The 70,564-nt window shown below is 35.6% G+C and overlaps 2 protein-coding genes across 3 annotated transcripts; both read right to left on the reverse strand.

Annotated features, from left to right (window-relative positions):
* Positions 1 to 10,828: 10,828 nt before the first annotated feature.
* Positions 10,829 to 14,465, reverse strand: LOC104600371 (protein phosphatase 2C 51-like). 2 transcript variants are annotated; one of them, XM_010263277.3, is made up of 3 exons: positions 12,330 to 14,465; positions 11,461 to 11,566; positions 10,829 to 11,365 (listed from the first exon to the last, which is right to left on the reverse strand). In XM_010263277.3, the coding sequence occupies exons 1-3, from the start codon at positions 13,203 to 13,205 to the stop codon at positions 11,046 to 11,048; spliced, it is 1,302 nt and encodes a 433-aa protein (XP_010261579.1). In that variant the 5' UTR covers positions 13,206 to 14,465; the 3' UTR covers positions 10,829 to 11,045. The 2 variants fall into 2 exon arrangements, with proteins under 2 accessions (XP_010261579.1, XP_088751543.1); XM_088895417.1 differs by having other exon boundaries at positions 11,449 to 11,566.
* A 932-nt stretch (positions 14,466 to 15,397) lies between these two features.
* LOC104600370 (long chain acyl-CoA synthetase 4-like) lies at positions 15,398 to 42,509 on the reverse strand. Its single transcript, XM_010263276.3, has 19 exons — positions 41,905 to 42,509; positions 40,853 to 40,916; positions 40,627 to 40,716; positions 39,573 to 39,629; positions 39,216 to 39,264; positions 38,930 to 39,006; positions 38,181 to 38,220; positions 38,006 to 38,100; positions 31,419 to 31,586; positions 30,422 to 30,532; positions 30,259 to 30,346; positions 28,946 to 29,012; positions 21,161 to 21,236; positions 20,932 to 21,049; positions 18,227 to 18,472; positions 17,987 to 18,126; positions 17,012 to 17,194; positions 16,800 to 16,919; positions 15,398 to 15,718 (listed from the first exon to the last, which is right to left on the reverse strand). The coding sequence occupies exons 1-19, from the start codon at positions 42,060 to 42,062 to the stop codon at positions 15,683 to 15,685; spliced, it is 1,983 nt and encodes a 660-aa protein (XP_010261578.1). The 5' UTR covers positions 42,063 to 42,509; the 3' UTR covers positions 15,398 to 15,682.
* Between the last annotated feature and the right edge of the window lie 28,055 nt (positions 42,510 to 70,564).

Genomic DNA, 70,564 nt, shown 5'->3' on the forward strand with positions numbered 1-70,564 from the left:
ATTCCAATTCTACCTAAAGCATTCATTTCCCAGCCTGTAATGGATGACTGATACCAGTATGGATTTTCTATCCAGAAGATACTACAGCCAGCCACACATCGTATATATACTGGTATTGATACGTGAGAACTGAAAACAAAAAAAGCTTCTGGAGCAATTCAAAGAGGCAATATCAATGTTTTTGAACCACCGTTGATCTGGACGGTCGGATCATTTGGCCTGAGAGTCGTGTATGTAATCTGTTTCGTTTTACTCAAAATCCAAAATCTGGTAAAAAATCATTGAAAAAGTCAATAAATCATTGATTTGGGTGATCGAATCGTCAATCCATTGACCCGTTCAACAGTTTTTGACCATTTTTTAATTTTATTATTAGAACGAATCATCTATTCGAACCGAATGATCGGACCGTTGACCCAAAAACCAGTGATTAAAACAGTTTTATTTCCAAATCATTTTTTAAAACATGCCGCAATATGTAGAAATAGAAATAGTTTTAGGTTTCAAGCTTTGAATAAGATCATCTCTGGGACAGGTATTAATTGTTGAATATAGTCACTTGTCTCATATCCTTGCATTTAGCATATTGGAGACCCTGAAAAGGCCTTAAACCTTAGGTTTTAGAGCTTAGTTAAAAAATGATAACCCTTTGGTTTTTCTGAAAAGGCCTTTTAACCTTTCCTCAACCTTGACCTGCCTTTTGGGAATAAAGAGGCTTAAAGACCCTTTCAGTTACTTTACCCATTAGAACTCTAACAGCAACCACTGATGTCATGGATTAACATATTATAATGTCCATTTTACCCTTATGTAAAATCATCAAATGTTTGATGATTAAAATACCCTTAAACATTTAGCAAAAAATTCACTTGGATTTTTAACTAAAAATATAAATAAAATACCCTTAAACCCCCTTTTACCCCCAAACGGGCTTATTTATGAATTAAAAAAAATGAAATACTATAACATAGTTACTCATATTAATAGTTCAAGGGTAAAGTTAAAATTAAAAAAAAATTTAACTAACTTGATTGGAGGAATATAATTAGTATTAGCAGACATTAATGTCTCTATCCACTTAAAAGTAACATAAGGGACCTTTATCCCCAAAAGTGAGGGGAGGTTTATGGTCACATCAAAGTTGAGAAAAGGTTTAAGGCATTTTTAGAAAACCCAATGGAAGTTTAAGGGATTTACCCTAAAAAATCATATCTCACATATAATTAGGATTTTGGGGAAGCCAAGAAGATAGCAATGTAACAATAATTAATTGCCTTAATAATATCAAAATGGGTCCAGGGTGTCTTTTCCTTTCTTTGTCCTCATTAACACGAGACATCACTCTCGATTGGCAATTCTATGCTAAAGTTGAAACAGAAGATCATGTTTATTATTTTTCCTTTACGTTGTGCTTGGTTGCAATGCAAATTTATTTGTATTGATGCAAAATTATGAAAGTGCAAATGATTTTAATGTAAATTATGATTTATTTTTATTTTAAAGTTTACCTTATTTTATTTTGATTGCAATACAAATAAAGTAAAGCTAGACTTAAAACAGAATAAAGTAAAATCCAAAACAAAATTAAATCAGAATTTGCATTATTTTCATTTGCACTCCCAAGCATTTATACTAATACAAATAAAATTGCGCTGCAATCAAACACAGCCTTATGCAATAATTTTCTCTAGTCTAGTCTCTACAAAATTCTTTTCATGCATGTGCAAATTAAGCCCCAGGGACTAGAGCAACGCTTCCCACTCGTTTGGCAGGGTTTAAGCTTAATTTGGTTAGGATTTTATAGCTGAGTTGCTTTGAAGAAGCTTCTAAATGAGGCTCACGGAAAAGTCATATGAATGGTTGAATATAATCACTTTAGGCTCCTTGAATTTTCAGCAAACATTGTCTATGGGCTTTCTTTACAGATGGACTCCACCTTACAAACTGCAAAGGCAAATATGCCGCAAGTGATGTTGTTCGCCCATATGCTTTTCAGGAAGCTTAGCTTTGAGCTTTCCCGGCTGGTCCCTCCATTGCGCTGTAAAGAGTTGTGCTCCGGACTGGAGACAAAATTTCAAGTTAACTTTGAAGCAGCGCCGGCCGCCGGGAGGGGTCAGACGGTCAGTGATAGAAACGGAACCAGATGGGCTGGAGACAAAATCTTGTGCACCGGGCTGAGCTATCCATGATGAGCAACATGTCAGCATTCCATACACATGATTTTGTGTGTAATCCAGCCCGGTGTGCATAATTTTGTCTCAAACCAATCTGAATACGATACAGATAATCAAATGAACGCAAAACTTCAGGTTAATTGATTTTTCATTTTCATTATTGGCAGGAAACACTTATTTATGTTCTAAACTTATCCAAGTTTGAGAAGGGCATCATCACTTACCGCTTACCGGGTAAGTGATATCTGGAAAAATCAATTTTGCCGTGGATCCACATGCTTATGAAATAGGAACATGGGTAAATTGGTAACTTTGACCAGCTTCCTCCTTCAAAATCCCAAAAAACCAACGGGCTTAAGGAAGCAATTTGAGTCGGGCTTTTATGAAATTCTGAATGGCCCAGTTTCAAGTCCACAGCCCAAAACAGTGTAAAATACTAACTCGGACCAACCCAAATTCAAATTGCACTCAGAATGCATCGGCTCACGGTTACAGAATTTCTTTGCAACACTCCAGTCCTTTGTTAAAATTCGAAAAGTAGTGATTTGCTTTTTAAATGGGGTTCGATTATGATATGGAAAAGATATGATATCTGAAAAACAACTGACCAATAAATTGGAATCATAAACGTGGTAGTGAATCAGGTGTTATTTATCAAAATTCATGAATGGGTTTTGATTGGTCAAAACTTTTTTCATACCATATCTTTCCCACATCATAGATTGGTACTCCATTAGCCGGACAATGTCCAAAAGAAGGATGGGACAGACCAGTACAAACAAATCAACTATCCAATTGGAGTGGGCTTTGGTCAGTGCAAAGCCCATTTAAACAGTCTTTACAGCCTTGTATTGGAAATATCTCCGTATTTATATGCTTTATTTCATGATATTCCCAATACAAAATTGCAAGAAACTGTTCAAACGGTATGAACATGGGCTTGCACTGGTCGAAGCCGAACTCATCCAATCGTTGGTACCGGTCCAAAGGAAGGGTAAACGGTTTAGCCAATAAAATATAGTTCACATGTAGGAAAAGGTGAGAGCCATGGATGAGACGGATCAGTACAAATAAATGTATAATTCAATTGATGTTGGGCCCATTTTACCATTTCATGGTCATAATTCATAACTCATAGGCAAGACATTATCTCATCTCCGTATTTAGATTTGCTCCTCACAGAGTGTGTCACACCAACCTCATTGTGCATTGCATCCCTGCATTGAGAACATCTCCCATATTTGATTTTATCAACCATGGGAAGATGCTCCTAATGCAAAGCTGCAATATGCTGTGTGATTGGTGAGTCGCGCTTTGTGAGGAGCAAATCCAATTATCACAGTTGAAGCAGGTATGAATCATGATACCTAGATTTTTTCTCTAAAGATTGCAACGAGGAATCAAATATTGGTTTACTTAGATTTTTGTAATTTGGATTTCAGTACTTGATTATCTATCACTTGATTTTGATGATCTGCGTTTTTTCTTTTTTCAACTTTCCCCCAAAACAAAGGCTAAAGTTGATTGATTTTACAACATGGAGTTAGAGATGATCAATGGTTTTTAATTAAAAACTGTCAAATACAATTATATAAAGAGGTGACATGCCAGATACACATGAGCCCTTTTAAAGCATGAAATGAGATATACTCTTTTTATTCTGTGGTGATTTTTGTTTTTTTTTTTTTTTTTTTTAATTTTTCTGATCCAACTTTTGTTATTTTTCTTTATGGTTCTTTTATCGTACCATGATTGATGAATCCAACTTTGTTATTTTTCTTTATATATAATTCTTTTCTCATACCCCGATTGACAAATCAAACTATTGCATCTGATTTTGATTTTGATCAAATGAAAGTGAGGGAATAATTGTTTTAAAGTTGATTTCTTCCTAATAAGATAGTACAATGGCTTTAAACTTCCTTTTGTTTGTTTGCAATGTAGACAAGGTGAAATAAAAGCTGAAGCAAAATCAAGTAAACCCAGAAATAAAAGAGTGTCAAATTTTGCAATTTTCTTAATAATGTTACTATTTTTCATGGTTTTTAAAACCAAATCGGACAATGTCAGGGGTCTGGTTCCCGGGTCGAACGGTTGGGTCTAATCGTTCGAACTGAATGGATGGCCTGTTCTGACAAAAATAAAATAAAAACGGCTAAAATCGCTGAACGATTTGAATAGTTCGACTGTTTGGGTCACCTGACCGATTCCCAGTTTTTCCGATTCGACCGTCTGGTCCAGTTCGATTTTAAAAACCATACGATTTTCCTCTCTTATTTGGCTTCAAATAAAAGAGGGAAGGAAAAGATTTCCACCGGCAATGCTATTTAATTTGAAAAGAATATAAATACAAATATATACAAAATAATATAAAATACAAGATTTTACACTCTACATGTTTGTATTTTGTACTCCGTCCATATATACCATAACATTTGAGAAGCAAACTATATATTGACAAAAGATGTAGAGAGTGATATAGTTTTGTAATTATAAATAGAATAGATAAAAGGTTTTGTAGAGAGTGATATAGTTTTGTATCCCAGAAAAATATTTTGGCAGGAAATATAATTGTAAGGGAGAATATTTTTAATAAAACTTTATTTTTATTAAATTTTCTAATGTTTGACGATGTGTGACTGTAATTCAGGGTGGGTAGAGAGCAATGGACAGGAAACTCGATTTGCTGATTTACACTCCAAAAGGGCCAAGTCATTTCACCCTATTCTCATTCTAGTTTTGCATAATATTTTGCTTTCTTTGGTATTTTAGGCTATGTTTGGTTTGAAGGAAAACGTGAGGAAAGGAAAGAAAAAGTAGGAAACCCATACAAGGTTTGTAAAGTTTTCCTATGTAGGTGCACAGTGCTCATTCAATCCCTCAACGTACAGTAGACACTTGATTGATACCACATGGATGCTTGCGATCAATCCGCAACCAATCTTCCCTCTGCGATGAATCCACTGTGCATTGCAGGTCTACGATGAACCCTTAACGCATCGAAGGACTACAATAAACTCATAGTTCATCACATGCTCACGACGAACCTATTCTTACCTCAAGCCAAAGCAAACCCAGGTTAAACCCGCGATGAGGTTCACTAAGAACCGAGCCTAGACACTATCTACATATGTAACTTCGAAGGGACAAACGTGACAAGGCACCACATAGGTCTAATAAGACGATGCCCGCCAGACAATGATGTCACTAGCGCCACGTCAGTTAAGTAAGGCGCACAAAGGGCAGTAGCACATGTGTCCCATAAGAACACGTGATGAAACCCCAACAATGCTCTTAGTAATTGATAACAAATCCAATATTCCCTTTCCTAGTAGAAAACAAACACCTCTAACTCATTTTTTTTAGGATCTCGGGATTTTCCCCTATAATAGAGATCCTTCTCATAATGAAATTCATCCATTCAATCATCGAGTATCCTCATCACTGATCTTCCATTCTGTCACTCTCCCTTCATGCCCTAGCCTCCGGATTGATTCCCCTGCCCTCAGTCTTTCTCTATTTTTCAAAGAGACCACATCCCTAGCCTAGCCGCCACCTTACCTACACCCTGCATTTCCTTTCCTTTCCCTACTTTTCCTTCAAACCATACACAACCTTAATGATAACCAAATACTAGAAAAATATATTTTATAAACAACTATTTTGCAACATATGTTACCTCCTACCATTTATCTAAATAAGTGATGTTGTCATTTTTTCATTTTTGTTGGGAAAATTAAGATGCAATAGATTTTGAGTTAATCCAAAGCGATTGATATTGAACCAAACCTCGTTTTCCTTTGGTCAGTTTGGATCTCCTATCCACAAGAACCCTAGCCACATGACATCACACCCACACATTGGGAACATCTATATTTAATTATATGCATGTTATCATGTATGGGGAGATGTTTCTGATGCATCACTGTCTCGGCATGTGCTACACAATGGGCCGGGTAGTCTATCCCTCAAACTCGTAACTCCTTCAACACTGGTGCAAGCGGGATTTGATCCCAAGTCTCCACTACAACCAGCTGAAGACCTTACGAACCAACAAATTGGCACCTTGCATTCAGAGTCTCACATTTGGGACAGTGGGGATTCAACATTTAAACCAACTTTACTAATAGATGCATATTATTTATATGTAAATTTTAAATATTGTTCATGATGGACCACACACATTTAATCAAATAGTAAAAGAAGGGAATTCAAATTACCTTTTATAGGATGGTTTCCAATTTGAATTTGGACATAAGCTAATGCTTGATGGTGATCAATTCGTGCTTACCATGTTTATCTTGATGGTAAATGCAACAAGAGACAACATATTTATTCTCCATAGAATAAAAGATTTCTATAGAAAATCTAAAGATTTTTCTAGTTGAAGTGTGGAAGATCTCAATGGGTTGTCCACATTGTAGGCAAGGCACATAGATTTGGCCTGAGGCTTAAGCCTTTGTTAGAATGACGCATAATCCTCAAGCCTCAAGGAATAAGAGGTAGCTTGAGGCATAAAAAAGGAATAAGTCTCAAGTGACAATGATTATTTAGTGATTGCAATATATATATATATATGGAAGAAAAAACATATAGAAAAAAAAACTTCAATAATTATGAGCCAAATAAAAAGATTGAAAATGTAAAACTAATAGGTCGAATCAAGTTCCTAGTGTTATAGGAGAATTCAATACCAAAAAGGCCAATCAAGTTCTTAGTTTCTCTTATATAGACCTATTCACAGGCCGAGCTTCAGGCTCAACTTTACATTGTTTTGGGCTTGGTCCATTAGAATTTTGGCAAAAGTCAAGCCTAAGCCTAGGCCATGAATAGGTCTACTCTTGGATAAATCAAGTGAGATTGTTTTCTTATTATTATAAATTAACACCCCAAGTTTGTTATTTTTCTCATTTTTTCTTAATGGATTTATTTTCATTTTATTGATTTTATTTTTGCATAGATCAAATTAACTAAGTTGTTTCATTTATTTTAAACAATTGGATGACCATAAATCCAATATCAATTATATGGGTGATTCTTTATATGTTTCCTTCTAAATCGGTCATTTGAATAATTTGAGAAATTTACATTTTGAAACATGTAATGCAAAATGTTTATAATTGTTAGTTCATTAGTTATTATTTTAGTTATTGCTTAAATGCTGAAACTTATTGCTTCTATTTTATGGTTATACCTTCTATCATTTTAACTTAGTATATTATATGTTATTTTTTTACCAATTTATAAACCTAAATTAACTCTTTTGTTAAACTTTGAAGCTTACACCTTACCTTTTTAGGCCATTATACCTCAACTATGCTTTTAGATATTTAAAACCTTGGTTGCCCAACAATAGGGTTGCAACTTGGGCAAGCTCAACCCAATTCAACTTAACTTTTGTATGGGTTGGGCCCAAATTTTTTATGTAAGGGCTGGGTTTAGATTAAAAAACTTTCAGAAATCAACATTCAAGTCCAAGTCTGTTAGCTAACGTTACAATGTTCTTTTGTTTCCCAGATAAAATTATACAATGACTTGCTTTGTCCATAAAAGTGTCATTATTGAAGGGACAATATTGTCCCATCATATTCTAACAAATTATCACGCAAACGGGAAAGTGATTTATCCAAAAATCAGGAGAGTATTACTTATCCAGGTAAATGAGGCCATGTTTGATTCAACTCTCTTTCTCATTCTTACCCAAGATAGAAATTCTAAAATCAACAAGAATGAGTAAAAATGGGAAGAATAAGAAAAAATTTCTGTGGACCAAACATTTTTCCCAAATAATGATTTGTTTTTTTCAAACCAATAAGTGCCCTATGTTGTTCATTTTCATTCTTCCAAAAAACTCTACGCCAACAGTCATAAATTGCCAACGTAGGTCTCCAAAACCATCAACATAGATGTTTACTGGCAAATGGCTGATGATCAATGTCCATCAGCGTAAGTTATCATGGAAGTCCGCCAGTAAACATCTATGGCGATGGTTTTGTAGACCTAAGCTGGTGGTTTATGACCCCCGATATAGAATTTTTTAAAGAATGAATAAGTAAGATAGGGCATGATTATTTTTCATGTTGCAGACTACCTCAACTTTTGTGCTATAGGCTGATTTTTCATACCAAAAAGAATGAAGCCCATGACAAGAATTTTATAACCAAACACCAATATTATTCATTATTGCCCATTCTAGAATAGTGAATCAAAAATGGCCTAAGCTACTTGTGAATTATTATTTCTATGGGACCTGCTAGTACTGAAACACAAACGTGTGTTTCTTTTATTTCCATGGGACCTAGCAACTTACCGGCCCCCATTTACCAGAAAACAAACATACCCACAAATGAACATTCATATATTTACTAGTCAGACGATGCCTGCACAGGAAACCTAGGACCAGGCCTTTGAAAATTCCGGCCAAGCTAAAGATGAAGACCCCTACCCAAGTTGATCAAACTGTGCACAAAACATACCAAGGTAAGTTGTCAACTTTCTTAAATTGTAAATCTTTCCAAGACTTAGAACTCCGGATCTGTTAGAAACACATCTGGGGATCTCCTACACTTCCACTCGACATGTGACAGGAGGAGACATCTGTCACATAATGAATGGAAATGCAGGTAAAAAATTGAGGGCAAGTGTAGGAGATTGAGAGGCTAAAAACATCATATGGCGTGCTTATTGACGAGTTCCTATGCCTTTTTCCCAACACTTTCTACAATAATCAGTAGTAGTATAACAGATGCCCAAGATTTTGAGTTTAACATTAATCTGTTAGGCAGCATTTGGTTTCTGAGAAAATCACTAAAATTGAGAAAGTTGCGAAAATTTTAGAAGAGAAATTAACAAACTGAAGGATGGGTGTGTCTTAATAATATATTCTCCACAATATATATTGCTTAACTTTAATCTACAATATTATACTTGAGATAAACACACTAAACGTGTCATTCTACTAGAAGAAGAAAATGAGATCAAGTGTGAAGTCTGGTTTAAGAATCAGCAACTTGAGTTGTGTTTGGTATCATGGCTGTTTTTACATACATTTTGGGTTAACCATACAATTTGATGAGGTATGTGTTGCCACATCATATATATGAGAATTACTTCAATTAGAATGATCAGACTTCACCTGTGCAGAGTTAGAAACGATAATTTGACATTTCAACTATATTAATTAATGATCAGTCTTAACATGCAATTCTAAGGCATGCCTGCTACTTCGAATAGTTTCAAAAAACGGTTATATGCTTTGGAGGTAGAAAAACTCAAAAAAGAATAGAGTGGTAGTAGCAAATGCAACCTTTATCTATGGAGATGATATATGAAACGGTGAGATTCCATGCAGTAACCTTTTTTTCTTATGAAAATGAAAATCGATTTCCATATGCCTAACCAGTGGCAGAGAGACACATTGCCTCTATGCTATTTCATACCATAGAACAAAGGGATTAGGGATGTGTTTACTTAAGGGCAGTTTGGCAATGGCAATTCTTTTTTAAAAGATCTTCTGGAATGAACTTTTGCATTAAAATCTTGACATCCTAAAGACAACCAAAGGTGTCTTTTTACTCTTCTTTTTATGCAAAGATGAGTTGAAAATAACCGAAAAACTTCATTTAAAGCTTTCACCCAAAACGGGTTTTACATGTCTTTTCAGTGCAATGTCTTATGACAATTAGATCTTTTCTCAACCATACAGGAGAAGGCAAAAACACAATCTGTCAGGCCACGAAAAAACATGCCAAACAGGGACTTATATTGCCACTTGGAAACCTTCTGCCCGAGAGTTTTGTTAAAATAAATTGTGATGAATAACACATTTGATAGCATAACTCGGTATAGTTAAAACATGCCAAATTGGTGTTCACTTGTACGTGATCAGACTTGTGGAAGCACAGGCTTTCCATGGTATAGTTAGTGGGCTTCACATGCATCCTGATCCAAGGGCAGTTCTGATGGCGATATTCGTGGAATCTTCATGATTTTGTTCTGATATTATTGTGGCATATCCCTTCTCAATCTTCGATGCCTTTGATTATTAGATTGTATAAAGACCAACAGGTGTAAAAAAGGTGTAAATCTCTTTTGAATTGTCTCTTCTTCTTTTAATTTACATAGAGAACCAAGAAAGGGTAATACGGCCGTGCATCATGTGGCAAATCTTTTGGGTTGGACTCAAGTTGGAGGAGGATTGGTTATTAGATGTATCATGTATCTTGACTAGTTAATTTAATGTATCTATTGTTTTACCAAGAGTAAGAAAGAAAGCAAAAAAAAAAAAAAAAACTGTGACCCCATTTACTAGCAGTTTGCTATTAATTGATTAATATCACGACCATAGCCCATATCTATCTATATATATATATATATGTTCAGCTTCCATTAACGCTACTCATTTCCCGTGAATTTGTCAGGCGGCCCACCTAACACCAAAAATCAACATCAAATCGATCAAACAGCAGTGCTTCGATCGATGATGGAAAACACTGTAGATTCATCATCAATACAGTATTTTATCGGGTAGAATTAGGTTAGCCCCACTTTCACATCCGACCCGGATTGAATTAGGCACCCATTTAGGGATAAATCGAAAAAGACTCATGAAAAACTTAAGTGGGTTTAATCCAAATTGAAATTTGAACCAAATACGAACCCAATAAAGCACGCATGTACGTACATTTTTGTTAGACATTTTAATATTGCAATTGGAACACAATTACACTAGATGAAGATGAAGATGAAACAGGAAACAACAAAATGCATTAAATTAAATAATAATATGTTATGAGGTGGTATGGTAGGAATAAGGATGGATATGATGATTAGTAGGGGAGGGTAGATGGATGTTGTTGTATATATTAAGTATCAAGAGATGGATCCAATATTTAATCCGTGGTGGGGTCTGAGGTCTACAACCACAACACTAATGTTGTCTTTGCTCCCACGAGCCATCGCCAATTCAGCTAGCACCGCTGCAGCCTCAGCAGCTCCACTTGCACCCATCCCCGACAATTTTCTCATTATCCGGCCATCCAGACATCTTCTCACCACCTCGCATGCAACCTCATTTGACACTACATCCCACAACCCATCACTAGCCAATATCAGAAACTCTTCCCTCCCCGTTCTCTTGCTCACTGTCACCTCTGGTTCACATATCACATATGGCTTCAGATACTGATCCCCTGCACATTTTTCCAACTTCAGTCTATCTATCATGTCTTATTTGCTAATTAAACTACTCTTTCCATTAAATTTGTCCACTTACGTGCGTACGTACCTATCGATCTTGAAGTAGCAAGCACTCCTAGGATGCGGTATCCATTCCAGTTTATCACCCTTCCACCTGCAGCTTCTACTCTCTCCATTTCGTCCGGCCTGTCAGGCTGTCAACACAAAATTAACCATTCTTTTTATATTCAAACGCAGCATTAAGAGTTATAAGAGTCTGCTTTGTATCAGTGCCAGAAAGAAACAAACACAAATAGTCTGAAAGTTGATGATGTGTGTTAATTGTTTGGCAACTAATAGTCTAATACTGTTTGGTGGGCGTGTGCATGGCCTAACAATGGACGACTCTGCATGTCTGTACTAATGTCACCTGTGCATTCCGCTTTCCGCAGAATGTAAGACGACAAGCTACCTGGCCTGACCGGGTTTCCTGCAGGCGGCAAAAGATGGAATTTCAAACCATCCAAACAGGTTCTTGATAGACATAGTGAAAGGACACTTGGACTTGGGGATGACACGTTAAGAACAAATCTGGAACCTACCACCTACGTTCACTAAAACCTTGGAACTCGCAACCTGTTACTTGGGGACACTTCAAAAGCTCAACCAAAAGGCAACCCCACCTTTGATGCCCCAAACAGTACCTATATGACACGTATATGCAACTCTTCTGTGTATTACAACTGCACTCTCTGCAACTTCTTTGTGAGCATCATCTTATACTTACCCAAAAAGAGCAAAAGAATAATAAAAATCGAAAACAAGTTCGTCCAGACTCCATAGGTACCCGCACTTGTTTAATATGTTTTCTTTCATTCGTTTCCAAACGCAGCCTAATCTGAGGTTTTAACTTTTTAAAAGAGATAAATATAAATTAATTCATGCAACAAAACAATAATAATAATTTCATATTATTACCTTGTGATCACGGGAGAGTGGTATCGCTACTCCGCCGCGGGAGAGAACAGCTCTGGAGTCGCCGCAATTGGCGACGACGACTTTCTCCGTCCCAACTAGCGCCACCACAGCCGTCGATCCGATCGTCTTCAAGGACGACGATCCATCCTCCACTACCACTTCATCACCATTGATTTCTTCGTCCATCTTTGCGAAGGACGCCAACATCACCTCCTCCCACTTAATATCCTCCTCCCTCTTCGTCGCCACCTCCGACGCCTCCCTACCTTCAATTTCCTTTGCCAGTAGACGGTGTAACCGCTCCCGGCACACTTGAGCAACCCTCGCACCACCGTGGCCGTCGTAGACGGCAAAAAAATCATACAGCCCGGTTTCCTCGTTCAGAAACCCCGGCACCACCGTCACTGCATCTTCCATCTCCCTTCGCCGCCCACACACTGAAGCCGATCCGTGCGACAGACACGGAAGGATCCTCAATTTATCTCCTCGCCCGAAGACTTCCCCGCCCCCGACCAACATCGGTACCCCTTCGTTCTCCGAGGATGACGACGATGCCGACGATAATGACGAGTGATTGGACGGCAGCTCATCGGAACAAGCATCGGTTTTCAATTCCGTATCACCATCATTACGCGACTGACAAACCGTCACCACTTCATTATTAGCCAATCGTGTCTTCTTAGCAACACAAACCCTGGCATCATCTTCCAACTTTGATACGTCGGCGGAGTTACCATCGCCGAGCGACGCAAGGTCCTCTCTGGAAGAGACGGCTTTCAGACGTCGATTCTCTAGCCTTTTCCGGCGAACATGCAACGATCTCTTAACACACGATAACGACAAAGATTCATCCCTCTTGCTGGAATCCGGCGACATGATCGTTTCGTTACACAGCGACAAGCATGAAACCACCACACCACTTCAGCTGTATTCAAATACTTAACCTGAAAAGGACAGAATCTGGACCGTCAGATACCAACATCCGCTGGATTCCCGCCACCTATATCTAGATACGGCGGTCTTCCACGGATAACAATATGACGACGTGTATATTTGGAAGCGCAACGTGGACGGCTGAGAACTGATCAACGACTACGTGCAACAAATTCATTTTAGTGTTTTATTTTGGCTGGAGATATCGTGGATTTAGAAATGGGTCCCACCAGTTGGTTTTTAATATTCTAGAAAATTAATAACGTGGCGCTTGGGATGAAGGAAGGACCACCACCAAAGTATATCTCTCTCTCTCTCTCACTTTTCCTTTGACAGAAATTTGTTGACTCTTCGGATTCCCCGGAGACCTGCCGCACACGTGTCTTGTACTTGGTTCCGAGTCTCTGAACCGGGCTTCCGCTTCGTACAAACACTCCACCTTCCTTTTCCAGTTTATCAAATCGCGATATTTTGTGGCATTGTGGGCTGACCGGCTGATCTCTCTCTCTCTCTCTCTCATAAATCCTAAAGATGTATTTCACCAAAAAAAAAAAGCATAAAGATGTAGTGGGTCCGGTCCGGCAGCTGGCCGCAGGTGTGGTGCTAGCTAAGATACAGAACAAAAGGAGCAGCCGCTGGCGATTTGCTTGCCGTCGATTTTGAGCTCAGTGGACAATGGTTTTGGTACCTTCGGATTTTGAAATCTGAAATCTATGGAACCCCGTGAACCCGCTTTTAGTGAAATCGTCCCGGGTCCGGTGGGCGTGCAGTGGGTTTTTCGTTGGAATACCTGCCTGGGTTGTGGTTGTGGTTGGTTGATTAGTAGCTGGAGACTGGAGTTAGTAGTTCTGTTGCAATGCAAATGCAATGAATAGGAGATGGAGAGAAAAGAGAGAGAAAAGCAAACCAGTTCTTTGCTTTGTCGGTGGTTTGGTGAAATCAAACCAGTGGAAGGTTGAATCAGGGGATGCAGATGACAATTATGGTAATGTGGGTTGTGGGTTTGTGAATTCTATGGACTAAGGGTGAGTGTGCTTAGTTTCAACTCTTTACGGAAGCCTTCACTCACCAGGGATTTTCCTTTTTCCTTTTCCCTCTTTTGGGTTGTGTGGGTTGCGGTGGTGGCGGCCTGGCGTGATACGTGATGGTGATATGTATTTCTTCTTTTTTTAATTTCCAGATCGATCGATGATGCAGTTATTTGGTTCAATTCTGCTTCTGGGTGATGAGATGGTTTCGTGAATGCTGATTGTCTTGATTTAGATGTAGAAACGTATAGAGATTGATTATGACTGTTCATGCTGCGTAATAGATTTGCGACTGTATACTTCTAAAATACATGTGGAGCATGCACGTTTTTAGGGTTAGGAACCAAGGATGATGATGACAACGACGACGACAAAAAGAAATCACACTTAATTTGATCCACCGTCCAAAAGTCCACCAACTTGTCATCTTATCAGGAGCATTACATGATTGACGTCCCACATTACACCATGGAATGATAGAAACTTGGAAAGTATCCACGTGTCCATATATATGTGATTATACGGATACGGTACGTATGCTCTACATCAGTTCTCAAAACACGACCTACTTAATACGTCAGCTGTTATCATTTATAATTAAAAAACATCTGATAAAAAATAAAATAAAAACTGTTCGAAAGCATAAAAATAGATTATTGACCCAAAAGAAACTTGTTCAACAGGAATCATAACACTTGGAGTATGCACAAATCGACCTAAAACCTAATTTTTAAACCCTAAAAGCCTATACCCCTAAATTTTTAAACCCTAACCTTAAATTCTAAATATTAACTGAAAAATGCATTTGGTCGGACACACAACCCCCGACCAGGTAGGAGCCAATAATTCTCTATTCTGTGGTCATTACAGAACAAGTACTTCTTTTTATTATTAAAATAATAAAAGGGACCCGTATCAAGCAGGAATCGAGGGAGTTAAAAGTAAAAACTTAAAAGCGCCATATGTTCATTTTTTGTCAATTGTTTGCGAGAAGAGTTTTTGAATTTAGATAGAAATTGAAAGGCCTTTGAGGCTTTGATACAAACGTTCCAAAGCCCTCTTAAAAGCCAACTATGTCATTTTCTTCTTTAACATAAATGATGATGATTTCGGCAAAGACCCAAATGATCTAATTCATAAGGAGCTTGACATGGAACAAAGCTCTCTTTTTTTCTTTTTTTTTTTTTTAGGCAATACGGGACATTTTAAGAAAACGCCCCCAATAACTTACAGACATTAAGACATACTTTCTGCATCTAATATATAAAGAATATGTACATTCAGAACAAAGAAAAACCATGCATCTATGAAATTGACATGGAACAAGATGAGCTTACAGCCCCTAAATCAGCAAGCACCCTATCATGTTTTGGTCTCACCAAGGTCGTCCGACTACTTGGCGCTTTTGTACATGCTATCAATGACGTTCTGTGAAGAAAATTCTTCAGTCAGTAATGGTTCATATAATACACAATACAAAACATGCACAATAAATCACTTCAGCATTGTTTTGTTTGTTTGCCCTGGAGACATGAGGGTGCAATTTATATGTATTTTAGCTCCCCTCCTATGTATCCTCACTCAATCATTTAATGAAATTTCTGTTATTGATAAAAAAAAATAAAGAAAGAGAAAGCACATGCTTAATAAATGATACACATAATGTTCTCTTTTAGTAAGATGACCACTACTAACTTTTTGGGGTTATCCGCTTTTTATTATACATCCTCTAAAAACTTCAATCCAGAAACTTCTTCGATAGGTAACGGTGCAAAAGAAAGTTGAATAAAATTTTAATCCTAGGAACCTTCCATTCTATATAGATTCTCTATTCATTTTAAACCTAATAAATGGTCTTCTATATCCAAGAGCTGATTTATTCTTTTTCGCTTTTTGATAAGAGTAAAACATAACAATCAGTGAGCCATGTTTACTGGTGCCATTAGACACTACATTCTTTTCTTGTTATTCTCTTCTGTTCTGCTTGGGGGGTGGGGTTGCGGGTTGAGATTAAAAGAAAAAGGTCTATACCCTAATAGAATGAATACATTATAAAGCACACATGAATTATAATTATAGGCGGAAATTCCAATGAGATAATCATCAAATTTAATTATTATCATATAGGAATTAAGGAAAAACACTTGCAGAGGTAGTTTATGGGCCCATTTAGGAAGGGCTTTAACTTTGGTTCAGCTGATTTGAAGAAGCTACTGGAAGAGACTGGTCTAGAGACATGTAAATGGCTCTATGGTGACCAAAACGTGGCTTTCTGGATGTTAACCCCATATTGCTTATAGATTTTCTGGGTGGACCCCATCTCACAAAGCCAAAGACACAGATGAACGCCCTCCCTAATGGGCACTGTACTGACTTTTACATTTGGAAAGTTTTTATTAAACAGTGTTTTCCTCTACTGAGGTCATGGCTGTTGCAAGAATCAAACCATCACAGTATAGAATTAAGGGTATGATTTTAAGGTTCCAAGGAAAGGCCAAGAGAAGCTAACCTGGTAATACTTGAGTAACTGAGGCCTCTTCTTTTTATATGTTGGTGTGAGGAGATCACGCTCCATGTCAAATGGAAAAGGTTCTAGATGCACAGCTTTGATAAGCTCAAAACCCTTTAGCTGCAAGAACATTAGCACAGTTATTAAGATCACCAAATTTTGAGTAATCAAATGACAGTAAAAATCTCTGTATAGGAGCAAGAGGAGAAAACCTTCTTTTCTCTGCCAATCTTTGTGAGTTCACCAAGGATGTATTCTTTAGTCTTGGGATTCTCACAAAGAGAATTAAATTCCCCAGAAATTCCATTCTCTTCAGCCCAACGTTCTAGGATTTGCTTATTGGGGTTGATAATAGCAACAAGGAAGGACTCAAAGCTATTCCCGTAAATCCATATCTGAAACAGAAAGGTGGATTATCTTCTCAATAAGCACAAACTCAAGCACATCTCAAGTGGGTGAAAATAAAAGAAAAACAAACTGGAACAATGACATCAGCTTCCCAAGTGATATTTAAAATCAACAACTAATTCCTTTGTTCTTGGCATGGGCCTTCAACCATGAGATTTGTCTGGGCATAATGAGTAAAAAATATAAGAAACTTCTCTCCAAGACAAGTGATTTGTCCATCAATATGTGCATTTTTCCACTGTTTTGTTGTACAAGGGTAAGTAGGTGCATCCACACACTTTCTTCGCTTACCTGTGTGTGTCAGTATATGCACAGAATGTGGGGTGGGAAGATCTTCATTCTGTTTTTTATCTCTCTACTCAGTGAAATATTTCCAAAACAACCTTATGGCACAAATACAATTTCATCTCTTCTTGTCTGTTAAGATTTTAATTTAGTGAATCCAAATTTACCAGGAAAAACAACTTGTTTTCTTATTCTCTTCTTTTCTCCTTGCTTATTCATATGCACATATGTTTTATGTGTAGAGTGCATATATTCCCCAGAAAAAAACATCAATTTTGAGTCGTTGTTTTTTCTTCTTATTTCCCTTGCCTTACTTTTCTAATTGCTGAAGAACCAACAGTACAGTATACTAATTTTCTTGTTTAAAATCTATCAAACATTGCAATAAAGTTTATTCATGTATAGAACAAAAACATATTCATTCCCTTACCCCCCCCCCCTCCCTCCCCAGTCAAGGAATTCCATTCATTTCCAAATAAGGTTACACAACATACCGAATCAATAGCAGGAACAAGACCATAAACATTTTCCAGGTTCTCGACAGCAACATATTCTCCTTGAGAGAGTTTGAAAATGTTCTTCTTTCGGTCAATAATTTTCATGCTCCCATCTGGTTGCCACTCTCCAATATCCCCTGCATACAAACAATTGGTAAGACCAAGGTTGATGAAGAACAAATTTCCAAAATTGTGGATCCACATTTTATTGAAGAATAGATGCAAAGTTAAACAAACCTGTGTGGAACCATCCATCCACCATAACCTCTTTGGTGAGATCCTCGCGTTTGTAGTACCCTGAGAATAGGGTATTACCACGTACACAGATTTCTCCACGTGGTTTACTGGAAAGGGCATCATATCCCATTTCCGGGACAGACTCTAAGCATGCATCCACATTTGGTACTGGAGGTCCCACTGTCCCAAGCATAGCTAGTTGGTTTGGTAGCGAGACAAATGTCCCCGCACAGGTTTCTGTCAAGCCTGCATCAGAAAGAAAGGCCATCTGATCTCAAGCATCCAGACTATCATGTACTGATAGGATATAATCATGATCTGATGAAATTTTGGTATAATTATTGCACACACTTGTCTTGCCACGTGTAGAGGAGGGACTAGGAATTAATTTCCAAGGAAATATGCTACACAACTAAGTTATATGAGCAGATGTTTATAACCAATGTGCATAACTTTCTTATAATATACAATGCTTTTTGTGACCGTCCAAAAGACTCAGAGTGGATGACAATAATTTAAATAGGGTTCACTTTGGTGCCAGATATCATTTACAATGAGTTTATGTGAGAGAAGTACTTGGCACAGACATAAGAAGACTTTGCCTTACAATTGAAGCATGTAAAATTCTCAACATGTTTGTCTATCTCCTAGTTGCATTACTTCAAGTAGCTGGTGTGGTTTTACATGTCTTGCTTTTCCTAATTCTAGAAGAAAAGCCCTGGAGACAAACCTACGCAAGGGTTGGCTTTGTGATTTTGGTTACAAACCATTCTATTTTAAGCTATCTGAGATCACATCCACAATGACTAGTGCCCTAGGTATTAAAAGGTCTTTGTTTTTTTTTTTTTTTTTTTTTGAAAATTAATAGGCCATCACGCACAAGCACCAATAAAAGTTAATAGACCATTACAAAGTTGTACAACACATAAGAATTTATAAAAAAAAGTAACCAAAAAGCATACTTATAAAAGGTGCAAGCCTAGGCCGAGGTGCAAGGCAACCCTGGCACACCTTTTGAAAGGGGCATCATTGGGTTCAAGGGAGGCACTAGCTACAACAAGGTACAAATCAGTGTTTTCAAACCGTCATTGACCTGGGCGGTTGAACCGTTCGAACCATCACCTGGCATCAGTTCCAAAACCATTGACTTGGTCAAAGAACCATCAACCCAGGCAACGTGTCACAAGTTGCAAATTGCAATTTATATGAAAACTTCTAGAGACCATAACTTTGCACTCAATGGTCAGTTTTGGGTGATCTATTTGCGCTATATATATATATATATATATATATATGTTACATGCAGAATATAATTATATATCCACAATATACATGTATATAATTATATAATTATGCATATTATATTTATATATGCACATAGATAAATGTAAATGCATACGCTGGCCGACCCGTTCAACCCAGAGAGTTCAACCTCTAGCCTTCAACCCAAAGGAAAAAAAATGGTTCAGCCTCCAGGTCGGATTTTAAAAACACTGGTACAAATTTCTAACTAAATTATCAATTAACCTTTTTTCTTTTTGGTAAAAGTAACCATCTTTAAGCTTATGAAAAAGGCCCAAATAGTTCTGAATAAATATAGTCACTGACTCAGTTCTACTCTGCTCATGGGCACCGAGGATGAAACAGAAACATAAATATATTTAGGCAAAAACTACCAATGAGGTTAAATTCTGCCGTAATTCCTAAAACACTGCTCACAATAATTTAACATACCAAATGGTACCTTTTGTCAGATAGGTCATATCTGAAGTGAACCTTAAGGCTACAATGCTCCTCAATGGTTACACTTATTCTGGATGATGTTAAGGGAACATTGCTTGGTATATTGGTAAATTTTGAATGAGTCGAGCTGCAAACAAAGGTGTGTACAATGAGTTATTGGAACCGATCAAAAGTGAAAACACACCAGTGTTCTGTACCCATAAGGTGTGGGCCCCATGTTTACGGAACACTGATGTGTTCACTTTTGATTGGTCTCATAGCCTATATTGTACGTACCTGTTTGTACATCCAGACTTGGTAAAATCTCAGGGTCACAAGCATGAGAATGAGGGTTCAAGTCTGAGAGCTTTGCACAAAAAAAAATAAAAAAAAATGCCAAACGTTAGGTCTGTATCCTGTCCACCCCTCCTAAGACCACAGATAACTGGGACCAACATTGGGTAATGCCCTTTTTTTATTCTGGACGATGATAGTATGCAGCATGCCAATGACAGACATTCAGTATGGGACATTCTCATACAACATGTATAGACCATTGGTAATACTACACCTGTCTATCAATTTCATCAACAAAGCAGTGGATAAATCCCATGTTCCCATTATGGATTAGAACTACAGGTTTTGATTCAGGATTTATCAAATTTCTCCTTAATACTTTTACTACCAAGACCCAGATATAATTGAAACAGAAGAGCACAGTGGAAGTAACAAGACTGGACACAGAAAGCTAACTCAGAATGGTTAAGAAATACTAAACTTCAATTCATGAGAAATTATAGCAAGATCAGCTCAACTTTATTTTCTATTCAGAGGTGTCAAAAACACAAAGAAAAACTTTTTTATTGGTAGCCATAAACTTTTTGGAAATGAATGAATCATAATACAAAGTGTGCCAATCAGCCGTTAAAAACTAACAGAAAACTTATAAATATAACCAGATAGCAATCCAAAAGAGTGCATACCATATCCCTGTAGAACATGAGCACAAGCCACCACACGCAGAAAAGCTTCTACATGGGTAGCAAGAGGTGCTGCACCTGATAGAATAAGTCGCACATTCCCTCCCAACCCTTGCTTCACCTGAGTTGCAGAATGATCAAGATTGCAGGGTCCGCCAGGCAAAAAAAAAGAAAGAAAGAATAAAAGGAGAGAGAGAGAGAGAGAGAGATGCTATTAATATACATCAAGTACCTTGCTAAAAACAATTTTATCAAATATGGGAGCTGCTTCTGCATGTGGTTGTCCTCTCTTCATGTTAAAGTTCTTCCTGCATCATTTTCGAAGTCATAAATCAAAAATAGATATCAGGAAAAAAAGAATTACTGCTACATTGTATAACAGGGAAATTAAACAATAAACATGCAAGAAAATGAAGTAAAGAGATATCAACCACCACCACAATTAAATTAGTTTTTAAAAATGTAAAAAACTAAAGCCAACACACTTTCATTCCCTTTGAGCTTTAAAAGCACAAATACTGAAGCTTATCCAAACACAACCTCAGTTATTTGGTGGTAACTGCAGTGGAAAGAAAGAAAGAAAGATGCAGATTAGCAATTTCTTCCTCATTGGGTAGGCATTTAGGTCATCAGTAAGCTTCTAGAAACTAAAGAGTTTAACAACTTAGCAACCTTTAACAAATTAGCAGGGCTCTCTATTAAATTTGATTAGTTCATTGCCCCCTCAACCCCCAAAGCAATACCACCACTCGAAGGAAAAAGGAGGTATAATATGCCCTTTTAGGTTTGTCATCTTGTCAGTGCTATTTTTGGAGCTTTCTAAGACCTAGTAAATGTTTCCCATTTCCCAATGAATACAATAAAAGCACATGGTTGCAATTGTTATCCAGCTAATCTCTTTACAGTGGGACCAATCCAATGATCAGATCCCATCCTTTGAACATTAGACACAGAGAAAATTGATCAAAAAAAAAAAAAAAAACATTAGACACAGAGAAAGTTATTCACCCTAGATCACGTATAAGGTACTGACAGTACAAACAAATATACAGGTGACGGGTGACCTATATTTCCTTACCTTTATCATCTCTCCTATTTTGACCAATGGAGGATTGGCAGGATAATCCAGAACGTTGATGACGAAAGCACTTTCTGGATTGCCCATACTACAGATACCTATTCCATGTCAGCTTTTATATAAAATTATTGGAACCTTCCCTTCTAATCCCATTCAATAAAATTATAGATTTTAGTTAAAAGAATATATCAGAAGGGGGCATTAATTTCCAAAAATGGAAAGGGTATTTTGGTCTGAAACTTGCCACAAGGAAACAGAAATGCAGTTGAGCATGGAGCCCTTGTAAGGTGCTACATTTATGAAATCTAGATCATTAGCATTTCTTTTATAGATGTCTCGTTTTTATGATATTCAAATAAGCAAAGAAGAAGGGGATTTGACAGTAGAGTGGAAAATCTAATAAAAGGTTGAACTAGGGAATTAATGGTTTGAATATTTTAGATCAAGAAGCCCAGGCTTGTGTAGAAGTGGTTTGTTACACATTGAAGGAGCTAGAAGAGCTTGGGGTAGACCAAAATGGACATGGGTAGTAGTAAGAAATGATTTAAGAACTAATAATTTAACAGTGGTTATGTCTTTAAATAGAACAGATTGGCAAAACATGATTAATGTAGCCAACCCCATATAGTTGGGATAAGGCATGGATGATGATGATGATGATGATGAAGCTCAGGCTTGTGTTTGAGGATCAGTTACAAAAGAATGTAGTTATTCAAAAAAAGCATCTTGCTTTGCGTGAAAGTCAGCTTGGCTCAATTCAACAAGCCTTAATCCCAACTACATGGGGTAATCTACACAAATCCTGTCTCACCATGATGATGATGATGAACTCAGGCTTGTGTTTGAGGATCAGTTACAAAAGAATGTAGTTATTCAAAAAAAGCATCTTGCTTTGCGTGAAAGTCAGCTTGGCTCAATTCAACAAGCCTTGATCCCAACTACATGGGGTAATCTACACAAATCCTGTCTCACCATTGTACCATATCAATAGCATGCCACTTAGGTTCCGGTTTTAGAGAGGCTCAAGAGACATTGTTGAAATGGAAGTCAAAACATCTTTCGAAAAGAGTAACTTGATTATTAGTATTGTTAACTAACTTACCTGCCTAATTTCTTTCACTTTTCCCATTCCTGGGATGAAACACACTTACTCACAACTCCATAAAAGACATAACATACAATAAGGGAAATCAAACAAGAACACATTTTTGAATGTGATGCAGGACACACCCAAACAGCATCTAATTAGGAAATCGGCCTAAGTAAGCAGGAACCAGCCCGCGTAGCACTTAGATTGTTACTTTGAGATCTAGCTTAGTTTTACCCAAAAAAATAGGCTGGGTGGAACTAAAAAGAGTTTCAACAATTAGCAAATCAAGTGAAATAGAACCAGTAAGGTGGCTAAAAGAGTTCAAACAAGCCCTATAGGATGGTTATATGAAACAAAAGGCAGATAGAGGTCTAGCAAGGGCATAGGGATTCAGAACATTAAAGATGTAAGCATGGAGTCTCTAATGTCCTAAGAGAAATGCAGAAATCTTAGAAATAGAAGTAAAGAAGAAAAAGGGAAAACGTTGAGAGAACAAAAAATAAATAAAGAGAATTAGAGGGCAGTGTTTTATAACTCGGCCTGGAGGTTTGAACTGCTTTTCTCCAAGGGTCAACACACCAGCAGTTCAACCATCTGGACCACCAGGTCAATCTATGATTCCATCACTGTAAAATTTTTCAAAAAAATAAAATAATACAAAAAACAATGACCTGTTGAACAGGTAAGACAGGTCATGGTTCAACCGTCCAGGTAAATAGGTTGTTGACCAAGTCAAGGGTTTTTATAACATAGCAGGTTAAAGGTTGAGCCGAACCAGAATTATGACTGGGTCACTAGTCTGAGTGGCTAAATCAACAACAGGTTGAAAACAGTGCTAGCAGGATAAAGCAATAGAAGAGAGGTTGGGCAAAAACAAGGAAAAGAAGGATAAAGTTTAAGACAAATGACAGATACAACCAAAATAAAGCAACATAAAGAATGTGCTTGTTGTAACTTGTAAGGATAGACAACAGTCTAGTCGAGTCAACACTATTAGGTTAATAGAGTCCACTCCAAAACATAAAATTGCAATAACAATTTGAATTCCATTCGTTCATGCATCAAATCTCTTTAAGATTTAAAAGATAATTACCTTCTTTACAGATGTAACTAGGGGTGTCAATTGGACTGGATTTGGTCCAATCCGATCCAGTCCAATGTGAGTCCATTACAAATGGACCAAGTCCAATCCAATCCAATGAATATTTTGGACCGGTCCAATTCAATGTCTGGACCGTCCAATCTGTTCAAATTCGTTTTAATTTAGATAGGTTCCAACCCAAACCCGGTCCATTGACACCTATGTTCTTATCTTATATCAATGGACCAGATATTGGCCTAATCCAATCCAATCCAATATAAATTTATTGTGGGTGGACCAGGTCCAATCCAATCTAATAAATATTTTGGACTGGATTGGTCCAATCCAATATGTCTTATTGGTCTATCCAAATTGATTTTAGACTGGACGGGGTCCAGTCCAAAAACCGGTCTATTGACACCCTTAGACGTAACTAAACAAGGAAAACCTTGCTAACAAAGGAAAGAAACTGAAATCTAAATAATTCTACAAGATTTTCTCAATCTCTGTTGTAACTCCATGGGTCCAACTTGAGCTGGCCAAAACTGCTGTTAGGACTCAGTTTCATGGGCTGACTTGCGTGTAATCTATGAATATGGGTTGTGACGCCCATGGTCTTAGCAGGATTGGACCTTCCTTTAGCCCATTTCTTTTCTCTATCAGGATAGGTGCCTGGTTGTCACAAGTGACCAATTTGCCGTCAAGTGCCTTCAACACGCCCACAACCTGCCATCCGAGTGTCCAAGTGTGTGTCTTGGGTGGGGCATTGCATGATTTTGTATGGGGGGATTGCCAATGGCATTACTATAATTCTATAGTATGATTTTTCACCTTTTTGATGTTTCCTATTGTCACTCCCCCAAAAGCTTAACGTACTCTTTGAGGGGAGGTAGGTAGTCGAGTGAATGAAGAGCATGTAAAGGTTAAGCATGAGATCCCCTCGACACTAAACTGTGTGCTTATGCTTGCCATCTATTAATGCAATACAAGTTGCCTTTTGTCTAATTTGTGTACCATCTTTGTTGCCTTTTCTTGTGTTGTTGCTTGTTGCTTAGGCTTACTCGTCGCATTCGAGTGTCGCACGGGGCCCCAACGACTAGCCCCATGACAGTTGGTATTAGAGCAGGAGCTCCTACACACACATTGGACCTTGTCTGCGCCCCTGCTTCAGCACAATGAAGAGCAACCGTGACATTGCCGATGGCATACTACACGGGCTGCACCAAGCCCACGACACCAATGAGGCTCCACTCGACGATCCTGCCAAGATGCAAGCCCCAAAGGGCCGCACAACTAAAGCTAGCAAGCGTGACAAATCTGTCAACCAACTAGCTAGCATGGACATGCACATCCTATGTTGTGAGGCAACAGTGGGAGAAACCCAAGATCGGGTCGATGAACTCCACCTCAACCTAGAGACTGTTGAGAATGCAGTGGTGGAATTAAGACGTTTCAATGGCACCTTCAGAGACATGCACACCACCATACAAAATTCGGGAGCAGGGCCTTCCCAAAGTAGCCTACAGGGCTTGCTAGACAGATTTCAAGCGCAATTGGACGAGATGACTCTCCTAGAGGGCGGTGGCCAACTCATCTAGCACTCCCTCCACCCTAGCTTCCATGCACATCAAGATTCGTAAGCCAACACCTTACTCGGGTGCTCGGGATGCTAGGGAGCTTGACAACTTCTTGTGGCAATTGGAGCAATATTTCTCCGCCATTGGCATCATTGACAACCAAACTCAGGTACGTACAGACATTATGTATTTGACTGATATCGCAATGTTATGGTGGCGTAGGTGTTGCCAAGACATTGAACGTGGAACCCGCACCATCGACACCTGGGTTGGATTCAAGAATGAGATCAAGCGCCAGTTCTACCCTGAAAATGTGGAGTACATGGCACGCCGAAGAATGAAGAATCTCAGACATCAAGAATCACTACATGACTATGTCAAGGAATTTTCAGCCTTGACGCTGGAGATCTCCGACATGTCAGACAAGGATCTCCTGTTCAATTTCATGGACGGTCTCAAGCCATGGACTGAGCTTGAACTTCAATGACGTGGGATTAAGGACCTCAACACCACCATGGCCGTAGCTGAGCAGCGTGTTGATCTGAGGCACCTAAGAAAGAAGAGCAAAAGCCATCCCGCCCACGTACCATGAGTTTGAGTGGGGGAGATCAACAATCAACCTCTACAAAGGAGAAGCTAGTGCGCACCGACAAGCCCATCAATCACCAACAAGGGAAGAAGCCACAAGGAGCCCAAAGCTATCAAGGCCACCGATACACCAGGAGACCAACTATTCCCGCACCTTGTTACATTTGCAATGGAAAGCATTGGACTAGCGACTATCCTGTGCAGAAGAAAATCAATGCCCTCATCACCAAACTCAATGATGATGAAGAGAGTGATGAGGAGAAAACCACAATGGTGCCAAGAGTAGGCGCCCTTCAATTTTTAAACGCCATGGTTAAGAAAGAGGCCACATCCAAGCAGCCCACCAAAGCCCACAAGGGGCTGAATTATGTGGACATCACCCTCGGTGGAAGGCCGACCCAAGCCTTGGTGGACACTGGGGCCACCCATAACTTCATTTCTCTTGCGGAGGCAAAGCGACTCAGTTTGACCACCACCAAACAAACAGGGTGGGTCAAGGCTATCAACTCAAGGGCCAAAGCAGTAGAGGGCATGGCTCGAGGAGTAGAACCCCAAGTTGGACCATGGAAAGGACCCATCAATCTATTTGTGGGAAGAAGTCTCCCCCAAAACTGTTCCATTTCCTGCGCCAGCACCAACATCAGCATCGACATCAGCCTCAACATCAGCAGAAGCTGACTTCGCAGCAAAAGCCGCAAGCGCCCGCAATTGATGGGCCTAAGGGAAGACCCAAGGCCAACTCCAACACCCAATTTACCTACCATAATGGGAAGAGAGTGCCACCCCAACTCGTTAGGGATCATTCCAACACTCGGCCTTCATCTAACCCATATAGTAACCATGTGAGGAGATAACCTTGGGAAACACCCCTCTACATCCAACCCCCTCTTAATCCAAACTCACATTTTGCACCAATCCTTCCCTTAGCTAGTAGTGCAAGCCAACCTAGGCCTCATTTGACATACCTTCAAGCCGCTAGCCAAGGATTTAATCTAACATCTAGCCTTAGGTCTCCCCAACACCTCATAAACCTTCAATCCCATCACCCCAGCACTTGCCCAAGCCTTGGAAGAGAAGAAGCTCGTGGAGCCGCTGAAGAAACCTTCACCAACAGTAGTCTCACGCCACAAGCAGAAGTTGATCTTCAAGGACGAAGATCGAATTGAGTGGGGGAGACTGTCACAAGTGACCAATTTGTCGTGCCATCAAGTGCCTTCAACATGCCCACAGCCTGCCATCCGAATGTCCAAGTGTGTGTCTTGGGTGGGGCATTGCATGATTTTGTATGGGGGGATTGCCAATGGCATTACTGTAATTCTATAGTATGATTTTTCACCTTTTTTATGTTTCCTATTGTCATTCCCCCAAAAACTTAACGTACTCTTTGAGGGGAGATAGGTAGTCGAGTGAATCAAGAGCATGTAAAGGTTAAGCATGAGATCCCCTCGACACTGAATTGTGTGCTTATGCTTGCCATCCATTAATGCAATACAAGTTGCTTTTTGTCTAATTTGTGTGCCATATTTGTTGCCTTTTCTTGTGTTGTTGCTTGTTGCCTAGGCTTACCCGTCGCATTCGAGTGCTGCACGGGGCCCCAACGACTAGCCCCATGACATGGTGCTGATAGCGTGATACTATACTTTTGGCAATTGGCACTAATGTTTAATTGTTTACAAACCCGTTTACTATGGCAGTCAACAAAGAGGAATATGTGAAATGATGGAAGAATAATTTGGAAACCTCACATCCAAAGGAATTAACAGGATTGGGAGGTCGGTGAAGTGGCAAACCTTCTTATTAAGCTTCGAAAGCAGAACACTAGTATTGTTGCAAATGCCAAAGATCTTTGAAATAGGACAGCATCAGTAAATTCTCATTAAGAACCATTTGGAAATGGGGAAGCATTAGTGATTTCTCAGTAAGATCATTGTAGGGTCTTGAATCCTGACAGCAACAGTACATTTCCATACAGAATCATCTTGAAACCCAGGCTCCTTCTAAAATAGCTTTCATGTTATGGATAGAAACACTGGACAAATGCTAAGTATGGAGATTTCTATGACAGGATGCAGCTTCTAGAACTGGGATCTGGAGTCCACAAAATTTATTCATGCATTGCACAGTTATTATAAACTGTGGTTGCACTTAATTAGATCCTTCAACTTAAGTGGGGTCTTTCCTATAACAGTCAAGGAAGTGTTGGAGATATTGTAAAGGGGCTAATAAACAAAAGGGACACTGGTATCACAGACTGTTCCAGCAGCAGTAGACAGTAGTTTGGACAATATGGACGGAAAGAAACAGAACTTTTGAAATTAAAGCTGCTCAGGAGGAGATAGCCTTGAAGAATGTTAATGGAACAATGACATCATGGATTATGGAAAATAAGGAGTTTAGGGATACTCATCATTCTGTGCTGTCAGGGATTGAATTGGAATGATTTGGCCATCAATGGCTGATGGTAATATAGTGGTTACATTCTATCTTTAGGCTCAGTTTGGAAAGAGTACAGATACAAATATGTACAGTACAAATACATACAAAAGCAGTCTTTTACCAGACTATTCAATCCTCATGTGAGAATTTGGTCCCATGGAACTTACCATAAGTATGCAATATTAAACAGTTTTTGCTTCAAGAAACCCCCAGCAGAGATCTTCTCTGTCAATCCTGAAAGCATACACAACAACCACGAAAATTAATAAGTATTTTCATTTTTCACTGATAAAAAAGTACTTTCATCCTATTATGGAACTGCTATTACTACTCCCCTTTTTGTTTGAAACCGACTCCCCTTTAATTTTGCTGAATATCTTGGGACCAAAATAACCCAAAAGCTCATGTTCCCTGATCTCTTTTTTTTGTTATTAATACCCAAAAATATCCAATTAAAAAAAAAAAAAAAAAGTTATCAGAATGAAGTACATATCTTGGTGGAATAGTAAAGTCTTAGACTGACAAATGTGAAAACACACAGGTTCAGGTCTCAGATCATCCGCTTCAATAACAATCAAATTTATTGACTTGTACATAAAATAAAGTACATATATAGAAGCCAAGTTCTCTCGTAAATTGGCTTGTCCTATTACTCACTCTTAACAATGATTTGTACATGGCACAGACTTCCCATATTGGCTGACCTCTGGGTCCAACTGAAAGTTTCCCTAAGCACCCCATACAATTGCTACACCTCCCTTACCACATTCTTACACTTCCATGGCCCAATACTGTTGTTCTTCAACCAACCCACATCTGTTTTCAAACCCTCAATTGGGTAATAACCTTTCACCAAAACAGCTTAGTGATAAGGTTCATTTCATAATTTAGAAAAACTTGAATGGGAGTGGTCCAAGCAAAAATGGGAGTTGCAAGAGAAATTCCTTCTTTCTTTTTTGGAGGATCAGTAAGTATTTTCATTCTTCTGTAAGATACAAGTGATGAAGAAAGGCCAGAAGGGTCAAGAGACATGGACTATGAAGCTACATTCATTCCTTGAAAATGTGCATAAATCTCTTGGGAACTAATTTCCTCAAAGTGAGAATATAAATAAGCAAATTCTCTCTTACAGACAAGTTTAATAAATGGTAGGTTTGTATGACCAGTTGACCACCATTTGATGGTTTTCTTTTATTTTTCGGTATTTGGTGATACACCCGAACCCCCCATAGGGGTTGTTTGAGTAGCACAGCACCACATTTGCAAGTGAAGACCAGGCATTGTTTAAAGAACTAGTTGGACAAAAGAGTGTTCATCAAACCCACCCACCCCCACCCCCCATGCAAGTGAGCCATATGGACCATGTGCACAGTATGTGAATCCCATTTGGATGCAAAAAGCCCTTGAATAGCTTTTGCCTGTATGCATGCTAAAGGAAGATGGTTCATTAGCACTAGCAGATGTTGGTTCCAATTCATACCTGAATAGATCCTGTCCAGTACACGTGGAACAGCACAGAAAATAGATGGTTTTAGCTCCCCAATGTCCTCAACCAAAAGTTTGACATCCTAAAGATGCAATCAAGTCTGAACTTAATAATCGCACTCTTTCCAGGTAAAAGTGTATGCAATGCTTTAACTTACCCCACGCCAAAATCCTATTGAGGCACCATGAGAAATAAATAACTCTTCAATCACACGATCAAAGATATGTGCCAGCGGTAGATATGACATGTATACATCCTTGGTATGCAACTGTTCACATACATGAATAAAAGTTATAAGGACATACTTCTCATTGATTGCTCTTACGTGCTAGTGACATGAGGAATGCTAATCATACCCTGATGAATGGGATCAGTAAACTACTTTCACCACTTTTTTACGTGTCCATATCATGGGTGTCTGTCTTTTTACATGGTGGTGGTTTGGTAATAACACTACCTCACATGCACACATGCAAAAGAATTGATGAGTATGGATCTTTGATCCCGTGCACAAGCACGAGAGAGAGAGAGAGAGAGAGAGAGAGAGAGAGAGAGTAAGATTCAGTGTTTTAAAAGCGCAAGGGCCAATTTGCTCCTGAGGCGCAAGGCGCAAAATTACAAAAAAAAAGCTAAAAAAAATAAAAAAGTCAGAAATTTAAAAAAAAATGCAAAAAAATCAAAAAAAATATAAACTTAAATTTTAAAATAAATGTTTTAAAATCTTACCGGAGCTCCAAGAACCCCCTATTTGCTAATGTTGTCCATTCATTTATTGCAATAAAATATCTTCTTAAAAGGCAATAAAAGTTATAAAATCATTATTTTTATGTGAGAAATAAGAATTTCAGACCCTAACATAGACTTGTTCAGGCTTGCCTCGAGGGGCGTGGTCGGGGGTTCGAGGGCGGAGCCCCAGGCCCAGCCGTTAAGACTCAAAGAAAAAAAGCAAAAAAGCGCAAAATTTTAAAAAGGCACACGCCTGGGCTGAGGCACATCAGGCATGCACCTTTTGAAAGGGGTGCACCTAGGACCTAGGTGAGGCGCATACCCCAAAATGCGCCTCGCCTGTGCGCCTCAAGCGCACCTTTTAAATCACTGGTAAGGTTAGCATTCCTCCTAGCCATACAGGTAAATCAAAATGTGCACACTTTCACCTCTTCATTGACACTCTCTAGCAGCCGCTTTACACCAGCTATAAGAGTAATAATGCTATCATTGGAAATCATAACACCCTTTGGGTCGCCTGTTGTTCCACTAGTATACATAATTGTACAAATATCAGTTTTCTTTGTCACTGGAAGATCAAAATGTTTATTAACACCCTGCAGATGAAAAAGTGCAAAATATGTCAGAACTCACTTTCAATTGGTACTTCAAAATTTAACTTTCATTTATTGTTGCAGAATCGCCAATCATAAAATAATTATTATTGAAGAATTTAACATTCTGTCACTTATAAAATTTAGCATAGTTCAATCTTTTTTAAAGCTTATATACTATAAATTTAAGCTTTATAAATAACATGAACAAAATATTTCTATTGTTATCTCACAATGTAAAAAATTATGGGTAGCAACTAGTTCTAATTCTTGGACTTCCAACCCTAGGCAACTCTCATGTGGTTGGCTGGATCAGACTCACATGAGAAACCCTAATCTGGCTCTAATACCAAGTAGTCGATCAAGACTACCATCAGTCTTGAATTCGAAAGCAAAAAAAAAAAAAAGAAAGATTTCAGAAGAAAAGAAGAAGCACACGAAGGGTTTTAGAAAAGAGAGAGAGGGTAGATCTTAATGATCTACCAACCCACTCTTAATATTTATATATGTTGACTAATTGTAAAAGGGCTGAATTGCCCTTATTGCTTACATGGCAAATAAACTAATAATAAAGCTGAAATAACAAGTTGTAACAACAAACTGAAATAACTACCAGCTAACACTGACATAACTAACAAAAAACATATTCTATGCTGCCATACGAACACAGTGGGGACCACAGCAGTGGGGTCCACATCAGTGTTCTCTACACTCCCCCTCAAGTTGGGAATAGATATTTGTTTGTCATTCCCAACTTGCATAGGTCTGCCTCTAATTTCTTCCTTGGAACAACCTTGGTGAGAAGATCTACGAACTGCATGCTGGAGGTGATATACGGGAGACACACTTCTTGAGACGAAACCCTTTCTCTGACAAAATGTCGATCGACTTCGATATGCTTAGTTCTGTCATGTTGTACCGGATTATGAGCTATATTAATAGCAGCCTGATTATCACAATACAACATTAATGGCTTCTCATAAGCAATACCCAACTCCTCAAATAATGACTTCAGCCATAGGATTTCTGCCACACCATTAGCCATAGATCTATATTCAGCTTCAACACTAGAACGAGAAACAACACTTTGTTTCTTACTCCTCCAGGAAACAAGGTTATCTCCTACAAAGGCACAATATCCAGAGGTAGACCTTCTGTCATCAACACTCCCAGCCCAATATAGACCTCTATCTTCATGTGATCATTATTCTTGAATAATATACCTCTACCTGAACATCTCTTCAAGTATACTAATATTCTCTCAACTGCAAAGAGGTGACAGTTCTAGGAGAGTGCATATATTGACCGACAACGTTGACTGCATAATTGATGTCCGGTCGTGTGAGACAAAGATAGAGGAGTTTTCCAACCAACCATTGGAACATAGCTTTGTCTTCAAGAGGCTCTCCACCCTCTACACTGATCTTGTGATTGTTCAATAGGTGTATCTGCAGGCTTAACACCCAACTTTCCAGTTTCTGCTAATAGATCTAAAACATACTTCCTTTGAGAAATAAAAATCCCATGTTTAGATCTAGCAACTTCAATAACCAAGAAGTATCGTAGCTCTCCCAGATCTTTCACCTCAAAATCTTAATGAAGGAGTTGTTTAAGAGACTCTATCTCATTGTTATCATTCTCTGTCACTACAATATCATCCACATATACAATAAGCAAAGTCAAGGAAGAATCCACTCTTTTAATGAACAATGTATGATCTAACTGGGCCTGTACATAGCCAAATTTTTCAAGGGCTTGTCTGAATCTATCAAACCAAGCTATGGGGGACTGCTTTAGTCCATACAAGGCTTTATTCAACCGGCAAACCTTCTTACTTGTCTCTGCATCATAAAATCCAGGAGGTAACTGTATGTAGACTTATTCCTGTAAGTCTCCATTGAGGAAGGCATTTTTAACATCTATCTGGAACAAGGGCCAAGAATAACTGGCTGCAAGGGATAGCAGAACTCAAATAGTGGTCATCTTTGCTACTAGAGCAAAAGTCTCCAAGTAGTCTATACCATAAGTCTGAGTAAATCCCTTTGCAACTAACCGGGCCTTGTACCTTTCAATGGAACCATCAGCATTATGTTTCACAGTAAATACCCATCTACATCCAACCGATTTCTTTCCTTTAGGCTGGTCAACTAGATCCTAAGTATTATTCCTCAGAAGGGCATCCATTTCAACCTTCATTGCATCTTTCCACTCAGGAACTGACAAGGCTTCCTGCACCGTTCTGGGAATAGGAATATCAACAATGGATGTGAGAAAGGACATGTAAGAAGGGGACAAGCGATCATAGGATAGAAACTGGGAAATGCAGTGAGCTGTGGATGTGGTGCAACGCCGTTTGCCTTTACGGACTGCAATGGGGAGGTCAAGGTCATCCAAAGAAAGTAAAGTAGCAACAGTGGAAGGTATCTCAGGGGGACCTGGATCTGATAAAGGGACTATGGTACCTGGATCTGGATCCGCAGAAGGAACTAGGGCTGGCCTGGACTGCTGATGACCGAAATCAACCTGCCTCCACCGCCTGTGATACTCTCAAATCCTGACACCTCTGACAACCCTCCCCATTACATCCCTCATCACTTAATGGAACAGGTAAAGGAATTTCTGATGAGTTAACCCTAACCCCACTCTCACTACTCTCCCCCTGAGGAGAAACCCTAGGGTAATAGGGTACCTCCTCATAGAAAGTAACATCAATCGAGACAAATCTCCTCCTAGAAGTAGGTTCATAATAACCCTTTTGATTTTGTACATAACCAAGAAAAATGCATTTAGAGGCCTTAGGATCAAATTTGGAACGATGAGGTCCAAGAATTTGAACAAAGCAAGTGCAACCAAAGGTTTTAAGGGGAACAGTAAATAAATCTTTATCGAGGTATTGAAGGGTAAAGGGAGGCTTCATGTCAAGAACCCGTGAAGGAACTCGATTAATGAGATACACTGTTGTAAGAATAGCATCGCCCCAGAAACGGATAGGCACATTGGAGTTAAACATAATGCTTCTAGCCACCTCCAATATGTGCCTATTCTTCCTCTCAGCAACCCCATTTTGCCGTGGTGTACAAGGACAAGTACTCTGGTGAATAATCCCATGATCAAGTACTCGGATCTGAAGATTTTGATTTTGACCCCAAACTGGGTTAAAATCATCTGATGAAAGATCTGGGTCAGAGCAGAAACCTCATCTCGAGAACGCATAAGGTAAACCCAAGAAAAACGGGTATAGTCATCAACAAACAATAAGAAATATATGTATCCCCTCATAGAAGGGATGTGATACGGGCCCCAAACATCAGTGTGCACAACATCAAAAGAATTACTACTTTTATTACTCAAGGAATAAGATGTTCTACAATGCTTTTCAAGCTCACAACTCTCGCATCTCAAATTTGACATCTGAACAGACTCAAACAAATTTGGAAAGAAACTCTTCAAAGACCGAAAGGATAAATGACCTAACCGATTATGCCAAAGCATAACCGGACTACCAGACTAAGAAACAAAAGACTTCCTCTCTTCATATCTTTCCAATGAGAACTCTCTCCAAGCAGATAGATCTCATTCGTCTCACGGCCAGTCCCAATCACCTTCCTTGTCTCCAAGTCCTGAAAAATACATCGGTCAGGGAAAAAAGTTACTAAACAATTCTAATGTTTTGTAATACTACTGACTGAAAGCAAGTTAGTATCAAGCTTAGGAATATGCAGAACTGAAGATAAGAAAATGGTATTAGACAACTTGATGTCTCCCTTGCCAAAAATGGGAACAAGGGAACCATCAACAATGGACACTTTATCTCTACCAGAAGATAAGTGATAGGTAGTGAACAGTGATGGCAAGCTAGTCACATGGTCAAATGCACCTGAGTCTATTACCCAACAATGTTCAGTGTTACCTGGAGCTGAAGCATGGTAAGCTGAGGCCCGAGTACTTGAATGAGCAAAGGCTGATGTGGAAGGAGTTGATGATGATTGTGATGATTGAGTTGAATTCCCATCTTCCTTTTCCAACTGAGTTAGGGCAGCCCGAACAACAGCTAAGGTGTCTAGAGGCGTGCCTTTTGTGCCCGATGAGGATGCAGAATCGGTATTAACAGCCATATGGGCATTACCCCTTTTGTTCCTCAGTTTTGCTAGGACTAGATGAGGGTGCAACTTCCAACATGTGTCTTTAGTATGCTTAGGTTTCTTGCAATGTCCACACACTAGATCCCGCTTATCTTCCTTCTTTATATCCCTTTTTGTATCACCCCCAGACTTAGGTTTAATTGATGCCAAGGTTGGTGGGAAGGGTTGATGTTACATCATAACCTTTCTCCTAGTCTCTTCACTATGCACCAAGGAGTAGGCTTGAGATAAGGTCACACTGTCCCTTGTTAGTATTTGTTGTCTCACAAAATCATAGTCAGGATTCAGACCAGCTAGGAATTCAAAAACTCTATTAGTTTCAACTTGCTTTCTATGAGTTTGCGCATCCTTCTGACTTTCCCACTCAAGCATTTCTAGGTGGCCAATTTCATGCCACAAAGATTTCAAAGTAGAGAAGTAAACGGAGACTGGTTTCTCTCCTTGCTTAAGGTTATTAACCACACACTTCAATTCATAGGCCCTAGCAACATTAAGGGGTTGGGAGTAAGTCTCTTTCATGACATCCCAGATTTCCTTGGCTGTTTTTGCCCACAAATAGTTTCGGCCGATATGTGGCTGCATAGAGTTGAACAGCCAGTCATAACCAAATAGTTCTCCTGAACCCGCTTGGTATACATTTGGTCCTCCTTAGATGATTTTTTCACATCTCCCAACAGGTAGCTAAGTTTTCCTCTACCCCCAATGGCCATCATGGTCGATTGGGCCCATTCTAAGTAGTTGGATCCATCAAACTTCACAGTTGTAATCTGAAAGGCATTCTCAGACATGTTACCAGAATTGCTAGTCCCAAAAACACCTTCCCCCTGATTCTTGAACTCCATTCTTGGTCAAGAATTAGCAATAAAAAACTTTTGAAGCTACTGTAATAGAAAACAACACCTAAACAACTGATAACAGCCGACCTAGGTCTTCCAAAAACAAGGAAAAACAGAATTTTGTATGAAACCAGTTCAAATCTGATTTGAAACCAACAACAGTTCTGAATTTTAGGGTTTTCTCTCAAAAGCCTAGAAAGAAAAAAAAAAGGTTTTCCATCCGCACCTCTCAGAATAGACCAAGATGATTCTTTCAAGGTTATTCTCAAGCAAAAAAAAAACTTACTTTATGAAAGAAAATCTCTGGCCGCCACCTTCTGTCTAATGCAGAACCCTAATCTTGGGGATCCGAAGCCTTTTCTAATTCTTCCTGACTATTGGAACTCTCCCAGCCTTCTACAATCTTCTTAGTAGTAGCCGCACACTACTAGTAGCCTCCAAGAATCAGCCAATCCTCCTTCTTCGTTGAAAAACTTCTAAACCTAGAAAATTCTCATGTAGTCAATCTAATTAGACTAACATAAGACCTCCTTCTCTGCAACCAGTTTCAGGTTTTGAACAGAAATTCTGATCGCCACCTTCAATCTTGATAAAGAAACTGATCTTGGACTCTTTATCTTCCTCTGATTCTTCCTAATTATCAAGAACACAACCCACTCTTTGGACAGCTGCTACAGTCTCTAATAACCTCCAAGAATCAGCCAAAAAAGGGATCCTCTTAATCTTCCAGCCCTAGGCAACTCTCATGTGGTTGGCTGGATCAGACTCACATGAGAAACCCTAACCTGGCTCTGATACCAAGTAGTCGATCAAGACTACAATCAGTCTTGAATTCGAAAGCAAAAAAAAAAAAAAAAGAAAGATTTCAGAAGAAAAGAAGAAGAGAGGGAGAAAAGAAGAAGCACACGAAGAGTTTTAGAAAAGAGAGAGAGGGTTGATCTTAATGATCTGCCAGTCCACTCTTAATATTTATATATGTTGACTAATTGTAAAAGGGCTGAAATAGCAAGTTGTAACAACAAACTGAAATAACTACCAACTAACACTGACATAACTAACAAAAAACATATGCTATGCTGCCATACGAACACAGTGGGGACCACAGCAGTGGGGTCCACATCAGTGTTCTCTACAGATAACACTGTTTCTCAAGGCTTTGAAGGATCAGACTGATAAGATATCCCCACCTTACCTCATAATGTTTCCTTTTTTTTTTTTGATAAGTTACCTCATAATCTATTATTGATCCTTCAATAAAAATTACCAGCAGGTAAACTGATTGACAATGGATAAAGATGCAATAACCCCTGAAAGCATAATGTTTAGAAGAACTTTAAACTTTCAGACAGTATATGAAGAAAAGGCATCTCTTCCATGAGCATTCACTACTACTTTGGATACAACAGCAAGTAAGAAGACCTATATTTCAATTTGATTACCCTACCAGTTGCAAGAATTCTTCCCAGGAATAAATTGCTAAACCAAACTTTTCCACCTCTTCTCTTTGTTCAGGTGTAACCTCGCCAAAGCTCACAACAGCTGAAAAACAAAATGAAATTCTCAGTGTCTCATATCACAAATTCACCATTCACCAAGCATGTGGAAGAAATGAAGCTTACTTTTCAAGTACTCTGATGTCTTTGGAAATGTTTTTAACACCTGGAAAGATGAAAGATCACCTATTAATATGGAAGAACATTGCTAGTTTATGCTATCTGGCACCCTGATCAAGTCTACAGTTGATACATGAAAAACTGCTGTGTAACTGCAGGAATGACTGGGCTTAAATACAACAAAATGCTTTCAGTGAACTGAAAAGTAAGTTCAACTGAAGTCCCAGCTTCATAATATGTGAAACTAATGGGTCCTAAGCAAGGCCTGCAAAGGTTTGTTGTGCCGCCCATACTATAATGGACAGTGCCAGTACGGCACCTGATACAAGCCCAGGCCTGCCCAGCCCTGCCTGTGGGCAGGCACGATATTTTTTATGTGGTGGGTTGCAGTGAAATTTCCCTATATTTTATATATAAATGTTATAATATGGCACTTATAATATATATTAGATATAATGTATAAAATAAATTATATGCATAATATATACTGTTTAATATAAAATATTATAGATGTAATATATAATACATAAAAGACATAGCCCCAGGCCATGCATCATATGGGTCTTAACCCCTAGGCCAAGCCCAGCCTAAGGGTGGGAGCTGTGCTTGGCATGCCATGGTACTGTGTTGTGCCGGGCAATGCCAGCCCATGTGCAGCCCAGCCTGTTTAATATCTCTAGTCCTAAGAAGAAAACAACCATCATTTTTTTCCAAACTAGTTAAAGAATGAAAAGCAAACATAAAGCATCATATACCTCAGGAATCTTCTTTTCCTCTACAAAAGCAATTGAAACCTCTGAATGGCATATAATAAATTCCACAGCATCAGCACCTATAACCATGAAAGAGTAGTCACAACTATTCATCTTCAATTACTGTGCTTATAAAAAATTACGAACACTCGACAAGGATTTTAGTCAGGTGCCCTATCCCATATTTTCTTGATATAGTTAAAAGGCACCATAAGCATATTTCTAATTAAAATCATAAGCCTATAATATAGAAAATCAAATGCTAAAGCAATGTCCTCAAAGTGCATACCAAGGGTATCATATAAAGGAACGCAATAAATGCCGTGAGCATTGCAAGCCTGCATATATTTTGCAGAGTTAAATTAAAAATATCAAAAGAGGGAAATTATACTAGGCAGAGAAAATAAGAAACTAAACTCCACAAAACCATAACAAAGAAAGGAAATGCACTCCAAAAAAGTAAAACCATCACAAGAAAATAAGATTAAGGCATTAGAATATTAAAGAGAAATAGACAACATCCTTAAACAAGAGTTTCCTAAACCTATAACTCAATAGAGAAATTGACACTGTTTAAGGAAATCACTCAATACTCAGAGATACTGATGTTGTTCCTGGAAACAATATGTAAATGATAAGCTAGTACCTCCATGCTCATAATCCACTCCGGACAATTGGCACCATAGATACCGCATCTTCCTCCCTGGAAATGACAAATGGGCAAATGAACTGTTACTCCAAGTTGGACATAATTTTTGCACATAGAACAATCTCATAAAGGAAAAGAAAAACTACTACTACCAAATGAGATAAGATCAGTTGGTCAGTTCAAGCCAAAGGAGGAAAATAAACTAAAAGATGAAAAGTTTAATCTTGCCCACCTAAATAGAACTTTACCCAAGGGCCCTCAAGGACAGAATCTATGATAAAAATGACAAAAAACATGAATAAGGGAGAAGGGTTTTTTTTTTCATTCTTTTTATTGAGGATCTCACTATATCCATGAGCAAAGAATCTAAAACAATACAAAAAGTTGTTTTTCCAACAGAACAGTATGACCCTATCAAGAAAAAATGGCATTGCCATCAAGCTACCTGTAATTGCAAACCAAAATTTACTCCTGGTAATTTTTTTACATCAGGCTGAGTGGTAAAACTAGAAAGGATAGGATCAAAAACGGAGTCATACAAAGGAACCGAGGAGTAGCTCCAATAGGTGATAAAATGAGAGAATGAAGACTAAGGTGGTTGGTCATGTGCATAGAAGACCATCTACAGCATCCACTAGAAGAATTGAAAGGGCTAGAAAAGCCAGGGGCAGATCAAAAAGGACTTGGGTGGAAATAGTAAGAACTGATTTAAGCATCCATAATATGACAATGGAAATGGAACAGAACAGATTGGTGAAACATGATTCATGCAGCTGAACCATATAGTTGGGACAAGGCTTAGATGATGATGATGATGCCAATGATGACAGCTTAATCACAGGGTAAAGCAACAACAGATCTACAGTATTTCTGGGAATCATTCCAAAAATTGTAGCAGGGGTGAATAGAGACTGTGGAAGGATCAAACTGCTCAATCCTGCTTGGTGTCAAAGCATAGATTCAAGAGCACAAACAACTAATACAAAATTTGTTATTCAACTTTTCAATCCCTAATACTGAAAAATTAAGATACAACAAATCAGTAACTTACTTTCTCAACACCACAACTACGGATAGAATCTCCAACTTTCATGACAATGTCATACACTTCTTGGTAAGTTTTCCAAACATATTTACCCGGCTGCAAAAAAAAAAAAAAAATAGATATCAGAAACAACCACCAAAACTTCAACGTACCATTGATTAAGAGGAAATGTATCATAGGGAAGGTTGATTATGTGAGGAAAGCAGTAATCTTAATTGCAAGGAAGATGTACCTTCCCATTGACAATCTCACGACGACCAAGCATTGGATTTTTAGGACACTTCTCAACTGACATGCTGTAACAGACAAAATAACATCAGTCATGTCAACAACGTCAAGGACTCAAGAAGATAACCAAACATTTTATGCCATTAAAAGGGACCGACTCACCACCAAGCTTTTGAAGGATTCTAACCAAAGAAAATTTAAAACTCACTAATCAGTACTGCCAACAGTAAGTTGAATTTGCAGGCGTTCGTAATAGTTTATGACACCTTTATTATTACATAATGGAAATTCAATACGGATAAATCCTACAATCCTCTGGTGAAGGTAATAGAGGGGCAAACAAAACGAAGGAATAACATAAATAAATCAAGTTGATAAACAAGTAATACCAGTCCTGAAAGTGGGGCAATCAGAAAAGGCAACATATTTCATGGTGTCGAATAATGAGAATGACACGATGGGATCTAAAATATTTCCAAACGTAAAAGCTCCAGTTTGGTCAACAGTTATAACAACATGACTGTAGTGTGAGAACTCCTTCCAAATTTTCGTCCTGTATAGAATGAAAATATGCGACACCAAAAATTTATGTTATGAAGTGTAAGCCACTAGATTTGCAAAACCTAAGAGGTAAGAACCAATGATCGATTCAAATTTCTTTACCAAACTAGTAAGTTATAAACAAATAACTAGTGAATAGTAGAATGATCTTAAGGTATGGCCGACGAACACAGAGCTGCATGTCTGCGATCGAACCATCTCCGTTGACTGATTTGGACCAAAAGAAGTAGCTTTCACATAGTTACATCTAGATTATAGACAGCTTTCTAAAAATAAATAAATAAAAATGCTCGCCGCAAAATTTTTCATGGCGCGCATGCTAGCATCAAATTTCCGAACCTCACGCTTTGATTCATATGGGTGGAAAACCGGATATTTGAGTTCTCGAGTAGACGAAATTAGTTAACAATAAAAAAGAAGAAGCCCAACCCGTGGAACTAAAGATTATTAAAATTGGCGAAGACTCAAAACGAAGAACTGAAAAAATGAACCCACCGAAAAACATCCCAGCAGCTCTCCATTCCTTCAACCGGCGGTGGGAATCCATCCTTAGCGAACAGACTTCGATAAACGGGACCCCTCGAAGGCTTCCCATCAGTCGCTTCCTTTGCCTTCTCAACCTCAATTATAAACTTATTATGCTGCTGCTCCATTGCTTGACCTTACCCTCTCTTCCTTCTCAGATTTGGTCGTAGTGAATCAATCTGCAAATCTGAACTACGCGGTTAGAGTTTTCAGATCCTCAGTCAGAGGCAAGTGGTAATCGAAATAGGACAAGCCCGGCAGAGCTGAAGACTCAAGGGAGACTTTGTCGTTAATAATATACACAGAAGACATGTTAGGTTAAAAGTGTTGAACCACGGTTAAAATTGACCTGAAAACCAGTTAACCGATCGTCACTCGTCAGCGATTCTCGACGGCTGGACCATCTAATCGGTAAACCCCAACTACTCGTGTTGTACGGTCCAACCGTAACGATTAACAACACCGTAGTCCGTAGTAAAGGAATACAGGTTACAGGCTGGGGAGTAGACAGGAGAAGATTTCTTTTGAACAAATAGACATGAAAAGATTTCGGAGTAGCTGTTGATTGTCTCAATAAATCATGCATAGGAATAGGATAGGTGACCAAACCAGAAAAAAGTAGATCATGTGGTATTTATGTCTATGACTATGAGATAATAAAAGAAAACAGAGAACGTATCCTTCCATGTCTTATTGCACGTCGCAGGATATCCCCGAATCGGTGGTCGTAACTGATTTGAGCTCCATATACTATACTTTGAAGAGGATGAATACGTGTGGCTATGGTTAAATGAATAAGTTGAATTGATGACACACTACTCTCCTTAGATCTAGCTTCATTTGAGTAGTTTGGGTTTGAGTTTCGTTAGCCTTCATTTAAGTTCTATTTTAATCGAGTTCAAACCTTAGGATAAATTTAATCAGTTATTTGAGTTTGAATTTGATTAATAAAAAGTTTAGCTTGAAAGTTTTTGTATTTGATTCGATTAATATATATAATATAAAAAATATATTATATATATTATGAAAATGTATTTTTAAATTATATAGTATAAGAATATATTATATATTATAAAAAAGCATTCATTTTTGAGCTTTTGAGCCAAGCTCGAGCTCATCGAATATTTTAATTGAACCAAGCTCAAGCCGAAAAATATAATTGAATCGAGCTCAAGTTTGAACTCGAATGTAATAGTATTTTAGTCAAGTTGAACCAAAACATGCCAAAATTTGGCTCAACTCAGCTTGATTGCACCCCTTACCAACCAACTTTTGCCTATGGACATGATATCCTAGCCCAACCAATAAAAAAAAAATTGATCGACTAGGTATTTGTACCGTAGGCCGGGCTAAGCATGCATATGGTCTTATCACTTACCTTTTAGTGTTTCTTTGGGGCATTTTTTAATTTTATAAATGCTTATTTTAAATATCTTGATTTTGTGAAAACTACCATTGACACCCTTTTTCTTTTTTTTGGTCCATGTGACATCTTAATGGTGCTTAATGGCATCTTAAGTGGTGTTTGATTACACTTTTCAAACGTTTGAAGTTTGAAAATTTTGCTTTTCAAATGCCAATGGTGTTCGGGTTTAGCTCTGATTAGAGGATCTCAAACACAAATTCATATCTAAATTGGTAAGACTTGGTTTCATGTCTTACAAAATCCAATGCATTCCATACGTGATAAAATAATATTAATACATTGTTAATGTCATGTAATTAACAACAATAATAATAATGATTGTATATTTATTATTATTATTATTATTATATTACTTAATAACTATTATTTCTCCATTTAAATAAAACATAATAGTAGTAATAATATTTATTTAACAATAAGATTAATAATAGTATTATTTAATAATAATAAATAATTATTTATTTCAAAAAATATAATATTTGTTTATTAATAGAATATTATTTTATTTTATTTTTTTATTTATAATATTATCAAAAAATCTATTTCTAAGGGTAAAATAATAAACTTCACAATTTCATATGTTGGAGAATTGCTCCAACTCAAATGATCTTATCTTTTTAGAACCTCTAAAAAGCATAAAATCACTTCCACTTCTTTTTCGATTTCAAACCCGAATAGTATCTTTTTAACTTTTCATATTTCAAATTTATCAAACACAATCTTAATGGCTTGAATAAATAATAAAAAAATATGCATATAAAACACAATTACTTTAAACAATTTCCAATATATAAACTTTTCTTAGAAAAAAGATAGTATGCTTTTAGACTTAAGAGTATAGTGGAGACAGACAGCAATCAGTAGCTTTTACACTCATATTCCTATAGGACCTGTTTGGAAGCTGGTTTAGTTGCTTTGTAGCATTCTAGATAAGCTATTCAAAGAGGCTAAAGCACACAACCATTTTGGGTCTTCTAGAATTTTCACTAATAGCCCATTTTAAAGGGCTTACGCAATGATTGAACATATTCGAATGAACTACTTAATATAGATAAATTGGAAAGTTGATTTTGTGGCTTCAGTAAGCCTCGCATTATTTACTTAAGGAAGTAGTACTCTCCTCATATTTGGGTAAATTATTTATCCATTTATGCCAAAATCATATTATCCCTTCAATTATATCAGTTTTTTGGATAAATCAGTCATTGTGCACCTTTGTCTAGGGAATAAAAGAACACTGATAAGTGCTTTTATCCGGATACATGTTTTATAAGAAACAATTACCCGAATAAGTGCATTTACCCATGCAAGTCATTTACTAATATGCAAATGAGGCCTTTTAATAAATATAGCTACATGGCATTCCAGTTTTCTCAACTCATGTAACACTAGAAGCCACTATAGGAAAGCTTCCCCCACAAGAGAAGCCATGAAGTTGTGCTTGGTAAAAACCCAAAAGGTCAAGAAAAAATATGATCATTGAGTTGAGAACTCAATTTTTTGATGAAGCTAGTTTTGGTAGCTTCTCCAACGCTGCTCAGTCAACACAAAAGCCATCCCAAACTAGTTATAGATTGTTTTCATGGATTCATTTTAAAATAGTTAGAAGTCGTTCAAACTCTATTTTTCCAGCTTGAGCTCCATTCAATGGAATATTTGAAGAATTGCAGCCCCCTCCTAGTCTACCAATAGCCCCCCCCCCCCTCCCCCCAACTGTATCCTATTCGTGAATTTGACATCAATCCACGGGTAGGATTCAGTCCATTCATAAAAATCTTAGCTCCACCCTAGGGGTGGGGTTGAACTCTAAAAACCCTAAATATCTAAAAACTAATAAATAAAACTAGATTTGCAAGCTTTTGAGTCGAACTTTTTATTAGTTAAAAGTTCAAATAACTAATCGAACTTACCTTGAAATTCAAACTCAATTAAAATCAAATGTGATTCAAAACCTAATTAAACTTCAGGCCAAACTATTCCATTAAAGCTTGATTTGATTGTACAACTGGAGTTTGGATCTTCTCCTTACACCAACCTCACAATGCATATCAGCCATATATTGAAAATATATTTTATACTTTATATTATTCATGGAAAGATATTCCCAATACATGATGGGATGGACTATGAGGGCGTGTGAGATGCAGTCTGTGAGTAGCAATTCTAGGGCGGTGTGAGGTGCAGTCCGTTTCCCAATGGACTTTGAATCTCCTGTCTATAATAATTCTGCCCATGTGTGACTGCGATAAGGCTATAATAATGAATTTAAAACATGATAAGGCTACCTGTCAAAAGATAAGAGCAATTTATAGATAAGCAATTTATTTTTTATTTTTTATTTTTTATTTTTTATTTTTATAAATCTGCCTCTTGCAAATTAGCTCATGCTTTTCTAACCACAGAAAAAATCAGTCCAGGATTATTGCCAACATCCCATTCCATGATGAAAAGTGAAAACGACAGGCGATTACCACAGGCCAGCCCGTATAATATCGACCGGGTTTTGAAACGATACCACACAACTTTAAACCTACTACCAAATGCTCGTTATTTTTCTCCCTAACAGTTAAAAACTGATCAAGGTTATTGAAAAACGGACCTTTAGTCTGATGTTGAGATGTAATAGATTAGATAGATGATGACATGCTTTTGAATACATTTTCAAAAATAATAAAAAAAAAAAAAACAGGCTTTTGAATATTAAAATAAATCCATTTCATCTAGGGATAAAAATTTTAAAATTAGAGTTTTTAATAAGGGTGAAATTTCAAGGGATGTTAAAGTAATCGTAAAAATGTATAAGCGATTAAATGTATAATCGTAAAAATGTAATATACCGTTAATCTCTCTCTCTCTCTCTCTATATATATATTTCCAAAGTATGAAGTGAGGTTTTTTTAGAGGTGAAAGTTCAAGAAAAGTTAAAAGCAGTGGTCAAAAACAATAGGTTGAGATGCCCGACCCAATAATAAAACAAAACCGAAAACTAACTTTATTATTAATCACACTTAATTTCGTTTATTATTTTAATAAGGTTCGATTATAAATATGATGTCCGAAAAGCAACTAACTAATAAACTAGAATTAGCAAATGAGATATTATTTATCAAAATTCATGATGAATTTTGAATTTTGATTTTTCCATATCAAATATTTTCCGTACCATAGATTTTTCCCATTTTAATATACTACTTCTAACAAAAGGGTCCTTCGAGATACATAGACTTCTATTTAGTTTCTAGATGGAAGCTTCAGATATGTAATCAGTCCAAACACGTGGCTAGGACTCTTGAACAAGAAAAGCTATCAATTTCACTTAATTTAAACAATTAGAAAGTTAGCTCATACTCTTTAATAATAAACGGATTCTAGCCACTACCTATAATTTCTTTTTACTTTTCTTTCTTTCTCCTTAAATAAGAATATGTATAGAGAATAAAGACTATAAATTCAAAATGTTTAAAAGTTGTTGGCCGGCTCCAGGTCAAAGTAAATTATGCGTGCCATGCGACAAACTTCTTTAGGCATAACATGTAAATTCTTTCAGCCCGCCGCTTTAGTTTTCTTTTGTCAAAGTCAAATCATTATTAAACGCCTGTAATCGGATATTCGGATTAATCCGATTCGGCTACAAATTTTCTACAATATCAAAAAAATTAAAAATTTATTTTTTATTTTTTTATATATAATAAATTAATATACTAAATTTATTATATACATCAGTTCACATATAATATAATATATAGAATTATAATTTTAAATATAAGTATATAAAACTTATATATTAAAATGAATAAATGTTATATTATAATCTGATTGAATTAGGTCAAATCTAAATCCGATTCGATTATTAACGATTGTAATATCTAAATTCCATCTGATTATATATATAAAATTCGAATCCAGATTGGGTTGTTTAGTTTCATATCACTACACCTAATTTAGGGTAGGGTTGTATTTTTCTTAATGCAATTTTGGGTTGTATAAAGGAAATTTTTTAATTTTTTAATCCATGCCATTTTTGAAACTATCAATTAGAAACTCTATTTTTTCCAAAAAATTTTCCTAAAATCTCTCTCACTCTCTCTCTCTTTCCCACACCTTCCAATAACCTAACTAATCTAATATCCTAAAATTTCTCCTAAACAACCTCCCCCACTATCCCTAACTTTCCCCTAAATTATATCTAGTTCTTATTCATCTTCTACCATACTTTTTCTCTACGTCTATCTAAAGAAAGTTTGAATTAAAAAATTAAGAATTATTTAAATATTTTAACAAAATTATATAATAACTTTAAAATATTCATTAAAAAGACAAAAGTAAAAATCTAACATTAAAAAAATTAAATATTTAAATAACGTAATATCTTAAACAAAATTATAAAAAATTAATATTTTAAATAAATTAATAATATATTTTAAATAGTTACTAAATCAATTTCAATTAAAATAAATAGACTAAGATTTTAAATATTTAGTTAAATAACTAAATATTTTAAAAAACAGAATATTTAACATAACTAGATTTTATATAGTTAAAATAACAAAATTATGTATTAATAGTACTATAATTTCATGGATTATTAAATTCAACAAGTAATTAATATTTTAAAGTTTAAATAATGATACTATTTCAATAAATAAATAATATTGTAAATAACTAATTTCATTTATACCAATTAATAATTCTAGAACATAACTTTCGAAAAAATTAATGTTTATTAATAATAATTTTAAAAACTTAATCTATATTTAGTTTTTTTGTCATAACGGGTTGGTCGTTCGGGTCGAACGGCCGAACCATTCGAACCAATAACCGGACCCCTGACCGGTTCGTTTTTAAAAACCATGTACAATCACATATAATAACATTTCGAGAGTCTGGATCACCTGCCAATAAAAGTCATTCCAACAACCTACCAACTGTACATTTCATACATAATGGGTCTCATTTTTATTGTGGGTCCCAGTTTTATAGTGAGCTGTGTGGTGTTGGATCAAGTTGGTAGAGGGTTGGAATGATGTTTTTTGTTGGTAGAAGATCCCAATTTAAACAAAAATGCAGCAAGACCCCAAATGTACATTTTATAAATATGAACTGCCTTCTTGGTTAGAATATGAGCAGGTTTGTTATATACTCTTTTGGAAAGAATACAAATACAAATATGTATAATGCAAATACATACAAAATAAAACAAAATTTTGCATTCTACAAATTTACATTTGTACTCCTTCTAAGGCTCAGTTTAGAAGGAATGCAAATACAAATATGTACCATATAAACACATACAAAATAATACAAACTGAGCCTTAGGTATCCAATGGATTGAGTGTTGCAATCTGCAATAAGAGTAATTATGAATTATGGAGGAACAAAATTTGCTTTCAACAAACTCTTTATAAATCACCTGAGAGTCTCCCTCAATAATAACACAAGTAATCCCAACAAGAGATGTCAATGGAATTTTTATAGATCTACCAAAATAGAAATCACCATTATGATCACGGATGAGAAAGTCGATTCCTCGAGAAGTACCATTTAATATAGCATTATGGAATTTAACTTTAACCCAAGAAAAAACAGGTTTGACCCAAGAGGAAGGAGTAGAAATCACTGTAGTTGATGACTTCCTACTACCTTCATGAGAAACAAAATCTGAACTCCCCAAAAACAGTTGTTTATCCACCTTATGCGATGCACAGGCTGGTATTAAAAGATGCCCATGCTCTGTGGGGGAGAAATTACATAATAGTTTCTTAGAGAAAGGAAATTAATTAAAATAGTTGTGGCCCTTGTGGGTGGGTTTAAACTTTAAATAGACCCATATTTGACTTTTTTTTTTGTTTTTTAAAAATTAAAAACCCATAAAATTCAAAGGAAATAGCTGGCTTGCCTTATCTTATTGTAAAAGTACATGAAATCATAAATCTCTCTGTTGACGACTAGGCCAGATCAACCATACTGAACTTTAATTGAGAATCAGTAGTAGTTGTTTTTTTCTTGCCAGTGAAGCATTTCTTTAATTATGGACTTCTCTTAATTGATGGTGTATCTTCACTCTTCACCACAACCATCCGCCAACGTAACTCCCACCAAACCTTCAAAAACCAAACAATAGAAAAGAAAATCTATTATTCCGCGGGGGTGATGTTTGGTCCACATGAAACACTGCCACACTTAGCAGTTAGCCCCACCAAAGTGTTTTGAGTTTAATGCATGGTCAATTTTTTATTTGGTTGAGACGGTTTTGAATTTAAACAATAATAATACCTTAATATCTATAATTAAATGATGTTTAATCCACTCTTAAGTACCATATCAAGTATCCAATCTTTCTATCAGTATATCGCGTTTGTGACCATTCTACGACCATGATGTTTTGCTATGAAATATTCCAGCATCAAAAATAAATAAGGGTGCAAGTAAGGATGGTTTAAGTCAGATGAGGTAAATATTAATCCAATCTGAGTTGCTCAAACCCCAATCTGCTGACTAGAATGAATTGGGATTCGGATTCGTATTGGTTCAGCTTTTTTAGTTTATGTTTATGAAATGTTTTTTCATTTCTAGACTTAGAATAGTGATTAATGTTTCGAATTCAGATCTCCTGCTCACAAGAATCTTATCCACAGGACATTACAGCTGTACTTTGGGAATATTTTTCCATGAATTTTAACATACAAATATGGAAGATGTTCTTAAGAAACGCTTTTTGTAGGTAAGATCCTTGTGAACAGGAGATCTGTGTTCATATGTTTCACTAATTTTAGCATTGTATGTATAAAGACAAAGTTATGATGCTTTAGGAGTGGCATCTTTAATTATCACATCAGAAATTTTTGCTTTTCAAATGTAACAGTTGATAGATACATACATACAATGTTTATTTAATATTTATATATAATATTATGAAGACATTGGGTTTTTATGGATCGAATTGGCCTAAGGCCTCAATCCTAACCCAACCTAGAGATGGCAATATGACCCATTCACCCCATTAAGGCTCCAACTCATCCAGCACGGGTCATTTTTTTTACCATTGATTGGGTTTGGGGTGGGTTTTGAACAAACCCAAAAACTCCAGTGATCAAGCACATAGTGGTTGTGCTATTTGTCCACCTCACCCTAACTCCAACCCCAAACTTGCCCCAATAGATAATATGTTATGATATATGTATAATATACTATTTTATATATAAATATTATAATATGACATTTATTATATGTTTTTTGAGAAAAACACTTATAACCGTTTTTGCCACTTATATATACACTAGTAAGTATGCATGTGCTTTGCACGCAATAATTCTAGATGATAATAATAATAGTAATAATGTATCCAAACATTTCTATAAATATGTATTTTTATTTTTATATGCTTTTTTCTTTTTATTATTAATCGGATGCATATTGAAAAATCCAAATATGATTACATACACACCTCATCTAAATATGTGATAATTGGATCAAGTTATGAAATTTCAAGTATCATTGATAAGTCTACCTACTTGGTTAGATTATTCTTTTTATAACATTTTCTATTTTGGTGCTTTTTTTTTCTATTCATTTATCAAAGAAATGTAAGATTGAAATAGAGGGAATTGAAGAGGTGAAAAGTAGTAGTTCAATTTACAATTTAAACCTCATAATTAAATAGGGACCAAATTCAAAAAAGAGTATTTTAGTCAAAAGGAAGTCTCACAATCTTATTTATATTTTTAATAGTAGTGTAAATATAGAATTATAGATGTGTTCAATTTTTTTATAATTTCTTATATTTTCATATAAAAATAATTCTGATATGTTACACTTACTTTTAGTTTAATATCAAGGTTTAAAGTATTGACCTGTACCGGCCGATACGTATCATGCCGATGGCTTCCCGATATGCCCCTCCAGAGGTTGTTTTGGGTCAAACACTGGTTCAAAGGGTAGTCGGGCCTTAAACTGACCCCTTCGAACTGGTTTCAAAAAAATAAATAAAACCTAAAAAAAAGTAATGATACAGGCTAATACACCGGCCTATATTCTATTAATTTTTATTATTTATTTATGACATTAAATGATAACACATTTTACCCAAAAGTTGAAGTATTGATCTTTTTCAAATAGTAAAATAATTTTATTTTTGGTCAATTCTAAAGTATGTATATCATTTTCATTATCAATAAAAATAATTCTTATTTATTACACTTATTTTTTTAATTTGATTAATAAAATATCATTAATATGTCTAACTTTTTTTTACATTTTTGTAATTTTCTATATTTATTTATATTTTAAAATTTTTATTACCAAACTACGATTGTATAGGTTTATCAATTTGATTTGGATGGTTAAATTGCTTAGCCACCACTTGGATAAAGAATGGCTTTGTTTCTGAGTCAGTTTTAAAATATATGGGTTCATATTGTTAAAAATATTGGTATAACTTAATTAACTTTTGGTGAAAAATAACTTAAATGTAGGATTTAATAAGAGAATATGGGAGTTAGTACCTTTTAAGCATAAGATTTAATGAAAGGGGATTAAATGAGGTGTAAAGTAATTATTGAAGTTACATTTCCAACCAAGGTTTTCAAAACCAAAATGGATAACAAACCGTTCAGGGATCCGGTTCCCAGGTCAAATGGTCTGACCATTCAAATCGAATAAACGATCCATTCTGACAAAAAAATAAAAAATAAAAAATAAAAAACGGCCAAAAACTCTTAGATGGATTGAACGGTTTGAATGCCCGGGTTAGTAGTTTGCTGACCAAATCAATGATTTTTTGCCAAAAGACGGTTCTAGGGTAAAACAGAACCAGTTAGGTGACCGCTTCCCAGTTTTTCCGGTCTGACTGTCTAGTCCGGTCTGGTTTTGAAAATCATGTTTTTAACCCTTACGATTAGAAATGTAATAAATAGACAAATATGGGCATTTTAGTAGCCATCAAAAGCTAACATTAAAGATGTAATAAAATGACTTTCATACATTTTATTAAACAAAGAAATAGAGGGTATTTTTACTCAAAAAAAATTCCACTCTATATCTACACTTTTATATATAGTATAGATATAGATCTTTTATCTTTTGTTCATTTATCAAAAAAATGTAAGATTTAAATAAAGGGAATTGAATGGAGTGAAAAGTAGTAGTCAATTGAGAATTTAAACCTTACAATTAAATAGCAACTAAATTCAAAAATGAGTATTTTAGTCAATATTTTAAAAATCGGACCAGATTGGACAGTGGGACCATTTGGCCCGGGAAATGGTCAGGTCATCGATTATATTTTGGCCATGAACTGCTATTTTACAAAAAATCGTTGAAATGGTTAGGGAACTACTGATCTGAATGGTTTAACCATTAAAATGTTTGACATGGTTAACGGTTTTCGAGTTGCTTTCAAACTAAATACAAATTTTTTATTTATTTTAAAATAGAAATTAGAAAATAAAAAAATGATAAAAGAAACTTTCATATCCCAAAATCTTGTTTGATTATTCCCAATAGCCTAAATTAGTTAGGTTTTTAGTTATTCCATTTTGATTTTGAGTTTTCTTATTTCTTTGATTCTTTTTAAGTTGTAACAACAAAAAAATTGCAACTCCAATGAAGAAATTGAAAAATCAATGCAAGAGATGAGAGATTAAACATCGATCTTATATTAAAATCTGAGATACTTCAATAAAGCAAATGATCTAGGATTTGAGATAGATTTAGAGAGATTAAGAAGAGGGCAAGCGGTGTTGTAGCCGCCGTGATAATGAATAAGGAGATAGCCACCGCCGCCGATTCCTTCTTCTTCTTCTTCTTCTTCTTCTTAGGGCAAATAGTTCTGCAACAATGCTCGACGAACATGGTAATAGCCACCTCAAGCGGCGCTTCCTTCCCTTCTTCTTCTTCTTCTTCTCTTTTTTTTTTTTTTTTTTGCTCACTTCTCAACTTTAACCAAGTGCATCCTCCTTAGGGGTGACAATTCCAACTCGTCCCGACTTGTCAACTCTAAGCTTGGGCTAGGGCTTTGTTCAGGCCCGACTCAACCCACATATATTTAAACATACACATTTTGTGTATAATGTGTGTATATATATACCCATTATTTTACATTATTTTATATATAAATATTATAATATATCATGTATAATTTATATTATATATAATATGTTATATTATATAATGTATAAAATAAGTTTTGTGTGTGAACTCCGGGAAGCTCATGGCCGGCTCAAAGAATTTAGAGTCGCCACCCATTTTTTAGAGGAAATGAGCCCTCATTTTAGGTTTGAAAAATCAATCTAAGTCTTTGATAGTGACTCTGTTTTCCATGGGAAAGGCACACAACCAAGAGATTTCGGGTTCTAAGGATTGGGAAAGGGAAGGTATTAGGAACCCCTCTCTCCAAGCTGCTATAGCAGCCCGATACGGGAGTTATTCAGACTCAACTTCTTTTGGGAAAAACCAGAAATGGTTGCAAGAATTTCTTAAATCTAGAGGAACATGCTTTCAACTTCTCCTATGACTGATTTTGAGGTGATGTTATCGGGTCTTAGGTACTGACTTCCCTAAGACCCTCACCTCTCTACCTCTACTCTCAATCAAGAAGAAATTGAAAATGATGGTTCTTTGACATTTTAGAACCTCAAGCAACCCAGAAAACTAAAAAAAAAAGGACTTACCTTTTTGGTATGTGCCTTGACAGGAGTTTTCCAGTAGCTAAAAGAACTTCAAACGGAACTTGAATAAGGCAGGAGTTGGGCTAAGCGATTCTGGTGTTAAGTCTAAAAGACAGGGAATGAAGTTTAAGGCTTGGCTTTGGGGATTAAGCATAATGAATGAGTTACAGAACAATCTCTCCCTTCTCTCTAGTCTCTTAGGTTGTCTCTCTCTAGGTCTTCTCTCTTTCAGGTCTCTCTTCTTCCTCCGGTCCCCCCCTTCTCAAGTTCGAGTTGGGCCTCTATTTATAGAGAAAATGGTCTGAAATTTGCTTAGCTACAGTGTCTGTGGCTGAGCAGAGCTCTTTCACTAAAATAGGCAAGATTTTTTCAAAGAAATGGTGCCTAGTCAAGCTTTCTTATTTGGTGAAACATTTTCTTCGACTTGGGGGTGGTTTTTTTAGGTTTTGTGCAGCCAATGGGAGCTGAGGGCGTGCTAGACGATGTAGTCTCATATTTGGGGCTGTCAGTGGTAGAAAATGTAAGTTTGATGAACTTTTTAAAATGATTTTGTATTTTCTTGGTGGGTTGGCGTTTTTTATCATCCTGAATCTAGTGATTTAGTCTTATGATTTTTTAATCACGAGAGGGTTTAAAATGGAATCTTACTTTTTCAACGGTCAAACAGGGGTGTTTGGTCGTGAGATTTGACATGGTGAGGTTTTTTGGGTTTTTTGAACATAAAGGTATGGTCTAATTTGTCACGTGAAGTTGGGATGATGGTTGGTAGGCTCTAATTGATGAGATTTATTGGAATAGGATTTAGGCTTGATGGGGGGTTAAATGAGGGAATCTTGAGCTACAATTTGGTGGATAGATATGGATTAAGGGGAGGATTCAAGTGGGATGGTTCTGATCTGAGAAAGATAAGGTCAACCTTGGTAATCATCTAGGGTCATGTGATCTTGGTAGATTTGTGGTGGAATTCGCTACTTGATTACTTCCTAGTGATCTTGGAGTGATGGATATATTGGATTTGATTTTGTAGGAGTTGGGATTTAGGTATCGCACAAATCGGGGCCGTTAGAAAGGAAGTTGGTGTGATGAACAGTGGATCTTTAGAGTTTAACCATGAAAATTGATGTGCAAGTAGGTTGTACTTTTCAAAGTCTAGGGATGATGTCTGATCGGATGTTAATATTGATCTCAAGGCTCTTATTTGTCATGTGGGTTTTGTTAGATGAGGGTATTTCGGATTTTGGGAAGTCTTAAGTTGATCTGGTTATGTTTCTGAGTACTTGGGGTCTAAGAGGAGGGTACCAAGAGGTGGGGTAAAGAGACCAAGCAAAAATATGGGTGCTAACAATGTGCATGCTATGTACCTGGGCATGTATATACTTGGGCTAGGGCTTTTGTTTCAGGCTTGGAACCCTAGGCCCGGGCCTAGGCTATAGCCCTTATCATAAGTGCAAACCTGGCCCAGCTCGGCTCGGCTCGACCCATGATCACCCCTACTCCTTCTCAAAGTCTCACATTTTTAACATACATATTAAGCAATAATAAGTATGGTAAATAAGAAATGTTTTTATTAATGATGGAAATAGAATGTAAAATTTAAAACAAATTAGAAATAAAAATATTTTCCTATTCTCTCTCATTAAATCCTATATTTAAGATATATTTTTCTCATCATTAAATTATTGTATTTAAATCCATAATATTAATTTTAATAGTATAAAATAAATATTTTGAAAAGTAATTTAAAAATAAAAACATTTTCTTCCCTTCTGGTGGTGGGCAAGCAATTCAACCATTTGGGGTCAAATGAATTAATAAATAATGCCATAATTAAATAATAAAAAATTAAAATAAATAAGTATGAAATGTAAGAAGTATTTTTATTAATGATGAAAATGGAATGCCAAATTTAAAATCTACCTAGAAATGAAATGATGTCATAGTCATATAATAAAATTTTTTAAAATAGAAAATACAAGGAATCACAAAAATTAAAAAACAAAAATAGGGATATGTGTGTGTATCAGTGTATGTATGTATAGGTATGTATAAATATGTATTTTATCAACAAGTAATGTATACTTATGTCTTACATGTAATATATGAAATATTTAATATTTAATTTATATTTTTTAATTCAGTTTTAAATTTTTATTTGTAAAAAATATTAAAAATTGCAATTTGAGGTCAAAAGGGTTTTTTTTTTTAAATAACGGGGCAAGGCGCCTACGACTCCTTAGGACACATAGATCTTGAAAAGTTACCCAAAAAAAAGCACCTCAATCAGACATCGGAGTACAATGTTATGGCCTCCTAAAGTTTGCATACATAGTTAGTATGCAACCCGCGACCTAGTCACTAGGCCAAATGGGTCAACGGTCCAACCGTCTAAGTTAGACGGTTTTTTAACAAGTCAATAGTTTTTTTAACCTTTTCTGGGTTTTACTCAAACTGAACCCAGAATCTTGACTAGATAATGGTTCGAGCGGTTCAACTGACTAGATCAACGATGGATTGAAAATACTACTTATAACATGATATATGTATAATAGGTTTCCACTTAAAAACTGGTGGGAAAAATTTGGAGATCCTTGTTCCCCGAGTGTTGATGACGAGACTGGGATTTTCAACCCTACTTAGGTACGGGGACAGGGACACAGGGTACAGTTCATGTGTATGGGGTCGAGAACAAAATATGTAAGAACCAGTCCCATTGCCATTTCCAATCCAATGAGACCTCTTCTTGTTGGTTGGGTTGGAGCTAACCTGACACAAGATGCATTCCTAACTTTCCTCTTTGAATTAAGGGTGCAAGCATCCTTCCAAATTAATGGATATGTACTTAGTATTGTATTAAGGCTTGATTTTTTTTTCTTTTTTTGCAAAGACCGATACAGTTGTGTCCTGAGCTTATCAATTCAGGCTCAACCTGAGCTTAATCCAACATAGCACAAGTTTGGCCCATGCTTGGTCTCAGGTTGGGTCGAATTGGACTTAGTCGGATTGATCGGATTCAAAATAATTTATAAATGCATTCTTATATTATCATCTTTCATTGGGCTTTATGGATTTTTTAAAAAAAAAAAGATTTTTATATAAATATAATGCATGTACATGTATTTGTTCAGTGTCTTCAGACAAACTTGAATTGGAATAGGCCCGAGTTTGGTTAGATGGGGCTCAGGTTAGTCTGGCCTTAGTTGCACCACTAAGGCTGCCTTTGGAAAATATGCAAATAAGTGTGAATGTAAATATTTAGAGTGTAAAATGGTTCATATAAATTGTAAAATTGGATTAGTTTTGCATTGACAAATTTACCTTCTCACCCAATAGACTTTTAGCTATAATGGATGCAAACATGAATTTCAATAAAACATATGTTTTTTTTTTTTTATTATCAAAAGCACACTTGAATACAAATTTACTTCTTTTTTATTGATGTACTTTTACATTTTATTATCAATGTAAATATGTATTGATCTGTCATTTATCAATGCATAAATATAATGTTACCAAATACAAACAAAAATGAACCAGAGTGCAAATTACCCTGGGATTTACACTCCATTTGCATCATTTCAAAACACAGCCTACGTAACATTTATAATAGGATAAGATCAACTGTACCAGAAACTAATGTACCCTCGTTTAACATGGAAACATCTCTACTTTCATATAATAGGATATGATCTGTTCATTGTTCACGACAAACGTCTTATAATCATTAATCATTCCAAGGGGGCATTGGGTTCACTACAAATAAGTAGCTTTTTTATTATATCAACTAATCATAAAAAAAGTAATAAATGTGTGTTTTTATTTCCGATCCATACCATAACTTTGATAAATAAATTTTAGGGTTCATTTGGTTTGCAGCTGGAACTGAATCAGGATCAGAACCGATCCTTTAGAATCAGAATGGGAATGGTCTATTTTCATAGTCTATTTGGTTCAAATAGATGAATGAAAATTGTAATTACCAGGAATGAGATTTTATTCCCAAGGGAAGGGTAGGGAATGGCCATTCCATCAAATGGGGGAATATCATTCCAACAGGAATGGAAATGGGTTTTGGTTCCGCCCAACCAAACAGATTGAATCAGAATAACCCATTATGATTCCGATTCCAGACTTCTATTCCGAGGAATCAAATAAGGCTTTAGTAGATTAAGCTAATGAACCATTTGAAAAAGAGCTGAAGTGGTTGGATTGAATGACTTAGGCCTCGTTTGGTTCATGGGAATAGGGGTCTGGAATCGGAATTGGAATGGGCTATTTGGATTCCAATTGTTTGGTTGGCCGGAATCGGTGTAGGTAGGGAGTGGTTAGGCTATGTGGGAATGGTCTCCTTGAAAGACAAAGGAAGACTGGAACAGGAAATCAATCGGGGGGTTAGGGTAAACGGGACTGATGAGGTGGCTCAATAGGGAGTCCAATGATTGAGTTAATCCGAGATCGAATAAATCCCCCACTTCGAGGAGGGTTCTTATTTATAAGAAGAGATCCCGAAAAGAAGGAACAAAAAGTGATTGGTTCCTATTAGGAAAGGAAACATTGGATTTGTTGTCGGTCATTAGGAAGCACTACTAGGGTTTTGGCACATGTCTTATGAGATCTCTCGAGGCTGAATTTCCTTTTACCCGATGACTCTCATAATCCACGCATACTACTTCCTTTTGCACCCTACTTGATCGACGTGGACTGGTGACATTATTGTTTGGTGGATGCGTCTTTATTACTCAGGTGGCACATTACCACGTGTCTAACTTAAAGTTACACGTTTAACTAATATTCAATTCTAGCTCGTGGTGATCCATACTTCTGTAATGGTCTCGGGTTTGTCACATGGCAGCGTATCTCCGAAGTTCATCTCAGGACTATGTGTCATATGTTTATCGCAAGGTCGTAAGTGTCCAAGGTTCATCGTGGGACCGAACTCATATAAAATTCATTGCGGGTCTAACTAGAACTTATTTTAGACTCGGGCTAAGCATGAGTCCATTGCGAATGTGCGATGAACCATGAGTTTATTGCAAACGTGCAGTGTCCATATGGTATTAATTCAGTGTCCTCTAGACTTTGAATGATTGAGCGAGTACTACGTACCTACAATCGGAATTCCATTCTCATTCTTGTTGGAATGACATTCTCCCACTGCCCCTCACTTGGGAATGAAATCCCATTCCTAGTGGTTTTAATTCTCATTCCTATTTTTATTTGAACCAAACAGACCATGGGAATGGACCATTTCAGTTTTAATCCCAAAGAATTTTGATTCCAATTCCGATTCTAAACCAAACGGGCCCTTATTATTTATCTTTCAGTGAATTAAATGATTAAACAATGATTTTAAGTAACACTAAAAACGCATTTATTATATTAAAGAACTCACAACCTAAATTCAGTTTCAACAATTAAGGAACTCACAACCTAACTTATCAACCAAAAGTGAAAGCAATTAGTCATTCAGTTCCACCATATCAAATAGCCACAAAATAAAAGAAGCTCTTATGTGATAAGTTACGTTTTGAGATAAAACAATGACAGATTGACAATATGACTACAAACCTCTTTTATTTATTTACCGAAAAATACAAAATTTCTTTTATATAAGTATTAATATGGTATTTGAGTTTTTTTTATTAAATGATATGGATTTAACTTTTATAAAATTATAACCGACACTTCCCTTTTTGTGATGAAAACACATCCCATACAAATTTATTGTATGGGGGAGCCTTGTCCCCTACAACTCATATTCCCCCACCCTATATTATTAATAGTACAATCTCACCTTTGCTTCAAAGTACAGTTTACGCCCCCCATCCAAAAAAATAAAATAAAATAAAATCCTGGTCCCCCTCCAGACCAGTTATTATAGCCCAGAACTGAACTAATTATTAATCAGGAGAATCGGGGTCTGGAACTCATGGTTCATACCATTTTATGATATTAATTTTACATTATCTTAAAGTTTAAGAACTTAGATTGGAATTAAATTGTGTTCAACCAATTGGTTGATCAAACAAAACAAAAAATGGAGGGACCGTAGAGTTTACAATTAATCTTTATCTGTCTCTTTTTTTCTGTAACTTTTATTAATATTTTTATCAAAAGTCAAAACTAGAGGTGTAAAGTGGGCCAATCAGCACGGCCCGCTTGCTGCCCAGGCCTGTGCGTGCATGTATCGGGCCAAGTTGCAAGCTGTGCCATGGGTTTGGGCCACAGGGCGGGCCTTAGGCCTGGGCCAAACCGAGTTAGACTGAATGGATTATGACTATCCAAAAAATAAATAAATAAAATAATTCAAATAGGAATTTTATTTTATTTAAATTTGAATTATACAAATTACAAAGCATACAAATATACAATGGTTGACTTCATACTTGGATGAATTAAATATGAAAATGGAATAAATTAATAAAATATAAAAAAACAATTACACATTGAAAATACAAAATTACATTAATAGAAAATAAATTATATAAAATTAAAACAATATTTACAATAATTTGAAAAAAATAAAAAATTTTATACAACTAGTCAACTATTGTTCATAAATCATGACTTCCATCATGTGCTTCACGTGAAATATCCGGTGTATGTAGTAGTATCATGCCCTCATTTGTCTTGTAAAGCTGTAATCTATCTTTTGCATGACTGCATCTAGCCAACCCTGTTACCTTGGTACAATGGTACCTGCACTAAAACAAGACTCTGATGGAACTGTAGCCTGTAGACACCAGAGGGGTTATTATTATTATTATTATTATTATTATTAAATTTTGTATTCCATTTGTCATAAATAAAAATAATTTTTATTTTAACAATTATTTTGTTTAATATGACGAATATATAACATTAGAAATATTCTCAAATGTTTTTGACAAAATTTTGTACCTTTTCATTTCTTGTGTTCTATCTTTTTTAAATATTTATTATTCAATTATGACATCATGATTTTCCTTAAAAAGTTGGGTCATTGACCCACCATCTAGATAAGAAAATAACTTTGAGTTCGAATTAGTTTTAAATTATACATTTCATCTACATTACTTGTACTTTTTTCATCTTTTTAAAGATTTATTATTTAACTATCATATCATTAAATGATTATTTTCACCCAAACCACTAATCCACCACCCAAAAAAGAAAAAGGAGTGATTTCTAGGATTACATTAAATTTTTTATTACATTTCCATCATTGATAAAATTATCTCTTATGTTCAATACTTATTTTTGTTATTTACCAAAAACTACTTATTTTTATTCAATATACTAAATGCATAATATTAGAGATGCACCCAATATTTTATTTTTTATAAAAATATAACATTAGATATGTGTGCAATTTTTTTCTCTATTTTTTTGTGATTCTTTGTATTTTTTATTTTTTAAAATTTTATTATTTGACTATGACATCATTTCATCTCTACGTTGATTGTAAACTTGGTATTCCATTTTCATCATTAATAAAAATACTTCTTACATTTCATACTTGATTTTGTTTTAGTATAATGAATATACAATATTAGAGATATATCCAATTTTTATTGTTTTTTTGTATTATATATTTTTTTATTATTTAATTATGGCATTATTCATTAACCCATTTGACCCTAAATGGTTGAATTGCTTACCCACCACTGGGAGGGAAGAAAATGGTTTTATTTTTCATATTATTTCTCAAAATATTTATTTATGCTATTAAAATTAATTTTGTGGATTTAATTAGTAGAATTTAATGATAAAAAATATATCTTAAATGTAAGATTTAATAAGAGAATATATAGGAAAATAGTTTTATTTCCAATTGGTTTTAAATCTTACATTCCATTTCCAATATTGATAAAAACATTTCTTATTTATAATACTTATTATTGTTTAATATGTCAAATATATGATGTTAAAAATGTTCCCAATTTTTTTCTTTAATTTCTATATTCTTTTCATTTTATCAATTTTGAATTTTATTATTTAATTGTGACAACATGAATTTTTATTTTAACAAATATTTTTATTTAATATGATGAATATAGAACATTAGAAATGTTTCCAAAAGTTTTCAACAAAATTTTGTACTTTTTCATTCTTTGTGTTCTATCTTTTTTTAAACATTTTTTGTTCAACTATGACATCATGAGTATCTTTGAAAAGTTTAATAATTGACTCACAATCTAAATAAGAAAATATCTTTGTTTTCAAATCAATTGTAAATATATATTTAATCTAAATTATATAAATAATTTTTACTTATCACACTTAACTTTTGTTTGACATAATTAAGATATAATTTTTTTATTTGTTCTTTTGGTTATTTGCACTTTTTTTTTATTTTTAAAGATTTATTATCTAACTATCATATCATTGATCGGTCCATTTAACCCAAACCACTAACCTGCCACCTAAAAAGATAAATAGTTTGATTTCTTGATCAACCATAAATTTTGCATTACATTTCCATCATTGATAAAATTACTTCTTATGTATAATATTTATTTTTTTCAATATAATGAATGTATAATATTAGAAATGTACCCAATAATTTTATTTTTTATAAATATATAACAAAAAAGTGCCCCAAATTTTTTCTATTATTTTCTTTATTTTTGTGATTCTTTGTATTTTTTATTTCTAAATATTTTCTTATTTGATTATAACATCATTTCATTTCTGGGTTGATTTTAGATTTGGCATTCCATTTTCATCATTAATAAAATTACTTCTTACATATAATAATTATCTTTGTTTAGTATAATGGATATATAATATTAGAGATATACCCAATTCTTTTTTTATTTTTTGTTTTTGATATTTTATTTATTTTTAATGTATTATTTAATTATGGCATTATTAGTTAACCCATTGACCCAAAGGGTTAAATTGCTTATCAACCACCAAGAAGGAAGAAAATGGTTTTGTTTTCAAATTACTTTTAAAATATTTATTGTTATGCTATTAAAATTAATATTGTGGATTTAATTAGTAGGGTTTAATGATGAGATCATAAATATGTGATTTAATGAGAGAATATACCTTAAATATGAGATTTAATGAGAGAGAATATGAAAAATAGTTTTCTTTCCAATTGGTTTTAAATTTTATATTCCATTTCCATCATTAATTAAAACATTTCTTATTTATCATACTTATTATTGTTTAATATGTTGAATATATATATGATAAAAGTTTTCCTAATTTTTTTAATTTCTATATTTTTGCATTTTATCTATTTTTGAATTTTATTATTTAATTGTGGAAATATGGATTGGCCTATTTGACTCAAAATGTTTTAATTTCTTACCATCACCTAGATGAAAATACTATTTTTTAGGTATATTTTAAAAGTATAAGTTTTAATGTTATTAAAATTAATAATCTATTATGTATGGATTTAATTAAAAGAATTTAATGACAAGAAGAAACAAAAATGCCTTAAATATATGACTCACAATGAAGGTAAATGTAAGTTAATAACTTAAATGTTGGATTTAATGAGAGAGAATTCAATGCATTGAATATCTTAATATTACCTTTTTCAACTCATTTAATATCAATAACCAATTACCCTATTTGACCTCTTGTTTTATCAATAAATTTAAATATAGAGGGGTAAATTTTGTCTTGAGAAAATTTCAGAAATATTTTTTTGCCTATTCATGCTTTTTAAAGTAATACAGATTTCTGTACTTTCGTAAAAGTACTTTCCTAAAAGTACTTTCATAAAAATGCTTTTGTAAAAGTACTTTCATAAAAATACTTTTATAAAAGTGCTTTTGTAAAAATGCTTTCATAAAAGTATTTTCCTATAAGTAATTTTATAAAAGTGCTTTCATAAAAGTATAAAAGTACTTTTATAAAATTCAACTAGGGATAATTTGATAAGAGGTATTTTAAAATTAATCTAGGGATAATTTTGAAAGAAAAAATTGAATAAGTGCTTATTGTACAAGCACTTAAAAAAAGTTGGAAATTTGGGCTTAAAAAATAAGCCCTTTATTTTTAAAATAAGCACTTATTTCAAACTTATTTCCCAAATACCAATAAGTGCTTAATGGCCCAAATAAGCACTTATTTTTAAGCACTCCCAAACATGGCCTTATTAAAACACCATTTTATTTTTACTGTTTAATTTTTGAAGTCACAAGTTGACTCGAAAATTAAAAGGAAACTACAATTTCAATTTATTTTAGAACATTGGATTTTTTTGGAGGTATTTGTTACAATGTTGCATTTTTCCTCAATCAATACAAATTTGTTTGAAAGAGATTTTCCACTTGAAATGTTTAGAAAACATTTTAAGTTGATCAATACAAATTGTAATTTCTACTTAAAACATCAAATTAATTTTGTTGTTTTTCACACACATGCATTTGCCTAATTGAAATAACACTCATATATGATTTAGCAACACATTTCTCGCAAATTTGTAGTGATCAACACAGAACACAACGGCTATGCAAAGCCACTTTACCAAAGTCCAAACACCCTTTTTATTAATGGTTTTTTATCCCATGGTAAAATTGACCAGTCAATTAGTCGACCCATCGTCTGATCAGAATTTTGTGTCCATTTACCATCAAACTTTTTGCTTGAAAAAAAGATCATTGACTTGGTCATTATGTTACACATTGTTAATTGAACTGTTTAACCTACCTAGTGGGATCACAAGTTAGATATTAATTATTTTTTTAAAATTTTTATCCCATCTACATAAATAATAAAAAATAATATTTATTTATCACACTTGTTTTTTTACACAATGAATATATTTAGGATTTCACATGATGAATATATAATATTAGAGATGTTCCCAATTTTTTTACATTGTTTTTATATTTTTTTTAACTTTGTATTTTTAATTATTTTTGAATTTTATTGCTTTAACTATGACATTTTACATCAACTATTTGACCTAGATGGTTAATCATTGATCCGCCACTTGGATGAAAAAACCATTTTGATTTTGGATCGATTTAAAATTTTTGTATTCACTTTACACCATTAGTAAAAATAATTTTTATTTTTCATATTTACTTTTTTTTAACATAATGAATATATATAATATTGGAGATATTTCCAAATGTTTATTTTACAAAATTTTATACTTTGTGTTTTTTGTGTTCTATCTTGTTTTAAAATTTTATTATTTAATTATGACATCATGACTTAAATTGTTTAGCCTAAAAGGTTGGATTATTGACATGCCACCTAGATGGGAAGATGGATTCATTTTTTCAGATCAATTTTAAATTTTGTATTTTATTTACATCATTGACAAAAATAATTATTTTATCACATTTATATTTGTTTGTTATTATTAATATATAATATCAAATATGTGTTCAATTTTTCTATAGCTTTTTGGCATTTTTGTGATTCTTTATAATTATTTTTATATTTTAAAATTTTATTATTTAACTATGAAATCATGAGTTAATCCATATGGTCCAAATGGTTGAACAATTGACCTTCCACCTAAACAACAAAATGTTTTCATTTTTAGGTCGGTTTTAAATCTTGTATTTCATTTCCATCACTAATAAAAATACTTCTTATTTATCATACTTATTTTTTGTTTATTATGAAGAAATGTTCTAAAAAATTTATATATTTTTTTGTATAAATCCTTGTTATTTAATTATGGTATCATGGGTTGACCTGTTTGGCCCAAATGGTTGAACTACTTACCTGTCACTTGGATGGAAAAAACAGTTTTATTTCTAGATTAATTAAAAAAAAAAGATTTTAATACTATTAAAATTATTTTGTATGAATTTAATTAATGGAATTCAATTATGAAAAACAAAAATACTTTAAACAAATAATGTAATGAGAGAATGGAATTTAATATCTTAAATATGGAACTTGGGGAGGTTTTAGTACAGTGGTCTTGAGTTGATCAATACCAACTTGTGAGAAATATGTATTGCCACTTCACCCATTAATAGGGATATCAATGGATCGGGTTAAACGATAAGCCTGGCTTGACCAGACTCCATAGCTACAGGGTCAAATTAGAGACATGTCTATTTAGATACAAGGCCGAGTTAGAGTTTTGATTCTTTGACGTGAATGGGTTCATGTTTTGGCTGAACCATCTCATTGGGTTATTATACCATCATCATCACCATCACTATCACTATCATCATCATCATCATCATCATCACCATCATCATCATTATCATCATCGCTGCCTTATCCCAACTATATGGGGTCGGCTTTTGGTTTTCCTTTTTTTAATAATGGAGAAAATAACATATTAGAGCCTATAAACCAATTTTCAACTTAAGTTAATGGCTTTTAAATTTTCAAAATATATTATAAAAGGTATAATTGAAAGGATGTGAGGTGAGGTAGGTTGGCATCGGGTTAAACCCCATACAGTTGAATCGGGTTTGGGATTTTTCATTTCATTAAGTTGGGTTTTGGGTTCGGGGTGAGATGCTGGATGGTTGGATTAGGGTTGAAGCAAACCGGTACCAAAACCCCTCATTTACATAGTCGGGTTCGGGTCGAACCCCATCAGAACCCGTTGAGTTCCTTTTACACTCCCTCCCGTGACGCAAGTTGCTATCACGGATTCACGGGTCAAAGGATTAATTTTCAATAGGACCAACGTGCATGCTCTGCCGTCGTGGAAGTAGACTTGAATTACATGATAAATATATATAACTTTTTGTTCAATCTTTATATATTAAAACCTTTCTAAATTCTCTATCAACTGAACATGAATAAACTATTTCAGTTCAGTTGGCATTTAGGTGCCGTATCCCACTCGAAGAAGTAATCACTTAATCGCTAATAAGTTCTGATTTATTTTATATATTATAAGAACACAGTTGATAGACATGGGTGAAGCCAGTTTTTTATTTCCTCTTGTTGCCCTATGAGAAAAAAATGGCTAAAGGAAGTGAACTTATATAAGGTTAGATCAGATGGGGTTGAATTCTCTATTTATTTCCCTACTTTTCCATCACAACAAAAAACTCTTCTCACATCATAGACATGATTGAGTTCCAGTCTCATTCTCAAAATACAAATCATGTCGGAGGCTTGTTGGGACAGTTCTGATCTCAACTTGGCTGGGGGGATACTTCCCATCTCAGAGGAGATGTAGTTCCCAAGAATCCAGGGAGCAAGTGGAGACATCTACAAGATGTTATTGCCGTGTATTTGGAATATCTCCCCCCCACCATAAATGAATGACAACAACAGAGATATTTCCAACTAGTTCATGGGCCGGGTATTTGAATGAGCTCAAGCCCAACATAATGTAAAGTTTGACCCAAAACCAGCGTGTGAACAGGTCTATTTTGTAGCTGTAGGTAGGACTGTAGGAGATTAGAATTCTTAGGTAGTCAAATGCATTGAATTGAGCTCTGGTCCCAATAAGCCATTGCAGCCATAGAGCTGTACATCAGGAACATTTTTCTTGTCGTTCATGGTGAGATGTAATGGTTGTATGGCTACAATGGCTTATTGAAACCAGATCCCGACTCAGATTCATGAGTTCACATTGGCACGGGCATGAACGTGTAAGAAGCTTCATCAACAACTAATAATGCTCATTCGAGTTATTTTGGGGAATTTTGGTAATCAACCTCAACCATATATCTCACAAAAATCTGCTGTGATCGTCCTCGCATGCAAACACCACCACTCAAAACATAAAACCGCTCTGGGACTGGTTCCTGGTCAAATGGTCTTAAAAAAATAATAATAATAATAAAATGGCGAAAAGGATTGATGGTTTAACTATTCGGATCAGCGGGCATTGACCAAATCAATGGTTTTGGGCCAAAAATGGTTTTGAAACCAGCTTTTGGCCATTCCCTGGTTTTCTGGTCTGACTGTCCAGTTCAGTTTTCAAAACCATGCCAAAAAAAACACAAAATGAAATTAGGGCTATAACAATCTGAACCCAATTCAATTACTGAAAACTTGTATCTAAATCTGATCGGATTTAAAGATGTTGGATTCAAATTTAATCTGATTTGGTTTTAATTTTTTAAAATACTAAAAAATTAAAAAAGTAATTACTTTTCAGATTTTATATATAATAAATTAATGTAAATATATATACTAAATTATTATATATAAAAATATATTTTATAATTTTAAAATATAACTCAATTCAGAATTTTAATCAAATTGGATGACGTTAAATCAGAATCCCATACGATCAATAATTAGATACAGATTGTAAATTACATGAATACATCATTGAATCCATGATAATCGGATGAGATGTCAAATCCAACCGTGGATTTTCAGATATCATTAACAAACCCAAATGACTTTTTTGATATAATTGTATTAGGTGTCACATTCTAATTCAGATCTCCTACGCACACCTGCCCACATGACACTACAGTTTACAGTGTACATTGGAAACTGGTCTCAAGTGTATCTACATGAGCCTGGGCCCATCATGTAAGAATTGGGTCCGACATTGGAAATCACATCTCCCCCCCACAATGCCCCATAGTACATTTTCGTCGTACATTGGAAACATCTCCCGATGTTGATATTACAATCGATGATGTCATCACCAGGAGATGCTCTCAATACACAGCCGGGATGTGCTATGAGGTGTTGTGGGGCGGAGATGTAAACTCCCAACATTGGATGGGCTCTAGCCTCTAGGAGAAAGGAGGTTGGGACTTGGTACCACTCTCCCACCATCCGTTATAAAGATGTTGCCGTTCAATTCTCCCAAATTCCAATTAATATCCAACCCAGCGCATATATAATCACTTAGAATCTAAACAGCTGAGACCAGCAGTTCAATAAGAGTTCACATCTCTGCCCTACAACACATTTCCCCCATGTATTGAGAACATTTCCCAATGATGATGTTATCGGAACTGGTATTATCATCGGGAGATGTTTCTAATACATGGCAGAAATATGCTGTGGGGCGGCTCCTTGTGGGGCAGAGATGTGATCTCGTTCAATAATCCACTGTTTCAATTCTTCCTGCCGCTTTTCTTAATTATCAAATCATGATTAAATTAAAACTAAGAGATCATAGAAAAGGAAAAGAATGTAAAAAAGAATGCACTAAACATATGAAAGGAACACACTTTTTTTTTTGGGCACCACTTATGAAAAAAGGGTTATGCAAGAAATCGGGTTGGATTCTCACAGAACGCATCTCATACCAACCTCACAGCACATGACAGTATTGCATTGGGAACATGTTCCCATGAATGACAAATTCAAATAAAGGGATATTCTCAATGCAAAGCTAAAAGTGCTGTGAGGAGCAAATCCAGATTCGTTATATACACAACCCCAGTGTAATCCGTCCCCTAACATCCATATTCCATAAAGCAAATGTTATTAAGAGAATTCAAGTCATTATGCTCTACAGTCTTGGTGTGGTTGTGCTAAGTCATAATCCCTGATCTCTCACCATGTCACGGAAATCACTCTATCACAGTCTGCGAGTTTCCTTCCATCACGAATGATCTATTGCCTCTCCTCAAGATGGGAAGCGGTCCTGAACTGACTCCACACCACACTCAAGATCAGGACCACTTTTATGGTCTTGTATTATTTATTACAGATACTCAAAAGGGTACAAGCACAGTACAGGTACAGGATCCATATGCAACAGAAAGGCCAGAAAAAATAGGCCAACAATTCAACTAACAAGATAGAGCAGAGATATCAGAGGTAGGTGTAAATGGGTGAAACTGAATCTGAAAAATAACAAATCTTGAAACGGGTTAGGTCCAATACAACTATATGTGTTTGTGAAAACCTAACTCTGTCACTATTAAAATGCAGGATAACAACCTCAAGCATGAGTTCTACTCCCAGTGGAAAATATTTGACTCCTATCAAGCATCCAACCAAATATATTTTATATTTTGATTTTAGGATTTAGGATTTAGATATGAAAATTGAGACTCGAGAAGTGGTGGGATGCTTTCCTCTGACACGATATGAGCGAAGGGAAACCCCCTTGCAGTACCATCACTTGAACACAAGTAACAAAAGATAAGCAGGTTTGCTTTAGTGCAAGGTTTGAAGGTTTAAAGTCATCAATATTTTGGTTATGGATAGGTAGCGTGGTTGAAGTGACTTGAGTTTCAATTCCCTTCCACCGGAACCACTGTAGGGACCAATATCAATATGTCTACAGTATCGGTTTATATCAGCTAATGGACATTAGAAAAATGTATAACGTTGAAAAAGACATGATACCAAAAAAACTTATAACCAATCAATTGGCATCATAAAAGTAGTAAGCAATCGGATGGATTACCACTTATTACTTTATACTTTAGTGGGTAAAATAATTAAATAATAAAATATTTGAGAATATAGTAATCAACCCAGTTTCAGCTTTAGTGATTAAAGAATCTTTAATAACTTATTCATAAGACAAAAAATGGGTCTTATACTTAAGCCATTTTGGCTGATTGATTATCACTTTTATGATGCCACTATATTGGTGATCAGCCTTAAGCCATTAAAGAATCTTTAGTAACTTATTCACTATATCATTTTACAACTACTTATCAGAATG

Source organism: Nelumbo nucifera, chromosome 1, assembly GCF_055504915.1.
Source record: "Nelumbo nucifera cultivar China Antique chromosome 1, China Antique-T2T, whole genome shotgun sequence".
In the NCBI taxonomy this organism is placed as follows: Eukaryota; Viridiplantae; Streptophyta; class Magnoliopsida; order Proteales; family Nelumbonaceae; genus Nelumbo; species Nelumbo nucifera.

Bases quoted from the DNA above. Each gene is read 5' to 3' on its own strand.
- LOC104600371 (XM_088895417.1), bottom strand. From the start codon at position 13,205: ATGTCGCCGGATTCCAGCAAGAGGGATGAATCTTTGTCGTTATCGTGT. The intron at 11,567-12,329 runs GTAATAATATGA...TTGTGTTGACAG, and splicing joins CACTCTCCCGTGATCACAAG to CCTGACAGGCCGGACGAAAT. The intron at 11,366-11,448 runs GTAAGTGGACAA...AAAAATGTGCAG, and splicing joins ATCGATAGGTACGTACGCAC to GGGATCAGTATCTGAAGCCA.
- LOC104600370 (XM_010263276.3), bottom strand. From the start codon at position 42,062: ATGGAGCAGCAGCATAATAAGTTTATAATTGAGGTTGAGAAGGCAAAG. The intron at 29,013-30,258 runs GTATGAATTGGA...GTATGCTTTCAG, and splicing joins ACTGGACAGGATCTATTCAG to GATTGACAGAGAAGATCTCT. The intron at 21,050-21,160 runs GTACTTGATGTA...TCTGCAACTCAG, and splicing joins ATAAAATTGTTTTTAGCAAG to GTGAAGCAAGGGTTGGGAGG.